The sequence below is a fragment of the Uloborus diversus genome, unplaced genomic scaffold (genome assembly GCF_026930045.1).
Source record: "Uloborus diversus isolate 005 unplaced genomic scaffold, Udiv.v.3.1 scaffold_12, whole genome shotgun sequence".
Classification (NCBI taxonomy): domain Eukaryota; kingdom Metazoa; phylum Arthropoda; class Arachnida; order Araneae; family Uloboridae; genus Uloborus; species Uloborus diversus.
Genome location: NW_026557876.1, coordinates 2,626,379 through 2,698,467, shown reverse-complemented (window position 1 = coordinate 2,698,467; position 72,089 = coordinate 2,626,379). Strand labels below are relative to the sequence as shown.

Sequence of the window (72,089 nt, the reverse complement as noted above, 5' to 3'; positions counted from 1 at the left end):
GCATACACACACATACACATAACCCGTACACACAAACATATACTCTCACACACAAACACACACGCCTACATACACACACTCGTGATTGCGAAAACCTTAATTTGAATTCAAGATGTCAAAATTCAAATTATTATTTTTTTTGTCTAAAAATTGCAAATTTAAACTCATTTGTTTTTATATTATTTTCTTCATCGCATATACACTTGTTCTATACTGATGCTAAGTTCTGTTGTGAAAAAATACAAAACATTTTTACTGTACTGTATATATTTCCACTGTCCGTCGATTGTGTTGTGGAACGATTCAGCTGAGTATTTGAGAATGGACAATTTTTACCTTATTTGTCCCTCATTTTAGACTTTTTGCGGAAATCAGTTCTGCGGATCATCGGAAGTTTACTGAATCTGAGGATAATAGGGTCGATTCCAAAATTTCAAAAGTATTTTTTTCTGAAACATATTATCTTCTTAAAAACATATTATCTGAATATTTTTTAAATAATGGGGTTGTTTCCTTCAGTCAAAAGTACTACTTTTAGTCACTGAAATTGATAGAATAAGCAAAAAAAAAAAAAAAAGAAAAGAAAGAAAGAAAAATTAATTTGAATTTTGACATCTTGAATTCAAATTATGTTTTTCGCAATCACGAGTGTGTGTATGTCCCCGTGTGTGTTTGTGTGTGGGGGGGGGGGTATGTGTGTTTGTGTGTAGGGAGTATGTGTGTGTAGGCATATGTGTTTGTGTCTGTGTGCATGCATGAATGTGTGGGTAGTTGTGTATGTGTGTGTATGTGTGGGTGTCTGTATGTATGCGTGTGTGTAAGTGTTTGTATGTGTGTATGTGTGTGTATGTGTTTGTGTGTGTACGTATGTGCTTGTGTGTGTAGGTGTATGTGTGTGTGTGTAGTTGTGTATGTATGCGCGTGTGTGTAGGACATGGATGCAACCTGGAGACGGCTTTCGCTAGAGGAGCAGCATCGTGAGGAGCCGGTCGACGGTGATGGTGCGGAGGGTGGCGGTGGGAAAATAAAAAGATAGGACATCAAAACAGTCAAATGAGAACAATAAGCAATCGTGATTGCTCAAAAAAACATGGACCCAGAAAATTCTTTCATTTTCCCAACAATTATTTTTTAATTAATTTTTTTAAATGTCCGATTTTGCAAACAAGGCGTGGTCTTGATGACGTCACAAATGATGCAATTTGGCGCATTTTGTATCGAGTTTTTCCACGTTATGATAATCAAGAAGCGAATAAAAATTGCGCTCTACGCTTGCTATCAATCCTATCGTTGCCAACACATGTGAGTAAAGATGCGAATTAAATATTTTGCTCTGTGAATGACAACACAAAATGGCAGTTCATCCTTTGGGATGTCATCGGCAAGAAATGTAAACAATGAAAGCGCAACGCGATTTAAGTATTTTTTTTAATATTAAACTTAAATAAATTAGTTAAAAAGTGGTTAGATCCTATGTTTTTAAGCATGTTCTTTCAGAAAAAATACTTTTAAAATTTTGGAAAAGACCTTATTTGTTTAAGTTGAATATTTAAAAAAAAATACTTATATCGGTGCGCTTTTTGTTATTTACGCTTCTGCCGATGACATCACAAATGATGAAATGCCATTCTGTGTTGCCATTCACAGTTCAAAATCGCATTTTTACTCACGTATATTGGCAACAACAGGGTTCATAGCAAGCGTAGAGCGCAATATTTAATTCGCTTCTTGATTATCATAAGGGGAAACGTGGAATCATCATTTGTGACGTCATCAAAACCATGCCTTGTTTTCAAAATCAGACATTTTTAAAAAATTAATCAAAAAGTAACTGTTGGGAAAATGAAAGTATTTTCTGGGTCCATATTATTTTTTTCGAGCAATCACGATTGCTTATTGCTTTCATTTGACTGTTTTTGGCGTGCTATCATTTTATTTTCCCACCGCCACCCTCCGCACCATCACCGTCGACCGGCTCCTCACGATGCTGCACCTATAGCGAAAGCCAGGTTGCATCCATGTCCTACGCACACACGCGTACATACACAACTACACACACACAAACACATACACACACGCATACATACAGACACCCACACATACCCACACAAAAACAAACACACACACAACTACTCACACATTCATGCCTGCACACAGACACAAACACGTATGCCTACACACACATACACATACCCCCCCCCACACACACATTCATACACACAACTACCCACACACTTATGCCAGCACACAGACACAAACACACATGCCTACACACACATACTCCCTACACACAAACACACATACCCCGCACACACAAACACACACGCCTACATACACACACAAACACACATGCCTACACATACACACACGCATGCATACAGACACCCACACATACACACACAAAAACATGCACACACACATACACACAACTACCCACACATTCATGCCTGCACACAGACACAAACACATATGCCTACACACACGTACACATACCCCTCCAAACACACATTCATACACACAACTACCCACACACTTATGCCAGCACACAGACACAAACACACATGCCTACACACACATACTCCCTACACACAAACACACATACCCCCGCACACACAAACACACACGCCTACATACACACACAAACACACACGCTTACATACACACACAAACACACATGCCTACACACACATACTCCATACACACAGACACAAATACACATGCCTACACACACATACTCCCTACACACAAACTCTCCACACTTTTACATACACACACTCGTGATTGCGGAAAAACATAATTTGAATTCAAGAGGTCAAAATTCAAATTAATGTAATTTTTGACTCATTCTATCAATTTCAGTGACTAAAATCAGTACGTTTGACTGAATTAAGCGTAAAAATGTAAGCGCACCGAATTGAAGTATTTTTTAAAAACTGAAAGCTATATTTTCATGAAGTTTGCGCGAATAACGATATTATACACCCAATGACGAGCGAGAGCTCTTCCACGGAAGAATTAAGGAAGCATCCCTCCCGCCCCTCCATTGTTCTTGGGAGCGTCGAGGAGACGGGTTGAGTTGCCCGCTTCCTGGACCTTGGCCTAAATCTCCGCCAATCGATACGCTCGGAGGGAAGGCGTTCACTCGCGGCCATGTTTGGTCACTCGGCACTCTCCGAAAAAAGATGACTTGATTTTTATTTCGTAGTTAGCCCCCCGTTCAGAAACTCACAGGTTGCTGTGGGTGTTGGGGTTCGAAATAGTAACCAAACAGGACAAAAAACTAGCATTAAATTTAGAATGGCAGAATTAAAATAAAAAAAAACTAAGTACTTTTCATAAGGCCAAAATAACTTCTGTGGGTCAGAAAGGACAGTATTTAAGTCACGAATAAATATCTCTGTGTTGAAATTTAAAATAATCAACTAGCTGCGTCACCCGGCTTTGCACGGTCCACCTCGAAAATAAAAGTTATGTCAAGTGACGCGAATTCAACACTCAGGCTTAAACCAAAAAAAAAAAAAAAAGTCAGTGAAATCTTGCGACAGATTGCGGAAAATCCCCAAAAAAGGAAACATTTTAAATCCCGTGTGATTACAGCAAAAGCCTCAAAACGAAAGCAAGAATTTTACCTGATCATATTCGAGAAAAAAAAATGGCAACAGATCTTTCATCTCAATGATTTTCTTCTCCCCCGCTATACATTTTAATAAAAGCATTGTTGCGGAAAGTGGAGATGAAGCACTGAATAATCATTTGAATGGAGGAAAGCCTTCGAAAATTAGGGAATTTGTGTCGGAATCCAAGCTTCATAATGAATAGTTTTTATTGGATATCCCCGCTAATTATTATCGGAGGATTACGTTAAATATCCAAACATAAAGATGGCAAGATAATGAATCCATCGGCACCTGGTGCCATGGTCAGTTCACTGTCGTTCGGGAGAAGAAGCTTGGACATAGATGCATACATACATAGGTACATACGCTCAGTTTTTAATTATATAAGATTAACCAACGTTTTGAAGCACAAAAATTGTAAATTACTGCAGACACGTGTTTCGGTGTTACAAAGAACACCTTTTTCAGTGCAAAAAAGTGTCAGCTTCTGGATGAAAAGTCATCCGAGAGAAGCGACTCGGTGGGTCTGGAGACAGTATAAATACCAAAAAATAGAAATTTAGCAAAACAAAAAAGACGAAATGACAACTGAAGCCGAAATTAATTACATAATTCCATCAGGAAAAAAATCGTTAAGTAATAAATTTCCAAGAAACCCATAAACAATGCAGTGTCCAAAAATGAAACCACCCTGAATAAATTAGCAATAAATTCACAGATGGGAAAATTATGTATGGAAGCAATGAAACAAATAGAGAAATTCAGAACCATATTGAAACCAGATTTTTAAAAAAATTGCCAAATTTTTCGCCAAGTTGGCGACAAAACTTGGCGACCAAAAGACTGGCGATATATCGCCAAGTGTCCAACAATATATAACACTACTTGAGTTTGCATCGAAACTATAACAATGAATTCCCCCCAAAAAGGGGCAAAAGACCCCATTGGAAACACCTGAATGCAACAAGAAAGGAGGTGCACAACTAGACCCCACTAGGAGTCTACGTAACAAATTTCATCTTTCTAGGACATACCGTTCTTGAGTTATGCGACATACATACGCACATACATACGTACATACAGACGTCACGAGAAAACTCGTTGTAATTAACTCGGGAAACTTCAAAATGGATATTTCGGGCGTCTATACGTTCTTAAGTACATATGTACGTGTGGGCGGGTCGAAAAAAAACTCAACATTCATTTGGGGGAGAGCAAAATAGAAATTAAGGCCCATTTTTGAGTGAAATTTTTTTCGCGAATACAATACTTCCTTTTTTGTAAAAGGAAGTAAAAAATGAAAAACTAAAAGTAAGAAATGTACAGACGTTTACATAAAAATATTTCTGTAGTTTTCAATTATTCCAAGAAAATGACTCCCCAAACGAGGAAAAGTGCTGCTCAAGTCAGAGAATTCCCCCTTATCATTATCTAACTTTCTGTCATAAATTTGAGTTATGCATATTTTTTGGGGGGGGGGGAGTTTGGTTTGAAATGACTTGACCCGCACTTTTCCTCGTTTGGGGAGTCAATATCTTGGAATAATTGAAAACTACAGGAATACTTGAATATTGTCCTTTCTGACCCAAAGAAGTTATTTTGTCCTTTTGAGCGCATTATTAAAAGTGCTTAGCATTTTTTTCAAAATTCTGTTATTTCATTCTTTTTAGTGTAAATATATTTCAGAAATAGTATGATTTTACCAACACGAAATTTCATCTCTTTTTTTTTTTTCATATACATGCTTCATACTGAAAGGAAAAAAACTATACGTGTCTAAAACTTTAAGCCTTTGGGATTAAAAATTAATCTTGTTCCCCTCTAGGATTTGCTTGTGTGCTAACTTAATTAGAACTATTTAAATATTAAAGGTTTGCGAAACTAATTTATATTTCACAACATACTTGTTACTCGTGATAAAGATCCTAATACGTGTCTTTACTTTGCCCCGTTTTTCGATTATTGGCATAGATGAAGATATAAATCCTAAGTAAGCAATGATAGTGGATAAATGTCATGCTTGCTCCAGAGAAGCCTTGATTCAAAATTTTTATTATGATTACTATTAGGTTGTGTTCGATGAGCGACCGGTAGCTCACCGGTTAAAATAATGACGTCGTTTCCAATGCTTTAGCATTAGCTGGGGAAAAAAAAATCAATTTCTCTGAAAGAGCATGCTTAAAAACATAGGATCTGACCATTTTTTAAATAATTTGTTTAATATTTTAAAAAAAATACTTAAATCGGCGTGTTTTCTAGTGTTTATGCTTCTGTCCGATGACATCACAAATGATGAAATGCCATTCTGTGTTGCCATTCACAGAGCAAAATAGTTAATTCGCATCTTTACTCACGTGTATTGGCAACGATAGGGTTGATAGCAAGCGTAGAGCAATTTTAATTCGCTTCTTGATTATCATAACGTAGAAACGCGGTACAAAGATGAGCCAAAAAGAATTATTTGTGACATCATCTAGACCACGCCTTGTTTGAAAAATCGGACATTTAAAAAAATTAATTAAAAAAAAACTGTTGGGAAAAATGAAAGTATTTTCTGAGTTCATGTTATTTTTTTTTTTTTTTTTTTTGCTTATTCTATCAATTTCAGTGACTAAAAGTACTACTTTTGACTGGAAGAAACAACCCCAGTTTTAATAATTTGCTTATTTAAATTTTCCTTCAGTAAAGAATTGCCATCCAGTGAATTGAACGCAATGTTAATTTGCTTATAATTAATAATTTATTACAATAATAATTTGCCTATTTAATTTGCTTATTTATTATTTAATAGGTTGATTATAATTTATAATGTTGCAACGTTCATTAGCTAAATAAGATTGTCCCGATGTATATTCCGGTATAACAATACGATGCATTAAAAAAAAACAGTAATTCTCGGTCTTGAAATTTTTGTGCACCAATGCTATGCTCGAGATGAATTCCGCCATGACAGTCACGTGATCATGAAATGCTATCATGATCACGTGACTTGCTGCCCGCCTTGTCTAGTGGTCAGAGTATTCTGACTGCGATGGTCAGAGCCCGGGTTCGATTCAAGGATTGGGTATGGGTGTACTTTCTTTCTCCTGTTCTTGTCCTTTTTTTTTTGTGTGATTGTGCTGTGAGTTCACACTTCACTTTCAGGGCCTGACTGCTGAATAGGCCAACTAGGCCCTGGCCTAGGGACCCCCAAATGGCTGAAATTACTTCAGTCTATGGATTTTTTTTTACCGCGTCGTGTTATTATAATAAGTACTTTTTCGGGAACAACTGAAAGAGGGTGCTCAGCCCCCTCTCCCTACGTATGGGGAGGGGGTAAACAAAATACATTGAACTGATAAAACAATGCTACATATTATAATGTAATAGGTACATACATTGCAATAAAATGATTATTTACAAAAAAAAATAAAATAATTTGAATTTTGACATCTTGAATTCAAATTATGTTTTTTGCAATCACGAGTGTGTGTATGTAGGCGTGTGTGTTTGTGTTTGTGGGGGGTATGTGTGTTTGTGTGTAGGGGTATGTGTATGTGTGTGTAGGCATGTGTGTTTGTGTCTGTGTGCTGGCATAAGTGTGCGGGTAGTTGTGTATATGAATGTGTGGGGGGAGTATGTGTATGTGTGTGTGTAGGCATATGTGTTTGTGCCTGTGTGCAGGCATGAGTGTGTGGGTAGTTGTGTGTATGTTTAGTTGTCTGTATGGATGCGTGTGTGTAGGTGTATGTGTGTGTGTGTTTGTGTATGTATGAGCGTGTGCGTAGGACATGGATGCAACCTGGAGACGGCTTTCGCTAGAGGAGCAGCATCGTGAGGAGCCGGTCGACGGTGATGGTGCGGAGGGTGGGGATGGGAAAATAAAATAATAGGACGCAAAAACAGTTAAATAAAAGCAATAAGCAATCGTGATTGCTCAAAAAAAAAAAAAAAAAAGCTGGGGAAATGAAATGTTTCTAAATTTGGGACGTTTTCTATGCTACGGCTATTGTTAAATTAAGGGGTTATTTATCACCTTCTTAAAATTTGAGTCAGAAGCTAATGCTTTTACAACATAATACTATGAGTAAGTCTAAAAGAAATAGGGGCTGTCCTGGACTCTAGTTGAAATGTCTTTTCTCCATTATTGGCAATTTTAATGTGATTCAATTGTTTACTCTCGAAATATCACCAACAGTGGACAAATTGGAACCAAATTTAAAAGTTAAAAAAATCGCCAAATTTGTCGCCAAGTTGGCGACCAAAAAACTAGCGACCAAAAGACTGGCGATATATCGCCAAGTGTCCGCCAAATGATAACACCACTTGAGTTTAAATCGAAATCTACAATGATTCCCCCCCAAAAAGGGGCAAAAGACCCCCTTAGGAACATCCGAATGCAAACAAAAGGGAAGATGCATCACTAGTTCCCACTAAGAGTCTACGTACCAAATTTCAACTTTCTAGGACATACCGTTTTTGAGTTATGCGAGATACACACACACATACATACGTACATACGGACGTCACGAGAAAATTCGTTGTAATTAACTCGGGGGTTGTGAATTGGATATTTCGGGTGTCTGTACGTTCCTAGGCATATATCTACGTGTGGTCGGATCGAAAAAAAAAAAAAACCTCATCATTCATTCGGGGGTGAGTAAAATGGAAATGAAGGTCGATCTTTTAGTGAAATTTTTTTCGAGAATACAATACTTTCTTTTTCCAAAAAAGGAAGTATTGTGTTCGCGAAAAAAATTTCACCCAAAAATCGGTCTTCATTTCCATTTTCCTCACCCCCAAACGAATGTTGAGTTTTTTTTTTCGACCCGACCACACGTGGATATATGTCTAGGAACGTACAGATACCCGAAATATCCATTTTGACGATCCTCGAGTTAATTACAACGAGTTTTCACGTGACGTCTGTATGTACGTCTGTATGTACGTATGTATGTCGCATAACTGTAAAACGGTATGTCCAAGAACGTTGAAATTTGGTACTTAGACTCCTAGCGGGGTCTAGTTGTGCACCTTCCTTTTTGGTTGCATTCGGATGCTCCAAAGGGGGTCTTTTGCCCCTTTTTGTGGGTAAATCATTGTTCATTTCGATGTAAACTCAAGTGGTGTTATAATTTGACGGACACTTGGCAACATATCGCCAGTCTTTTGGACGCCAAGTTTAGTCGCCAACTTGGCGACAAATTTGGCAATTTTTTTTTTTTTTTTTTTTTTTTTTTTTTTTTTTTTTTTTTTTTTAAATCTGGTTTCAATCTGTTGGTGATATTTAGAGAGTAAACTATTGAATGACATTAAAACTGCCAATAATGAGAAAATGACATTAAATTGGAGTAAAAGGAAGTCATGTGATGCACACATCAGCTCGTTTGTAAAAGGAAGTAAAAAGTATTTTTGAACCACCCTAATAGACAGTGCTGTATATTTGTAAAATTGGTTGAATCTTACTTTTGGATCGACTTTCGTATAACCGGGCAATACACTATGAAGCGCAGTGACTCAAAATGTCGACCACCACCCAGCATTTGGCTTCTCCCGCCGAAACGAATTTCGCCGGCCGACACGTAGAGATACAATCTCTCAATTTCACATCGAGTGGACTTTGAAACCAAACTTCGAACGTGGCCCGAAGGAATCCCACTTTGCAGACGACCGCAAAACCTCGACCACCTATTGCTTCGGGGCTCTTTCTAGTGGAAGACTATGACGTCACACATTCTCCGGGAATAGGACTGGCTAAGGCCCCTATATATATACGAGCCGACACATCAGCTTAAGGTTAGCCATTTAGGATCGGAGCGCGTGTTTGAGTGGTTGTGGCGATTTATCGCGTTTGGAGATTTCTCACTGCGAGTAATTATTAGCGGCACGTGAATTGTTTATTTAACGAGCTGATGTGTGCATCACATGACTTCCTTTGACTCCAATTTAATGTCATTTTCTTATTATTGACAGTTTTAATATGATCCAATAGTTTACTCTCTAAATATCACAAACAGTGGCCAAATTGAAACCAGTTAAAAAAAAAAAATTAAAAATCGCCAAATTTGTTGCCAAGTTGGCGACAAAACTTGGCGACCAAAAGAATGGCGACATGTTGCCAAGTGTCCGCCAAATTATAACACTACTTGAGTTTACATCGAAATTAACAATGATTTCTCCCAAAAAAAGGGCAAAACATCCCCTTTGGAGCATCCGAATGCCACCAAAAAAGAAGGTGCACAATTAGAGTCCACTAGGAGTCTTCGTACCAAATTTCAACTTTCTAGGACATTCCGTTCTTGAGTTACGCGACATACATACACACATACGTACATACAGACATCACGAGAAAACTCGTTGTAATTATCTCGGGGATCTTCAAGATGGATATTGCGGGTGTCTGTAGGTTCCTAGGCACATATCCACGTGTGGTCGGGTTGAAAAAAAAAAAAAACTCAACATTCATTCGGGGTTAGCAAAATGGAAATGAAGGACGATTTTTGGGTGAAAATCTTTTCGCGAATACAATACTTACTTTTTTTTTAAAAGGAAGTAATAAAGTGTAATTTTTGGCTGATTTGGCAAAATCCGAAACTTTGCTATGGTAACCCTAACAGTGCAACAATGAAAAATCCGATCCAAAATGGCTGAATTTAAGCTGATGCGTCGGCCTGTCTATATAGCGGCTCTAGGACTGGAAATTTCTAGAACCCCCTATATCTAAAGAGGCCGAAGCATCTGCCATTTTGGAGCAAGCGTACAACAGAGAAAGCTACCTTTCTTGACAATCATTCGCCAATCAGGTAACGAGAGAGTCGGAGAGCGAAGGTGAACATTGGCGAAATTTTGGAAACAGTTGGCGTCGTTTCCAGGCTGCCAGTCACTTCGCGGACTATTAATTATCCATTCCTTTTTTACTTTCTGCATCTGCTGGAAATCTGAAGAGCTGAAATCCTTTTTTTGGAGCTGTTTGCACAATTAACAGCCGAACAACCACCCATTTGACTCCATTTAACATATGCTAAAGAAATGTAAACATCAGCAGCAATGCTATCGCTGGGTCAAGTTTGCTCCAAAATGGCGGATGCCTCGGCTCCTCCACTATAGGGGCCTTAGCAATTTCAGCACACGATGCACATAATTCGGACTGATTGGGAACAAAAGCATTCCGGATCATCAAATGTTGGTCTAATCCGGGTAGTATGCGCAGTAAGTAGTTATTGCAATACCGGGATGCTTATAAACAAACTTGAGTACTCAGCTAGAGACCTTGTAACAGTTTCGGGACTCCTGATTGGACAACGCCGTAAATGCGTCAGTCATATTTTTTTAATCATCTAAAGCAAGTGAACAAATTTTCTCCTTAGAAGTTCTGAATTTACGTTTGAATGTTTTTAATTCCCCCTCCCCTTCGCATAATGTCTAGAAGATCTTGTTTTGAGTTGAAACAGTAGTTAGCGCAAGAAAAACTAGCTATAAACGAGATGAATGACGTTTTCACTTGGTAGCCAATGAGCAGTCTCCAAGTTGCAGCATGGTCTCTAGCAGAGTAAAGGTTGTTTATATGCTACCGGGATATCTGAATATCGAACACCGGTATTTGCTGAGGTAAAATACCGGTATTTTTGGTATCAGTTGAAAATAATAAATAGCTTTTTAAATTACAGAGTTTTTAACTTAACTTGTTGGAAAACTACTGTCAATTGTTTCGGTTTCTTCGTTTTCCTAAAATGAAAGATTTAACCCAAACACCAGTGGATTAACCCTTAGATAGCGATCATTGTTTTGGTTTCTTTGTTTTCCTAAAATGGAAGATTCAACCCTAACACCAGTGGATTAAGCCTGAACTCCAGTAGATAGCGATCATTGTTTTGGTTTATTCGTTTTCCTAAAATGAAAGATTTAACCCTAACACCAGTGGATTAACCCTAAACTCCAGTAGATAGCGTTCATTGTTTTGGTTTATTCGTTTTCCTAAAATGAAAGATTTAACCCTAACACCAGTGGATTAACCCTAAACTCCAGTAGATAGCGTTCATTGTTTCGGTTTCTTCGTTTTCTTAAAATGAAAGATTTAACCCTAACACCAGTGGATTAACCCTAAACTCCAGTAGATAGCGTTCATTGTTTCGGTTTCTTCGTTTACTTAAAATGGAAGATTTAACCATTAAATGGAAGTAACACCAGTGGATTAACCCTAAACTACAGTATATAGTGTTCATTGCTTCGGTTTCTTCGTTTTCTTAAAATGGAAGATTTAACCCTAACACCAGTAGATTAACCCTAAACTTCAGTAGATACATAGAGTAAAGAAATTACATAGAGCCCCCCCCCCATATTAAGAAATTGGAGCTGGAAGTTGCACCTCTGTACCCCAAGATCCTTAACTTCTTGCTAAATATCCTTGATTCAAAACATTCCATTACTGAATCGCAATTGGTTGTTAATTTAAACTTAAATATTGTTTCAAGCTTATAAAGCACGTTTTTGAAATTGCATCAAAACATGAAGATGCAAACCGATCCGCCAACCAATGCAAACCAATTGGTGAAAGCCATTCTCGCGAAGCGATCATGTTATCATAGCCCCGCTCATCATTGCACCGCTGTATCGTATAATTCTGGCTTCATTTTCATCTCCTTTTTACGATAGACTTTCTCAGACATCTTTACCCTGTGTAGTAGATAGCCTTAATTGTTTCGGTTTCTTCGTTTTCCTAAAATGAAAGACTTACCAGTAAAATAGGATCGAGTTCAGCCTTGTAACAATAAAGCTTTTCCCTGCACGTCAAACATTACCAAAACACATCATCGTTTCTATATATCGAAAAAATTTCTATATATCGAATTTTTTTTCGAGACATTGGTAGATTTTTTTTCCTCTTTAGAATGTTTGTCTCATGAAAAATAAAGGTTAGGGGAGAAAATTGTGTTTATTAAAGGTTGCTACGAAACTCATAAGGAATCTGGGGTTGAAGGGTGTGTAGAAAGGTCGTTGTTTCGTTCTGGAGTTTTTAAATTCCCTCAAGTTTATTTCAAATATCTTAGTTGTAACCAATAACATTGTAAAATCAGTTTCAAGTCATCCCTTTTGTCTGTTGATTATCGTTCCTAGTCGTTTTAGCTGCAGTAAAAATCATTCAAGTTAAGTCGATCAATCTTTTACTTTTTCTCTCGATTTGTCAAAACGAAAATCCCTTAATATTGCGGATCAAGTTGAATTGACAAAAATTGAAGATGTATAAAGGGGCAAAAATGTAATTTCTGTTATTTTTTTAATTATTAACTTTCATTTAGTCCGATGCTCGTATAAATTAGAAATTAGGTTTCATACACGAAAATTAGCTTTAATATTAATGTTTTAGGAGATTTTTAGGATAAAATTAGATCGTTTCTATATATCGAAATTTCTATATATCGATTATTTTTCCGGCAATTTGCTACTTCGATATATGGAGGTCCGACTGTATTTATATTATATCACTCATATAAGTTATACAGTTAATGAATGTAACATGCTCATTCAGTATAAAAGTTTGTAATATTTGTCAGATGTGTAACATTCGCATCAGATCTGTAACAGTCAAATATATCCCCCCCCCCAAATGGGGTTACATATTCTCTTTGACCTTGCTCTTAATTAAAAAATAAATAAACTACCCTATTAACTTTCATTTCTGAGTATCTTTAAAAATCGAAAATTTCCATGACATGGAATAATATTCACTCGTAAGTGTCGTTTTATTTTGGTAACCCTGCTGTTTCATGGTAACTATATGAAAATAGGTATTCCTATTTGTTTCGTATTCAAAGGAAAAACATTCCAAAACGATGCCAAAAATTCAAAGCCAAGGAATTACGATCGCCAATTTCTCAATCATTGTGTTTCTCCCGTTTTAGCGAATAGAAGCAACTACACGTTGGATCCAAAAATTCATAAGACAGATGTAGAAGAAAGTTTCGTGGGAGGTCACACATAATACTAGTTTAAAATTGTATCTTAGTTCTACATCAATTTTTTACATTTAAGTCATAGAATACCAATAAAACAATTGTGAGATGACTTTACAAGTTTGGCTTTTGGAATAAAGAAACTTTAATTACAAAATCTTTTAAACTTGTTAAAAAAAAAGAGCTGATGTGTGCATCACATGACTTCCTTTTACTCCAATTTAAAGCCTCGAGGGAGCAAAGAAACACTTTAAATATTTTCACTCCAAGTTTGTTGCGAACCGAAGCAAAAAAAAACATTTTATACAGATAAAATTTCGAAATATTGGCAGTTTTAATGTGATTCAATGGTTAACTCTCTAAATATGGCCAAATTGAAACCAGATTTAAAAAAAAAAAAAATTGCCAAATTCGTCGCCAAGTTGGCGACAAAACTTGGCGACCAAAAGCTTGCAGATATATTGCCAACTGTTTGCCAAATTATAGCACCGCTTGAGTTTACATTGAAATTAACCATAATTTTACCCCAAAAAGGTGTAAAAGACCCCCTTTAGAACATTCGAATGCAACCAAAAGAGAAGGTGCACAACTAGACCCCACTTGGAGTCTATGTAATAAATTTCAACTTTCTAGGACATACCGTTCTTGAGTTATGCGAGATACATACACACATACACTCATACGCACATACATACGGACGTCACGAGAAAACTCGTTGTAATGAACTCGGGGATCACCAAAATGGATTCTTCAGGTGTCTATACGTTCTTAGGCATGTATCCACGTGTGGTCGCGTTGAAAAAAAAAAAAAAAACTCAACATTCATTCCGGGTTTAGCAAAATGGAAATGAAGGCCGAATTTTGAGTGAAAATTTTCTCGCGAATACAATACTTCCTTTTTTGGAAAAGGAAGTAAAAAAGGAGTTTCATAAAAAGTGTTCTACTCCCTTCCCTCCTCTTCCCCAAAACATCTTATACATTTTTTTACAGTTTAAGTAAATACAAATTGAAGGAAATTATTCCTCCTTTTTTACTTCCAAAATAAAAACGAGGTCAGAATTAGGGATCTTCGTACATATGATTCCCAACCAAACCGCTCTTAAAATATAAATTCGGTTTTCTTACACAATAAATGAATAAATAAATAAATAAATAAAATGAATGAATGAAAAGCCCCCCATTTCGTAATTTATGAGTCAGCGGGCGAGCTTTAATCGCCTCGGAGGTAGAACAGACGCAAAAGCGTTCCCGGGTCTTCCGTTTCAGATGCCTTCGATTTGCGAACGATCTTCTTTCTGCTGCCAACAAACAAAAAGAAAAGTCTAATTGTCCTTTTACTTTCGGTTCGAACCGCAGCCAAGAAACTTCGACTTCTACTTCTACCGTTTCCCGGCATGCAGCGCGCCCAGACCACAATTCCTCGGGGCACCGTAGCGCTAAATGGCCGTTTTCTTCCCGAATCCGAAGAAAAGGGGGGTTTGTGGGGGAGGGGGGAGGGGCTCCCGTAAAATAAACTGAAGAAGAATCTCGAATTCATCAGCCTCAATGGAGACTTCTTCAATACGGCAGCGCTGAAGAGTGGGGACGCGAAATGATGAGCTACCACGGCAGCCATTTTGGTGCATGATTCCTCGAACGTCAGGTGATGTGTCGAGGGCGGGGGAAGAGATGTGAAGTAAAAACCCTTGCAGTAAAAACTTTTTACTCTGCAAAACGCAACATTTTTTTTTTTTTTTTTGAGAAATCACGAATTGCTTGCTATCCTTACTTAACCGTAGATGATGTTCCTTTGATTTTACAGATTACCATGACGACGGGAACTATTCTAGCTCGTTGATTTCAATCTTTATTTAGAGAGTCTCATGTACGTCGCCATGGTCACAAATTATTTGCGGTTCGCTTTTTTTTTAAGTCGATTGAGCACCACTATGCTATGCGAATAACTTAATCACTTAACGGTCAAAAAGTAAATTAAGTAGGCACTGAATGCAAGACGTAATAGTTTCCAAGAGTGTCCCATTTAGAATTCTCAACTATGTAATAAATATTTTCCATATTTCTCTTTTATTTTCGCTTGAGAAACGGTGACGGCATATAATAATAATACTAGTATATCAACTGTCTATTTTTATCTTTACAAATAATAAAGCTGTTAGTCTCTGTCTGGATATCTGAATCTCTGTCTGTCAGTCTGGATGTCTGTGACGCGCTTAGCGCCTAGACAGTTCGGCCGATTTTCATGAAATTTGGCCCAAAGTTAGTTTGTAGCATGGGGGAAAATGATGAGAAACAGACATGAAGCCCCCCATCAACTTTCTAAAAAGTTTCCTCGTATAGTAAAATCTCGATTATCCGGACTCACTTGGACCAAACGTAATCCATATAAACGAAACTCCGGATAAAACCCGGACATAAAGCAAAACAAATTCTTAAATTAGCAGACGTACGTTTCATTACAGCAAAAAACGAGCTAATGTGTGAATCACGTGACTTCCTTTTACGCCAATTTAATGATAATGGAAAATTTGGAGTGAGCAAAGAAACACTTTAAATATGAAATACACCGCCAGCTCAGTCATTTCCAGCCGAGAACTGCAGTTTCGTGCTTATTAGCACTCATCAGACCGGTATAGGAAAGTGACTGAGCTGGAGATGGTAATTTACTGACTTTAAATATGTTTACGCAAAGTTTGTTGCGAACTGACGCAAAAAGAAAAAAAAAAAAAAAAAAACGTTTTAGACACTATTTTTTCCAATGTTGGACATTTTAGAGTAATTCAATGGTTAACTCTCTAAATATCGCCAATAGTGGCCTAAATGAAACCAGATTTAAAACGAGCTGATGTGTGCATCACGTGACTTCCTTTTTCTCCAATTTAATGTCATTTCCCCATTATTGGCACTTTTAATGTGATTCAATACTTAACTCTCTAAATATCACCAACAGTGGTCAAAGTGAAACCAAATTTAAAAAAAAAAAATCGCCAAGTTCGTTGTCAAGTTGGCGACAAAATTTGGCGACCAAAAGACTGGCGATATATCGCCAGGTGTCCGACAAATGATAACACCACTTGAGTTTACATCGAAATTAACAATGATATGCCCCCAAAAAGGGGCAAAAGACCCCCTTAGGAACATTCGGATGCAACCAAAAGGGAAGGTGCATAACTAGGCCCCACTAGGAGTCTACGTACCAAATTTCAACTTTCTAGGACATACCATTTTTGAGTTATGCGAGATACATACACACATACGCACATGCATACGTACATACGGACGTCACGAGAAAATTCGTTGTAATTAACGCGGGGGTCGTCAAAATGGATATTTCGGGTGTCTATAGGTTCTTAGGCATATATCCACGTGTGGTCGGGTCGAAAAAAAAAAACTCAACATTCATTCGGTGGTGAGAAAAATTGAAATAAAGTTCGATTTTTGGGTGAAAATTTCTTCGCGAATACAATACTTCCTTTTTTGTAAAAGGAAGTAAAAAAAAAACACCAAATTTGCCGCCTAGTTAGCGAAAAAACTTGTGGAACCAAAAGCTTGGTTATATATTGGGAGGTGCACAACAAGACTCCACTAGGAGTCTACGTACCAAATTTCAACTTTCTAGGGCGTACCGTTTTTGAACAATCGAGATATATGCGCACATACATACGGACGTCACGAGAAAACCCGTTGTAATTAACTCGGAGATCGTCAAGATGGATATTTCGGGCGTGTATACGTTCTTAAGCATGCATCCACGTGTTGTCGAGTAGAAAAAAAAAAAACCTCAATATTCATTCAGGGGCGAGCTACATGGAAATTAAGGTCGACTTTTGGGTCAAAATTTTTTTTGCGAAAGCAATACTACCTTCTTTACTTCGTAAAAGGAAGTAATAATGCCTCGTATCAAAACGAAATAGGATTTTTTCGCCCAATCCACACTTTATCTTCAATCAAACAGTTTGATTAAATGACAAACTGTTGGATTGAAGACTATAAGCGATCATTAAAAGTTATATTCTCAATCAAACAGTTTATCATTTCTAGCTCAGCTGCAGGGCGTAGGACAGTTCAGTTTTCATCGTTTAAAATTTATTACTGGCTTGAATATCAAACTTCCTTAAAAGTTTACAAATTCGGTCCGAATTAACCGGATATCCGGATAAATGGAGGCTATATAAAAGAGGTTCTGCTGGATCTAAAAATAATGATCTGTACGTAATCTGGGTAAACGTAAAAAACATTATTTTTCTAGTACAAAGTGGTTTTTTCCCCGAAAGTTGATGCTCTTTATTACCATACACGATGGTTCTTTATATTTGGATACATGAACTTGAAAGGAAAAGTTTAAAATTCCGGGAGTAAAGCACAAATATGCACTCGACCTTAAATCCCGGTTATCACAAATTTGCCATTTCAACTGCGCTTGCGCGCGGACTTTGCTGATTTCAAAAATCTTGAAAAAATTAATTACAAACATTTTAAATTTATTAATAAATACGAAATGACAATAGATAAAAATTAGAAATCAGAAAGCTTTCTCTGATTTAGTTTTTAGGCCTCGGTAAAGATTGAGTTTTGAGTCTTAATTATTAATGGATTCGGTGTCTGATTTTTCTGTCCCTTTTCAGGACTAAATTTTTAACCTCAGAAGAGCGTACTAGAATTGTAGCATCACTTCTACAAAGCTGAACCCTCAACCTAAATAAAAATGTATAATACTAAGCTGTTTACGCCTAACGTTAAATATCCGCAAAAGACGGATTTCTGTACTAATATTGCAATCACTTTTGAAGTACACAACGTGTTTTACATTTATGTTATATAAATATTTCCAAACCAATAAATATTGAAGTTTTATTTTTCTCTTAAGATTATCAGTTATTCATATCCGTAGTTTCATATAATATACCTCGAAATCGCTGTGAAAATATTCTAATCGCATTCATTAATTTGTTGGGACTCAGCCTAAATATAAACAAGCAACACGAAATCTTAAAACAGAAAGCCCAAAAAGCTAAGTCCGCGCGCAAGCGCAGTTGAAATGGGAAATTTGTGATGACCGGGATTTAACGTCTAGTCAAATATGCGGGCCAAAATGCCACACCCGCTGCAGTGGATTGATAAGAAATGCTATTAATGCGATGGCATTACACCTTATGTAACGGCTTTTGTTTCGGTTTCTCAGTATTTTGTCCGAATAAGCGGCTGGTCCGAAGAACCGGTGTTCCAATTAAGTGAATTCCGTCGACATGCGTAAAAATGTCACACCCGTAACAATGGATTGAGTAAACGAAACATAAACGATATTGCTCCCTTGTCCGCAGCTTTTCTGCCATAAGCATGCACTTGCAAAGAAAACAGATTTACAGATTTCTCTTGCCTTTGTTCCGAACGGGAGCATTGCGATGTCTCGTAGCTTCTGGGAGAATGAACCATTTCGATAACAAATCACTCAGCCCAATATTAGTAACTTTCAATTATGAAACAGACAGAGATAAACAAAAATTAACCTTAAAAAGAAAAATTTTAAAAGTAAACCCGACAAAAAATACCAACACAAAAAATACCAAACGTTCAATTGAATTTCGCGGGTTAGAAAACAATAAAATATAAATACAGTAAAACCTGTAAAGTTGACTACCTTTGTAAGTTGACCACCTTTGTAAGTTGACCACCTGTCTATGTTGACCGCTTTTGTCAGGAACGGAATTAGTCCTATCTTGTATAATGAAGGAAAACATCTGTAACTTGACCACCTTTCTATCTTGACCACCTTTCTATCTTGACCACCTTTCTATCTTGACCACCTGTCTATCTTGATCACTAATGTACCGCAAATTTGGTTTGGAGTATTGTAGAAAACTCTTTGTAAATTGACCAGTTGGTTTATTTTTTAAAACTTAATTTAGCAATTTTTTTTTATAGCTTTCCAAGAATATTTTTGATGCCAGACCAGCATTTTACCAACTAAATAAAACAGCAGAATAAAGCTTATGCTGCTCTTTATTCTCCGAACTTGTTTTTCTTTTGTTGTTCTATTTGAGGTTACCTTTTGTACTCTCTGTTCAATGAAAACATGTGGCAGTAGAAAAGTACAAAGTACTTTTTTTTTTCAGTTGCAGTACTTTGTGGCAACACTGGAATTGTGCTAGAGTAAAAGTTACTTGCATTGCAGTATTTCTGGTGCAAGGGATTAAGAAATAGGATATTTTCATTTTCAACTGCCTTTTAGAACTATGAGAGTCCAGCTTGTTGCTCTTTGTGTTGTAGTTTTACATAAAATGGTTTCGAAAAGAAAGTTAGCTCAACTTGAGATTGATAAAAAGTATGAAATATCAAAATTAACTGAAAAGGGGAGAAATCTAGAGAAAATTAACTGACTCATATGGAATTTCCAAAACTCGTGTCTAATAAGTGCGCCAAACTTCAATAAGGAGTTGTTTTGTTGAAAAGTGGTTATCATGGTTATAAATGTATATGAGAAAAAAAAATAAGCAAAAAATTTGTTATTTTTGATTAGCTATGAATTTTTAGGAACTATTAATATCAAATAACTTTTTATAAACATGGATTTTTTTTTTTTTGATCAATTTACTGAAATTTTAAATTTGCATGACACATTATACGCCATTCTAAGAAAATAACCTCCAAAAATATTTGAATAACATTTTAAATTATTGTTTCAAAGTAATGTTAAACAATGAAAGTGCGTTGAACGGAAAGAGTAAGCGTCAATTAGTCAAAAAATGAATACATAATGCAAGAAATGACAAAAAAAAAATCATTGCCCCCTTTATAAGTTGACCACCTGTCTAAGTTGACTGCCAAAGTACTGCACCGCAAGTAGTCAACTTACACAGGTTTCACTGTATCTATATTAAAACTCTACATTCTATCGAAGCGATTGCTTGCTTGGTGATAGTTTGATTGTTGAAAGTTTAACCCTTACTCCGTTGGATGAACCCTTAACTCCAGTCGGTAGCGCTCGTTTGTTGACCTCTTCTTCATTTCTTCATTCCCCTGAAATGAGTCTTACCAGTAAAACAATAAGTTACCGAATCCAGTTCAGCCTTGTCACAATAAAGCCTTTCCCCGCATGTTAAACATGACCAAAACATACTTTAAGCACCGTTTATACGTTTCTCTTTTATACGTTTCTATCAATTGTACGTTTTTTAAACTGGTCCCTGCAAAGTCTAACACACATTAACCTACACCTATTATAGGTTTTTTTTTTTTCCATTTGTACGCTTTTTTCATACTGTCCCTTCAAAAACGCATAAAGGGTGCTTCACTGTATCATCAAATGATCATGCCGTGTCGCGAGTTTCGTTGTTGAAGTACGCGGGTTACTCGATCATCGGCTATTATTTATGTGAGGATGTATCTGTTCCTCAGCAGTTAATTAAAATTCCTTTCGGATTTCTTGACCGGATAGAGTTCGGCGAATTCATTCCCGAACATAAAGCAAAACAAATTCTAAAATTAACAGACGTACTTTTCACTACAGCAAAAAAAAAAAAATATTGCATTGTATCAAAACGACATAGGATTTTTTCGCCCAATCCACACATTTCCCCCATCTCAACCCCTTACTTTCCAATTCTTAATTTTCCGATATTGATATAATTATTCTATTTATTTTTGCCTTTTTTTTTTGTTTTTAGCGATGTTTTAAAGATGCATTAAGCCTTCTTTCATGCTTTTTTATTCGAATTTTACTGGGAAAGTAGGCTAAAAAAGTTTTTTTTTTTTTTTTTAGGGAAAAGGGAACCATATGTGGGAGACATTGCACACACATATTCCTTAAAATGGGGTTGGTTCCCTTCAGCCAAAAGTTGTACTTTTTGTCACTGAAATTGATAGAATAAGCAAAAAAAAAAAGTAAGTAAAAGAAAATGAATTTGAATTTCACATCTTGAATTCAAATTATGCTTTTCGCAATCACGAGTGTGTGTATGTAAGCATGTGTGTTTGTGTGGGGAGATGTGTGTTTGTGTGTAGGGGTATGTGTATGTGTGTGTAGGCATGTGTGTTTGTGTCTGTGTGCTGGCATAAATGTGTGGGTAGTTGGGTGTACGAATGTGTGTGTGGGGGGGGGGGGGTATGTGTATGTGTGTGTAGGCATATGTGTTTGTGTCTGTGTGCAGGCATGAATGTGTGGGTAATTGTGTGTATATGTGTGTGTGTATGTTGTGGTGTGTGTGTATGTGTTTGAGTGTGTGAATGTGTATGTGTGTGTGTGTATGTGTGTGCGTGCGTGTAGTTGCGTATGTATGCGTGTGTGTGTGTAGGATGCAGCCTGGAGACGGTTTTCGCTATAGGAGCAGCATCGTGAGTAGCCGGTCGACGGTGATGCTGCAGGGGGTGCAGGCGGGAAAATAAAGTGATAGCACATCAAAACAGTCAAATGAAAGCAATAAGCAATCGTGATTGCTCAAAAAAAAAAAAAGCATGGACTCAGAAAATACTCTTATTTTCCCAACAGTTATTTTTTAAATTAATTTTTTAAAATATCCGATTTTTCAAACAAGGCGTGGTCTTGATGACGTCACAAATGATGCTCTTTGGCGCATCTTTCTACCACGTTTCCACGTTATGATAATCAGGAAGTGAATTAAAATTGCGCTCTACGCTTGCTTATACACGTGAGTAAAGATGCGAATTAAATATTTTGCTCTGGGAATGGCAACGCTGAATGGCATTTCATCATTTGTGATGTCATCGGCAGAAGCGTAAGCAATGAAAGCGCACCGATTTAAGTCATTTTTTAAAAATTTTAAACTTAAACAAATTATTTAAAAAATGGTCAGATCTTATGTTTTTAAGCATGCTCTTTCATTTTTTTTTTTTTTTTTTTTGAGCAATGACGATTGCTTTTTGCTTTCATTTGACTGTTTTGATGTGCTATCATTTTATTTTCCCGCCTGCACCCTCTGCAGCATCACCGTCAACCGGTGCGTTCATATCCTACACACACGCGCATACATACACACACACAAACACATATATACGCCTACACATACATACGCCTACACACACTCATGCCTGCACACAGACACAAACACACACGCACACACCTACACACACACATGCACACACACTCATGCCTGCACACAGACACAAACACACACGCATACATACACACACACACACCTACAATCACACGCACACACACTCATGTCAGCATACAGACAAACACACACGCATACATACACATACCTATACACACACACACTCATGCCTGGGCACAAAAAACACTCCCCTACATAGATACACACACTCGTGATTGCGAAAAACGTAATTTGAAGTCAAGAAGCCAAAATTCAAATTAATTTATCTTTTATTTATTGAGCAATCACTATTGCTTATTGTTCTCACTTGACTGTTTTTGGCGTTCCTTTGATTTTTCTCACCGCTACCCTCCGCAGCATCACCGTCGACCGGCTCCTCACGCTGCTGCTCCTCTAGCGAAAGCCGTCTCCAGGTTGCATCCACGTCCTACACACACACGCATACATACACATACACCTACACACACCTGCACACATACACAAACACATACACACACGCATACATACAGACACCTACACATACACACACAAAAACATACACACACATACACACCACTACCCACACATTCATGCCTGCACACAGACACAAACACATATGCCTACACACACATACACATCCCCCCACAGACACAAACACACATGCCTACACACACATACACATACCCCCTACACACAAACACACATACCCCCCTCACACACACAAACACACACGCCTACATACACACAGTCGTGATTGCGAAAAACGTAATTTGAAGTCACGAAGCCAAAATTCAAATTAATTTATCTTTTATTTATTTATTTTTTTAATTTTGGAAACGACCCCATTCTGTGTGAGATGCTTCTCTTTCCACATACAAGAACACTATTCATGGTCCCCAAAATGGCGGATCGTGGAAGGGTGACCTGGCGGGTCACCGCTTAACGGTTTCGACTTAATTCGATGAAGGACTCGGGTTTGATTTCTATTCACTAATGGAAGGGGGCGAGCTAGCTTTTTAATGTCCCAATTAACCACAAAACTGTTTCTTCATTAGCAAGTTGGAAATCTGACCCCTGAAAGTTTTCCCCTCCCCCGATCCCCAATGTAGAACTTCTAAAAGAAAGAGAGAGAAAGAAAAGTTTTGTTTTCTGTTGTACGATGCATCGATGGAAGAAACTGGAGTCCGTGCAAACTGAATCGATAGTTTAAGGGGTTACAGTACCTTAAAAATGATGAAACGATCAAAAACAATTTTATTGCTTACTAGTGACACCCGCACGGCTTTGCTTGTAGTAGAAAATTAAAAGGTCCTTTGGTTCGCCTGTATATTTACAAATAATGTATGATGAATTTCTCGCCAATTGGCTTACCCATGTTACGGTTCCACGTTTTGATAACTTGGTAATTTTGCTAGGGAAAACGTTCTTAAAATTTGAATAGAAAAGAACAAAATCGAATTTTCGAAAAATCGCTTCGAGGTGCTCACCCCCATTATACAAACTAATTCTGTGCCAAATTTCATGAAAATCGGCCGAACGGTCTAGGCGCTATGCGCGTCGCAGACATCCTACAGACATCCTCCGGACAGAGAGACTTTCAGCTTTATTATTAGTACTAGTGATACCCGCACGACTTTGCCCGTAATAGAAAAATCAAAAGGTCTTTTGGTTCGCCTGTATATTTACAAATAATGTATGGTGAATCTTCTCGCCAGTTGGCTTGTACCCATCTTACGGTTCCACGTTATGATCATTTCGTATCTCGCCAATTGGCTTGTGCCCATGTTACGGTTCCACGTTATGATAATTTCGTAAATTACTCGTAAATCTTATGATATTTTTTTTTCTTAAAATTGAAATAGAAAAAGAACCACATCGAATTTTCGAAACATCGCTTCGAGGTGCACACCCCCATGCTACAAACTAACTTTGTGCCAAATTTCATGAAAATCGGCCGAACGGTCTAGGCGCTATGCGCGTCACAGACATCCTACAGACATCCAGACATCCTCCGGACAGAGAGACTTTCAGCTTTATTATTAGTAAAGAAGATAAAGATTTCAAAACTAAAAACTATTCTGAACACAGGAGAAAAGTTTCATCGCCTTAGTTCAAATATTCAAAAAGTTATGCGTGGTTTTAGGCCATGCTCGCTATGTGTTCTTACGCAAAAGAAAAACTTTAAATTGCTTTTTCTCGATGATAGTATTTTTGTGTGTTTTCATGTCATTAGAATCCCTAAGGATTTTTTGCTATTAAAGATACAGCTTTAAAGTAATACTTTTTGCAATTAGGACAACATATTTGACAAAAATGTGCATGGGATAAGTATTTTATAAATGACTCTAATGTTTAGAGCATGTTAAACCTTTAAAAACCAAATTTTAAAAAAAAAGGAAAATTAATTTTAATTTTGACATCTTGAATTCAAATTATGTTTTTCGCAATCACGAGTGTGTGTATATGTAAGCGTGTGTGTTTGTGTGTGGTGTGTGTGTGTGTGTAGGCATGTGTGTTTGTGTCTGTGTGCAGACATGAGTGTGTGGGTAGTGTGTATGTGTGTAGGTGTGTGTGGGGTGTATGTGTGTGTAGGCTTATGTGTTTGTGTCTGTGTGCAGGCAGGACTGTGTCGGTAGTTGTGTGTATGTGAGTAAGTAGGTGTGTGTGTATGTGTTTGTGCATGTGTGTAGGTGTATGTATGTGTGTGTAGGTGTATATATGTATATGTGTGTAGGTGCGTGTATGTATGCGTGTAAGTGTAGGATATTGACGAAACCTGGAGACGGTTTTCGCTAATGGTGCAGCATCGTGAGGAGCCCGTCGAGGGTGATGCTGCGGAGGGTGCTGGTGGGAAAAATCAAAGGAACGTTAAAAACAGTCAAATGAAAGCAATAAGCAATCGTGATTGCTCAAAAATTTGATTTTTTACATAATTAATCACAGAAAATTTTCAAATGAACTCATAAGCAAATGAATGCACCGATTTTTAAAGATGATTATAGTGATCGTTTAGCAAGAAACATTTTTTAAATTAGTGCACAAATAAAAAAACCTTAGGGATTTTAAAAAGTTGAAATTTTCCTCAATTTTCTGAATTTTCAAAAAAAGTAGGCGATATTTTTAAATTTTTAAAATGAATTATTGATTACGAAATAAGTATGCGTGTTATGGTTTCAAAGAAATATAAAATTTATATAAATTTAAAAAAAAATATTTGTAAGGTACTGTGACCCTTTAAGAATATTTACATTCTCTTGGAAAGCTGACTTAAGTTGGAAATTGTCGAGGTGCTGAGTTCGCTTATCTTCATATTCCAAGTAGTATTTTATTTTTGGGAGGTCACAGTGGCTTCCCCCCGGGATGCCCCCTGTCGTCACTTGAAGATACTAACTCGCACTCGTTTTAGAAATAGTTGCGCCAATGAAGCACATTTACAATTTAGTTTCGCCATTTATCGCACAAAAACAAATACGTACAAAAAAATTAATTAATTAATTTGAGATTTGACATCTTGATTTCAAATTATGTTTTTCGCAATCATGAGTGTGTATGTAGGCGTGTGTGTTTGTGTGTGTGGGGTACGTGTTTGTGTGTAGGGGGTATGTGTATGTGTGTAGGCATGTGTGTTTGTGTCTGTGTGCTGGCATAAGTGTGCGGGGTAGTTGTGTGTATGAGTTTGTGTGGGGGGGGGGATTTGTATGTGTGTGCAGGCATATGTGTTTGCGTCTGTGTGCAGGCATGAATGTGTGGGTAGTTATGTGTATGTTTGTGTGTGTATGTTTTTGTGTGTGTATGTGTGGGGGTACGTGTTTGTGTGTAGGGTGTATGTGTAGGCATATGTGTTTGCTTCTGTGTGCAGGCTATGAATGTGTGGGTAGTTATGTGTATGTGTGTGTGTGTATGTGTGGGTGTCTGTATGTATGCGTGTGTATATATGTTTGTATGTATGTATGCGTGTGTGTATGCGTTTGTGTAGGTGTGTGTATGTTTGTGTATGTGTTTGTGTGTATGCGCGTGTGTGTAGTTGTGTATGTATACGCGTGTGTGTAGGACATGGATGCAACCTGGAGACGGCTTTCCCTATAGGAACAGCACCATGAGGAGCCGGTCGACGGTGATGGTGCGGAGGGTGGCGGTGGGAAAATAAAATGATAGCACGCCAAAAACAGTCAAATGAAAGCAATAAGCAATCGTGATTGCTCAAAAAAAAAAAGACAGCACAAAAACAGGTTTGGGTGTACTTGCTAGTGTTGGATATAATCGAGATCTTTTGATAATCGAGATCTCGGGAATCGAATTCTTCTGATAATCGAGTGATTGATAATCGAGATCTTTTTGAAATCGAGGACTCGAGCCATTGACTTCTCGAAATCTTTGAAATCGAGTACTTGAGCGATAGACTTCTCGAGATCTTTGGAATCGAGCACTCGAGTCATTGACTTCTCGAGATCTTTTGAATCGAGATTTCGAGATGTTTTAAATCGAGATTTCGAGATGTTTTAAATCGAGATCTCGAGATGTCATAATCGAGAACTCGAGATGTTTGGAATCGAGTACTCGAGCCATTGCCTTCTCGAGATATATCTCGAGATGTGATAATCGAGAACTCGAGATCTTTGGAATCGAGTACTCGAGCCATTGACTTCTCGAGATATTTTGAATCGAGTAGTTAACTTCCCCGAGATCTTTTAAATCGAGATCTCGAGATGTTTCAAATCGAGAACTCGAGATCTTTGGAATCGAGTACTCGAGCCATTGACTTCTCGAGATATTTTGAATCGAGTAGTTAACTTCCCGAGATCTTTTAAATCGAGATCTCGAGATGTTTCAAATCGAGAACTCGAGATGTGATAATAGAGAACTCGAGATCTTTAGAATCGAATACTCGACTTCTCGAGATATTTTGAATCGATTACTCGAGTAGTTGACTCCTCTAGACCTGTTGAATCGAGATCTCGAGATTTTTTAAATCCAGATCTCGAGATGTTTCAAATCGAGAACTCGAACTGTGTCAATCGAGAACTCGAGCTGTGTCAATCGAGAACTCGAGCTGAGTCAATCGGGATCTCGAGATGCGATAGTCGAGATCTCGAAAGATGATAATAGAGAACTCATGAAAATCGAGCTCTAGAGTGATCTTGAACAATTGAGTGATTCGATTATGAGAACTAGACTACACCCATCAATTAATTGCTTTATAGGCATAATCAATGAAATTATTCATCAATTATTTGCTCGTAATTATAGTGATAAATTTTGTTTTTCACGCCAACTCGGCACATTTCGCGCCATAATAATCCTTTCTTCCCCCCAGGTGTCTCCAAAATGGCGGCTCCGCCTCCAGGTTTCCAGGACACGATGCAGGCGGCCGCCACGATGTCTCAGGCGGCCGCCTACATGCAGCAGCCGGGCGGCGTGCCGCCCCCCGCCCGCTCAGGGCGGGAAGGGCGCCGCCGTCAGCATCCGCTTCGACCCCTCCTACCTGAAGACCACCTCCGGAATACTCAAAGTCCTCGAATGCGTAAGTCATCTTATACTATTAAAAACTGCGTTATGTATGTATGTATCTATCTATGTCCAAGTTTTACTTCTCCCGAACGCCAGTGAATTCATTGAAAAAGTATTACTTTGACTTTTATTCTTCCATTTAATATTTTCATTAATTAATCTTTGTGTATATGATTCAAGGAACTTGCATATGATTGTACTTTAAGAGATAATAAAAAATCCTAATTTTCCCCTCAATAACATGGAAATAAGCGATATTGCGCTACATTGAAAAAATCTACTGGATTTTTTTCTTTGAATGTTGGCAGGTATGAATATATATATATATATATATATATATATATATATATATATATATATATATATATATATATATATATATATATATATATATATATATATATATAATATATACAGGGTGTCCCAAAAGGTCGTTTACAAACTTAACATGCTGGTCTGTCATATCATGATGAACAAGATTTACATAGTAACATAAGTTCGAAAATACAATGCTGGCACACTACATACACACAAAGTCAGACACTAAAGGATGTGCACAACATGTCGCATATTTATTACACAAAGACGACGTTACGCAACATTTTAGTTTTCGAGGAAGGCTTATAGCTGTTGTTGAAATTTGCTGCCTTTAGCTGTCATACACGCGTCGCAACGACAAAGTACCGACCGTCGTAATAACGATCCATTCGGACAAGATTTCACCGATCGCTGCGTTGTCGTTGTAACGTGATTATGAGAGTTGACGGGACGGAAATTTTATCAACTACTTTAAGCTTTCCTTAAAAATTAAAATGTTGTGCAAAACTGTCTTTTTGTAATAGATATGCGACATGTTGTGCATCTGTTAGTGTCTGACTTTGTGTGCATGTAGTGCGCCAGCATTGCGTTTGGGAACACATGTTCCTATGTAAATCTTGTTCATCATGATATGACAGACCAGCATGTTAAGTTTGTAAACGACCTTTTGGAACACCCTGTATATATATATATATATATATATATATATATATGTTACCGTTAAAGTATGAAATCCGTTATTTTATAGAATACCTAGTTATTTCATGGTTTAACTCGTTACATCATAGAATAACGATTTGCAGCCCGTTAAAATGTAAAATAATCTATATCATACATCTTGCAAGACAAATGTATTTACCTTCCACCCCTACTGCATTTATGAGTTATTCCGGGCCATAGGAAGAGAACTTGTTTAGCGTGTTGGTGCCAGTTTTGGTTTTAGAAATAATGTTCTTTGTAATTCCGAGTGTCATTTTAGTAATCCTTGTTGTAACAAATGATTTTGTGGTACGTTTCCATAAATATCATTTATGCGCTGCATAAATTAGATAAATTGCTTATTTTTCATTTTACTTGTCTATCATTAGTTTATTTGTAGAATACCTAGTTACAGTCGGACCTCCATATATCGAAGTAGCAAATTGCCGGAAAAAAATTCGATATATAGAAATTTCGATGTATAGAAACAATCTTATTTTATCCTAAAAATCTCCTAAATCATTAAAATTAAAGCTAATTTTCGTGCATGAAACCCAATTTCTAATTTAAACGAGCATCGGATTAAATGAAGGGTAATAATTAAAATATTAATTTTGCAGAAATTACATTTTTGCGCCTTCATACATCTTCATTCTTTGCCCAATCAACAGGATCTGCAACATGAGGGGATTTTCGTTTTGACAATGGAATCGAGAGAAAAGTAAAAAATTAATCTACTTAACTTGAATGATTTTACTGAAGCTAAAAAGACGAGGAATGATAATCAACAGACAATAGGGATAACTTGAAACTGATTTCACAGTGTTACTGGTTACAACTGAGATTTGAAATAAACTTGAGGGACTTTAAGAACTCCAGAACGGAACAACGACCTACCTACACACCCCTGAACCCCAGATTCCTCAAGAGTTTTGTAGCAACCTTTAGTGAACATAATTTTCTTCGCTAACCTTCATTTTTCATGATACGAACAGACTCAAAAGGAAAAAAAAACCTACGAAATCTCGAAAAAAAATTTCAATATATAGAGATTTTTTCGATATATAGAAACAACTTTTCTATGTAATGAACATAGAAATTTGTTGGGATTTCGATATATAGAAAATTTCGATATGTGGAAGTTCGATATATGGAGGCTCGACTGTATTTTATTATAGAGAAATTGTTTATTTTACACCTTAACTGTCTCTCATTAGTTAATTTATAGAATACTTAGTTATTTCATAGAATCTAGGTGTTCAAAAAATAACTGCATTATATAATTTAACGGTAACACACACACACACACACACACACACACATATATATATATATATATATATATATATATATATATATATATATATATATATATATATATATATATATATATATATATATATATAAGGGTTGGCCAAAAAATCAAAATTCTGCAGAACACTTAGCCTTAATGCAAAATTTAGCCTTATAATTCACGTTTTAAGGTGAATTTTAAAAACGTGCTTCATAAACTTGTGACAATATCCAAGTTTAATTTAACTACCAATTGAGATTCAGTAATGTAATGCTCTGAACCAAAACGTATCTCGAGATATTTAGCGAGAAGCTAAGGATCTTGGGATACATCGGTGCAACTTCCGGCTTCAATTCCTTAGCATAGCGGGACCTCTCTATTTAATTTCTTTACTCTCTATTCTAAACCATTTATATTCTGACTCAAATTTTAAGAGGGTGCTCAATGATCCCTTCATTTGACCTTAGCTGTAGTTTAGAAAATGCTCCAAGTTTAGAAATATTTGATTTCCCCAGCTGTTTTTTTTTTTTTTTTTTGAGCAATCACGATTGCTTATTGTTGTTCTCACTTGACTGTTTTGATGCTCCTTTGATTTTATTTTCCTACCGCTACCCTCCGCAGCATCACCCGTCGACCGGCTCCTCACGATGCTGCTCCTCTAGCGAAAGCCGACTCCAGGTTGCATCCATATCCTACACTCACACGTATACATACACAACTACACACACACACATACATGCACACACACAAACACATACACCTACACACACATACAAAAACACATACACCTACACACACATACAAAAACACATACACACACGCATACATACAGACACCTACACATACACACAAAAACATACACACACATGCACACAACTACCCACACTTTCATGCCTGCACACAGACACAAACACATATGCCTACACACTCATACACATACCCACTTCCCCCCACACACATTCATACACACAACTACCCACACACTTATGCCAGCACACAGACACAAACACACATGCCTACACACGCATACACATACTCCTACACACAAACACACATACCCCCACACACAAACACACACGCCTACATACACACACTCGTGATTGAGAAAAACATAATTTGAATTCAAAATGTCAAAATTCAAATTAATTTTTCTTTCTTTTTTTTTTTTTGTAAATAATTATTTTAATGCAATGAATGGGCATATCACTCGTGTATATTATAATATACAGCATTGGTTTCTTTAGTTCAGGGATTTCGAAACATTTATGTGATACGATACATTAAGAATTTGGGTTTTAAAAGTTTTTTTTCTGCAAATCAACGGCAGTCCGTTCCCGAAGTTCTATAATCGGAACTGCAAGGTGACCCGATAAATATCGCTCTCCCGCCCACTCTAATGATCGGTGCGCATCGATTGCAAATCAGTGGCATTCCATTCTCCCCGCAGCCGATTTCTAATTGCGAGGGTGTACAGGTTGTCGGCCTCTTTCAATCCGCATCTAATCAAATTGATTGCGCTAAGGACATCAACTCTTTTTTTGCCGGACGGATCTCAGAACATGTTACCATTCCAAAAGTAGATATTGTACTAAATACAGTGAAACCTGTGTATAACGATACTGTATATAACAATAAACCTGTCTATAACAATATTTTCCTCGGTCCCAGCAAAATGTCAGCATGAATAACCAAACTGTCTATTACGATAACCTGTCTATAACAATATTTTCTTTGGTCCCAGAATGATGCAAGCATAAATAAACTGTCTACAACAATAAACCTGTCTATAACAATATTTTCTTTGAACCCAGAAGAAGTTAACCATAAAATTAGATTTAATGAAGAAATTAATACTGTTTACTTTTTTAATTAGATTTAACTAATGCAAATTCGAATTATTTGTGAATATAACAAAAATTATTCAAAAAAAAAAAAAAAAAAAAAACTTTACTTATTACTGTCCGACCATCGATTACATGGAAAGGCTAATATCTGGTTTATAGGCGGAAATGGACCTATCTATTAGTTTACAGGGGTGTTAGTTGGTGTGTTACAGATGTGCACTTTTGCCTCTCTATTATTTAGCCTTAGTTTCGTAAAAATGAAAATTTGCTCACAGCAACATTTTTTTAATCTGAAGTCTATTCGATCTATATTCTCAGGGCAAAAATGAATTGATTTATTGATTCACAACAAAGTTTTGAGCTTACCATTTTGCTTTTACGTTCCTGAACGAAATGAAAATATTTCATTTTCTTTTTGTTGTTTCCATGGTAACTATTTTTGTCTTCCATTATTTTATTTTAGAGAATGCAATAAATGAGTAAGGCACTAGTGACATTATAAAACGTGTGCATCAAAATCCCATCGTTGTTTTCCCTTCTCCCCTGCTAAATTCATTCAGATGGAATAGTCTTTACTTGGCAGATTGCCAAATTACATACAATCCGCGGTCAAACAGTATTATTATTATTTTCTTTTTTTTCCAACTCTACAATACTTTCCAATAAAATATTTGAGAAATTTTGGAATAACATATGTCCCACTCAGTGGCGCACACAAGTTAGGGGTCCAGGGGGTCCGGACCCCTCCCATAAGTCTTGTTGTTTTGCCCCGATTGGTTACGATTCTATGAATTTTGTACGTAAAATATTTCCAAACAAAGCGAACAATAATTTCAGTTTTAATAAATGAGAAAATAAAATTCATATGCTAAAAGATTTTTAAAAATATTACGCACTTTTTGTATAACAAATGACCTAAAAGAAGCAGAATGGTGATTATAAATGAACACACTATAATAACGATGTTTTTAGTTTTGTATTTATAGATTAAAATGAGATTCTATGAATTTCTAAATCATATGGTGCTTCTGCAACGATGAATTTGATTCGTTGAATCCATTTTTTAATTATGAGAAAAGTTAAAGCGTATATTATTTTGCTTTCTGATAATGTATTTAAGTATATTTCATTACAAAATGCTAATTGTTTATTCAATAGTTTATTTTTTACTGTTTTCCGTTCACGCGAATCGACAAAATCAAGTCAATATGTTTGACGACGTATTGGGGTATAATATGAAAATGAGGCTTTTGATCTCGGACCCTCCCCTTGCAAAATTCCTGTGTGCGCCACTGGTCACACTCCTTTTTCCACGAAGTTACCAGCAAGAAAGAGACCGATTCAAAACTCTTTTCACTTTTGTCCGCAATTTGATTAGATTTTGACGGCTAAGCCCCACCTTTCCCTTTCATCCACTTTAAGAGTTGTGTTTCCCTTTTCAATCTCATGAAATGACACAGTCCCGCCAATAAATCAGTTATGTGACCGGATCGAGTTCAGCCTCGTCATAATAGAGCCTTTCTCTGCATGTTAAACATTACTAAAACATACGTTAAGCACCGTTTATACGTTTCTCTTTTATACGTTTTTATCAATTGTACGTTTTTTAAACTGGTCCCTGCAAAGTCTAACACACATTAACCTACACCCATTATAATTTTTTTTCATTTGTACGCTTTTTTCATGCTGTCCCTTAAAAACGCATAAATGGTGCTTCACTGTATTATCAAATGATCATGCCGTGGCGCGAGTTTCGTTGTTGAAGCACGCGGGTTACTCGATCAGTGGCTATTATTTATGTGAGGATGTATCTGTTCCTCAGCAGTTGATTAAAATTCCTTTCGGATTTCGTGACCGGATCGAGTTCGGTCTTGTCACAATAAAGCCTTTCCCTACATAGTAAACATGACCAAAACATATCATCAAATTATCATTCCGTAGCACGCGTTTCATTGTTGAAGCACGCGGGTTACTCGATCATCGGCTATTATTTATATGAGGATGAGGATGTATCTGTTCCTCGGCAGTTACCTAAAATTCCATGGGAGAGCTTTCGGATTTCTGACGATTCAGATTTCCGACGCACGGATTTTCGGCGTTCCACTGTTACCAGATAGACGTACAGCGATATTGATTCGAATAGAATCTCCGTGCGTGGGCACTTTTCCCGCGCTCCCATCGATCTCAACTGGGGGTGTGGAGGGGATCGAATGAGATTCGAAGCATCTGTGATCCATCCGGCACGATTTGTGTTTCATCTGTGCATATTAACGTGGGGATGGGGGGGGGGGGGGGGAGGTGATATGGAATGCCATTTGCAATTCCATAAATAACGTAACTTGTTTTTCGGATTAAAGTCTCCAGATCGTGATGAGCGCATATTATGACTGCCTCTGATGAGATGTATTTTGCAAAATAAATGTACTTTGTTGACATAAAATATTTAGGGCAAAGGCACTAGTAAAAGACATGCTTAAGACACTGCTCTCGGGTCAACTCAATTTTCAGAGCCTTTTAATGTATTCAGACTTTTAAGACTACTTTTTTCTCATGTAACTACGTCTCATCTAACGATTGGCTGCTTCTGGATCCTCTGAATGAGTTGATTCTATTTTTATGTGCTCCATTTCGAAAAAAGGTCCGACCCCCCACTAACAGACACCGAAAAATCGGATGATACCCAGTAACAGATAGGATGAGGAAAGGATGAGTCAAGTTCACTTTTTCTCTTCAAAATGTGCAAAAGTTACAAATTGCAAAGTTACAAAGTTGCAAAAGTACAAAAGTTAAATTTTTAGATCTAAAACCTCATTAAATTCAAATGAACATGAAACACCGGCAGATCTCTTCCATTACTGCCTGGTATATAAATTCCAACACGCTCATAGAAATTCAATCTGATGATACTAGATGGTAGCACCGTATTCATGGGCCATAGCAACATCCGTTTTACTGTCTTACCACGAATTAATTGTATGGAAAGACAAACATCCGTTTTACAGCCGGAAATGGACGAATCTATTATTTCTTAGTGATGTCAGCTTTTGCAGAAGCAGATTCTCAGATAGACTAATAATAAGAATAGACCGAGCTATGGCGACCCTTTTGCTGCTCATAAACCAAACCATGTGACTGGTGGATATCCTAGCAACAGCGGGTGTTGATCGTAGCAGACGATCAACGACCGCGAGAAATAAAATAAAGAGAATTGATGGAACACGGAAGAATGATCTTTTATGGAGTCCGATTTGTAAATTTGTTATTCTAAGTTGTACATATTCTGTTAATATAGTGAGTTTTTCGTTTAGATAGTACTGTGCATTTTCTTTAGTCAATTTCAATAACTCTCTAAGCAAATAAAGATGCAAGCGCCCAAAAAGAATCGGCAAACGGTAAGATTTTTACCTACAATTTCAATTTAAGATACCCTTTTAGTACATTTTTGCGTTAACGCAAAACGTTTACGCCATTACGTTCACGCCAACCCAGCAGTTTCAAATGAAATAAAAGTTACTGAAAACTGTGATCAAAAACTAATTACTAATATCAAAATAATGCATAACTAGAAGAAAAACAGTTCGATCAATCTCTGCTCCTAGAAAAAAAATGTAATGAAAACACATTCCGTCTAAAAATACATGTCGAGTGCCAAGCTATAGATAATCCTGCCATCTAGCAACTATGCTGCCAAAGTTTTTGCCAAGCCTTCCACCAGTCACATGACGTATCCATGAACCCATTTTTTCATTAGCAAGTCTGGGAAAGCTCGGTCTACTCTTATTATTAGTCTATGGATTCTCATTCAAGTGAGCGGAATACGCGACGCGCATTAAGTTTTTACTTTTCCCCCTCATTCAGATTGATTTGTCTTATCTGGGCGTTTGAAAATTCCATACAATCCGTGGTTGGTCAGTACCCGCCTAAAACTCTTATCATTTAAACCCTAACTTACGAACGTCTGTTACTGGACCATTGTCTGTTACTGGTGCCCCGTTACCCTATTTGCTAAAAAAAAAAGGGGGGAAATGAAGCACTTTATGGAAAAGTCGGGTACGGCGGGGGACTTATCAAGTCGAAATTGCGAAGGGCCCCCATTACCATAAATGAATGAAAAAGCAAACGAAATAAACTATTTCACATAGATATTAGGTAGTTCAATCTTTGTTTAATAACAGCTGTTTAGCCTAACAGTGGATCAAGCTCTACAACATCACATTTTTTTTGTCATAAATATTGTGTTCTGTTTGAGTGTTATAAATTTCTACATATTTTTGCTTATTTTTTTCAATCCGGTCGCTTTTTATCTTTCTGTCAGCCATGGATCTTTCTCCGCGGGAAAGGCAGGCCTTTGTTACGTTGAGTGAAAATCTGATAGCGCAACAAAAGAATAAAATAATAGTTTAAAAAACTTAAAAAAACACGCTTTCGTAGCAAAATGAACTAAAAAGTGAAAAATAATCTTTGGATGATAGTAGTTGACCAATCACTTAATTTTAATGGAATACAAAAAAGCGTGGGGTGCTGTCTATTTACATTTTTGCTTGGACAACAAATGGAAGAAATTCAAGAGAACTGATAAGAAGCCCCCCACGCTTTTTTGTATTCCATTAAAATTAAGTGATTGGTCAACTACTATCATCCAAAGATTATTTTTCACCTTTTAGTTCATTTTGCTACGAAAGCGTGTTTTTTTAAAGTTTTTTAAATTATTATTTTATTTTTCTGTTTTTTAGTCTTTTGTTGGAGAATTATCAGGCAATTTTTTTTTTTTTTTTTTTGTGCGGTATATGAAAATTTGAATCAGATTGAAACTTAATTGACGAAATTATTTATGAAACGAGTGCGAGGTAATATCTCAAAGATAAGACAAGGACACCCCGATGGGAAGCTACTGTGAGTCATCGATGTATGTTTGCGGAAATCATATTTTATATTACTTTGAAAATTTGAAAAGTTTTGTTCAACAATGGTCTGATCAGCAATGAATTTCTAATGGAAGGCTCACCTCAATTTTGGCATGAAATTAGTTGAAAACAGTTATATTTCATGTTCTAATTACCTTGGAACATTGGAACAAATTTTGTCTGATGCAGAAAAATTAAAGGTTTTTGTAGATATTTTTAAATAATTTTTGCGAGCATTTTTTAATTAATTTTATTAAATTTTTCCTTTTTCACATTGTTGGATTTATGCCAAAATATTGATTAAAATTGGAGGAAACTAACAATTAAAAGAGTTAATTAATTGAATTGATTATAGAATATTGCATTGTCATCGGGTCTGAGATCGCGTGCCAAATTTCGAAAGAATCCGATCGCAGGAAGTGGGCGAAATTTGAGCTGCAAGATTCCGTTACAAGATACATACATACATACATACATACATACAGGTGAAGCTAATAAAAGCGTGTTAAAAAATGATTTGTGCTTTGCTAAAAACGTGGTTAAGAGATCAAGAATTCAAAGAAAAGTGCAAAACTCTAGTTGGCTCCATACCCAGTAGAGTAAAAATGGTGCTGGACCAAAATCAGGGGTGGGGGTGGAGGTATACTGAGTGGTGGATTTTGATTTTATAATCAAGGGATCACAGCACCTTTCATACATTTTTTTTAAAATTTAAGTAAATTTTATATTTCTTTGAAACCATAATATGCATACTTATTTCTTAATCAATAACTTATTTTCAAATTTTAAAAATATTGCCTGCTTTTTTAAAAATTCAAAAAATTGAAGAAATTTTCAATTTTTTGAAATTTCTAAGGCTTTTTTAGTTTTGCACTAATTAATTTTTTTTTTTTTTTGCTAAATGATTACTATGATCATCTCTAAAAATATGTGCATTCATTTGCTTATGCGTTTATTAGAAAATTTTCTGTGATTAATTATGTAAAAAAAATCAAATTTTTTTTTTTTTAAATTGGTTTTTAAAAGTTTAACATGCTCTAAACATTTCAGTCATTTATAAAATGCTTATCCAATGCACAGTTTTGTCAAATAGGTTATCCCAATTGCAAAAAGTATTACTTTGCAGCTGTATCTTTAATAGAAAAAAATCCTTAGGGATTCTAATGACAGGAAAACACAAAAAAAACCATCATCGAGAAAAGGCGGTTTAAAGTTTTTCTTTTGCACAAGAACACATAGGTAGCATCGCCTAAAACCACTCATAACTTTTTGAATATTTGAACTAAAGCAATGAAACTTTTCCCCTGTGTTCAGAACAGTTTTACTACACACCGCAGTTACGTATGTATGTACGGGTCAAAATTGCTTCTACATTTGAACTGCCTGTTTGGTGATATTTTGATAGTTGAAATGGTAACCCTCACTCCGGTAGGTGGCGTTCATTGTTGACCACTTTCTCGTTTCTTCATCCCCCTGAAATGACACAATCTTACCAGTAAAACAGTTAAGTGACCGGATCGAGTTCAGCCTTGTCCCAATAAAGCCTTTCCCTGCATGTTAAACATTACTAAAACATACGTTAAGCACCGTTTATACGTTTCTCTTTTATACGTTTTTATCAATTGTACGTGTTTTAAATTGGTCCCTGCAGAGTCTAATACAGATTAACCTATACCTATTATACGTTTTTTCTCATTTGTACGTTTTTTAAACTGGTCCCTGCAAAGTCTAACACACATTAACCTACACCCATTATAAGTTTTTTTCATTTGTACGCTTTTTTCATATTGTCCCTTCAAAAACGCATAAATGGTGCTTCACTGTATTATCGAATGATCATGCCGTGGCGCGAGTTTCGTTGTTGAAGTACGCGGGTTACTCGATCATCGGCTATTATTTATGTGAGGACGTATCTGTTCCTCAGCAGTTAACTAAAATTCCTTTCGGATTTCGTGACCGGATCGAGTTCGGTCTTGTCACAATAAAGCCTTTCCCTACATAGTAAACATGACCGAAACATATCATCAAATGATCATTCCGTGGCGCGCGTTTCATTGTTGAAACACGCGGGTTACTCGATCATCGGCTATTATTTATATTTTTAACCCTAACTTCAGTGGTAACGCCTCCAGTAGGTAGCGTTCATTGTTGATCATTTCTTCATTCCCCTGAAATGAGTCTTACCAGCAAAACAAAGTTAAGTGACCGGATCGAGTTAAGCCTTGCACAATAAAGCCTTTCCCAGCATGTGAAACATGACCAAAACGCATTATCAAATGATCATGCCATGGCTCCAGTTTCATTGTTAATGACGTCAGGAGCGTTACTCGATCATTATTGATATGAGGCTGACGTAAATAAAGGTGATTTTTGTTTTAAAAAAAATGGCTCAATTCCATTCATTTTTCACAAGGGTGTAAAATGTTGATTACAAAACCTTTGGTTGTGTGGATGTTACAACCAGGGTTGTAACATCCAAGCCGACTGTCCCTTGAAATCCAGACGTCCCGGATTTCAAGGGAGAGTCCCGTATTTTGAAAAATTGTCCCGCGTACCGGGGAACTGGGGGAACTCCCATAGGGGACAGCTAAAGTCCCGTATTCTAGCTTATTACAATATTTTACAAAACGAGGCATTATTTTAAGGAAAAAATAATTAGAGCAAAAAAATGTAAAAAAAAAGAGCAAAAAGAAAATTATGTGGCAGCAAACGCAAAAATAATTTTATTTCAATTTGTTTTTTGTTTTGGCGTGGGCGGCAGACCAATGACCAACCTCTTTGCTCATTGACTAATGTTGGAAATATACCCCTGCGCATGCGTCGGCAATCGCAATTGAAAACGATTTTTATACTTTGATCGGCGACATTTTGTAAAGTTGAATGCTTTGATACGATTGAATTTCTCAAATTTTTCATAAAGAAACATCCTACGTCGGAAAGCACCCCCTAAAAATACACCATATCCACTAATTGCCCTCAACCTTAAAAAATCCCCCCCCCCCCGTTTTCACTCTTAGAAGCCTGTCCCGTATTTACAGTTCTAAAATCTGGCAACCCTGGCCACAACTGAACTTCATTGTCAGAAGTCATATTTTCAACTGAGTACAGTAGAATACCTTTATAACGCCGACCTATATAATGCAATTCCCTATAAACCGCACAACTTTTCAGAAGTAAACAACGGGTTTTGAAGTTTAAAAAATACCTCTGTTTTGCCTTGCAAACATAAGAATTGTGAGGCAAATTAAATTTTGAAAGTTTTTCATCTTTCCATCTTATTTCAAAGCTTTTAAATGAAAATGAGTATTCATAGTAAGCAGAATACCAGATGGCTTTTGAAGAAGATACAGCTGTTATGCAAACCATAAAGCTAGCAGAAGTGCAGAATATTTCACTTTATTTTTATTGTGAAACATATTTATTTGTGAATGACTAATTGTATATAATTAGTGTTTTAATACTCATTGCAGATAAACTCATTCTGAAGAGTTAATATATAGATATATTCTGAATATTAGATTCAAAATTTGTGAAATGATCTATATAACGCAGTAACCTGTATAACGCAAAAGCTCTGGTCCCAAGGTGTGCGTTATAATGGTCTTCCACTGTATTTCCGACTTAGGTGATGTAATAATATTAAATCAAAACACGCCTAATGTTTACTAAATCTTGGATGACGTCAGTAAGTTCGGTCAGTACTTAAAGTGTTGATTAGAAAACCTGTCGCCGGTTATGTGTAGTGTACTGTAATTATTGTTGATTGACTAGTTTTCAGTACGGTTTCAGGAAAGGTAAATCTTTTGCAACTAATTTATTACATTTCTAGGCTAAAAATGTACAGTCTTGAGCAAAGAAGAGACCGAGGGGATATGATTCAGTTGTTTAAATTTATCAAAGTGAAAGATGTTACGGGGCTGAAGTTTAGCACCGGGCCGTGGTAGCCCGATCGGTAGAGTGTCGGATTTGGGGCCGGAGGGTCCTGGGTTCGAACCTCGATGGTCGAAGACCCACCGTCGTCATTAAAGGGGACTGGTCGACGTTAAATAGGCTCGTGGTCTCAATGTCCTCCAAGTGAAACGATACCTCTGGGGGTAGCTATTAGCTCCTGGACTAGTTCTAAATTCTCATTAACTGTTCGATCCGGTGATGGTGCTGCCATCTATCGGTATATAAAATAATGGAGGCAAAGCACTTAGTATGCAGTCCTCGACATAAATACAGTTGTAGTCAGTTGTGACTCTGAATAGGAAGTTTAGCACTGAAAACAGGACAAGGGGTCATTGTTTTAAGCTATTCAAATCTCAGGCTAACATGGCTATTAGGAAAAAATATTATTATAGCAGGGTAGTGGAACCTTGGAACAGCTTACCGGAAGAGGTGGTCATGAGCAAGGGAGTGGATGGTTTTAAGAGGGCCATTGATCCTCACTGGGGGTTGTAAATGGACTAGGACTGGTCTAGCTGGGCCCAGAGCCTGTTGCTGGTCGTCACTTTTGTATTTGTATTTGTATTTGAAACTGGACCAAGGACGGATGCAAGGGAGGGGCGATCGCCCCTCCCTTGCATCCGTCCCGGTGCACGCTCTCTCAAGGGAGGGGCGATCGCCCCTCCCTTGAGAGAGCGTGCACCGGAAATTTTTCCGAATTGAAGCTCTAAAACGCAAGTGTAGGTCGGTTTTTATGACGACAAGGAAAGGAATGGGGTTCAAATCTTCCGCCCGAAAACTTTTCGGAATTCTAAGTTTTAAAATGGCAATTTTAAACGATTTTTGGCTACGTAAGAAGGACCTTGGAGACCTTCTCTCGGGCATTTTCCAAAATTTAAGTCTTAAAGACTCGATTTTAGATATCTCTGGTAGTGTAAGGTGACACAATGGGTTCGGTAACTTTCCTCAGGTAATTTTTCGAAACTGAAGTTTCAAAAAACTCAGTTTTAGGATACCTCTTTCGATGGAAAAGATAAGCAGGTGGATTTGTGGACCTCCTTGGCTAAGGCTTTATATTTGAGATAGAAACGTTAATGCAGTTCCCCCTCCCGCTCCCAAACATGTGTAATTAGTAGTAAAGGTAAAGAAAAAATTCAACCGCGCCCCCCTTTGAAACATTTCCGGAACCGCCCTTTAACTGGACTCAATAAAAGTTTGCTAATGAACTTTTAATAAAGTTCACGAAGAAACGAAATGAAACACGTTAATTTACATTTGAAGAATAATGGAAATGAAATATATTAATGCCCCATCTGCCAACCGTCTACGACCGAGAGGCAAGCTCGCGCATGCGCAAACAAAACCTTAAGCCCTGGTTTCCTAGAAGCGAAATCACCCGAGCTTTTGCGTCGCTACTCGGCGTGACGCTGAAATCAAAGTCAAGTGATTCCGGCGTGCCACTCACAACGTCGATTTAGCTCGGGCGCGCATGCGCAGAAAAGTCAAGGTCGGCGATTCGCTCCTAGGAAACCAATGCATTAAGTGGCGTGGCGAAGCGCCAGTGTCGCCACATCTGAACTTTACTGTCGTATTCCACTGAACTTGATTGTCGTCTTCGGAACTGAGTCCCGCTTCTGTTTCCAGGTGAATAACGTGGTCGGCATGATCTGCATCATGGCCTCTTCGTGCTCGTGGTGCAGCAACAGCAACTGGTTCAACTTCGTGGCGTCGACGGGGCTGACGGTGACGCTGCTGCTCCTGCTGCTCTACTTCTTCCACCTCGTCGAGCGGCTCAAGTTCGTGCCCTGGCTCGCCATCGTGAGTGCCCACATCTTTCTATACTCGTATATCTTATATCTTTAAACGAGCAATTCTTGTGGGTATGTATATATTTCGTATCTCGGAAATGGCTCTAACGATTTGGGTGAACTTTTGGATTTAATTGTAGTTTTGCATTCTAAGTTCATCTACATCAGTGTTTTTTCTGTAAAAACGCGATTTTTTACAAAAAAAAGTTTTTTAATATAGAGTCAAATTGAGTTAAGCCTTGAAGTAAACTGTGAATTGACACATCAGGCAGACGATTTGCAACCATAACAATGAGAATCTGTCTCTTCTCGCTTTAAATTTTTTAACTTGCTTAGGGTTGCCAGGCTTGGATTATATTTGCTACTTTGGCTAATTTCAATCACACTTGGTTAATAATAAATTCAAAAGCATTATGTAAGTCGATGTAAGTTTTTTTTCAGCAAAACTATTGTTTGACTGTCTTATTTTATTTTATTTACTTATTTTTTTTCTTTTTTACACTTCAAATAGTTTTATGTTTTCTTTTTTAATCACGCATCTAAATTTTGTTTTGAAAAAACATGTCTTGAGGCTGTTTATATTTTGTTGGAGTGGTTTGTGGATCATCGGTTTTTATGGATAGCATGCTGTATTTAGCATTTTCTGGAGTAAAGTGACCAACTACACTAAAAAGTACTTATTCCAAATGAAAATCTTGATCGGGATAAAATGGTGAATCGCAGCTCTTTTGATAAATGACAGGAAAACTGTCTAGTGGAAACAAAAATGTAACAGATAGTTTAAAGCAAAATGTTGATTTAATTGCATTCAGAATCTTCTTTGTTTGGTACTTTAATGTTATAAGAAAGTCGCGGCGCATTTTCAATCCAATTTTCATATTTATTGTCGTCATGTTTGATCTTAGAAACTACTTTTTTGGCAATACCGTGCGTTAAATATTTATGCGCAACCAGCTCAGAGTTTCCCTAGGTGTATGTCTGTGGGTGAGAGGTGGCCTATATTCAGTACACTGTTAAAAAAAATGTATTCAAAAATGAAACTCTGAATGTATTCATTTTTTTTTTTTTTTGAATACGATTGATTCAAAAATGAGTAAATGTGGCATCAAATACAAACATACGAGAAATACGAGTCATAAAATGAGTACATGTGTTTCTCAAAATTGAACCTTATTGATTCGGAGCTATATTGAGTAATGAAAGTATTCAAAAATGAGTAAATTTTCGTTATTTTTGAATACCCATTTTTAACAGTGTAGTAGGCTTCTTACAGCTGAAATGATTATAATGCTGATAAAGTGATTACATGTATCTCTCTCATTTTTCGGAAGCTTATCCAACGATTCGCGAGAACCTTAATATTTCGTTAACGTGATGCTTTTCAAGTATATTTGAAAAAGTATCGAACCTTGGAAAAACACGAGTTGACAAAAAATAATTATTTTAAAGCCGAGCGAGGCTCGGTCGTCCAGGTACTGCATATAAATACTACTATTGGTACTTGTATGGTTCAAAAAAAAAAAAAATTCGGCTAGAGTCCGGGACACCCCTATGTTTTTTACATTTACTACTGGTATTATGCTATAAAAATACACACACACACATTTTATATATATATATATATATACACACACAGTCTGAGTAAAAACTTTAAGGCCAGTTAACATTTGTAAGAAATTGGACACATCTTTAACTTTGGATCAAAGAACCATTTGAGTGATAATTATTAACCTTGAATACAAGTAAAAAAGGCCAAACATTTCGTATGTAAGTGTTTCTTTATCAGAAAATATTACAGATCAATATTTGAACTTGAGTAAAACTTTAAGGCCAACATAGAAAAAAGCATATTAAGACAAAAATTAAAACATTAATGAGCTTGCGTAGGAGTCATTGCTTCAAATATTCTTGTTTTCTTTTATAAAACTAGTTTTTGACAACGTTCAGTCACCCCATAAGTTCTATAATGGGCTAGGTTCAGGAAATTTAGTTGGTCATTTCAAAGTTTTAACATTGCTGACTTGCAACCAATTTTTTGCACTGTTACTCGAATGGATAAGTGCACTGTGTTGCTGATATTTCAAATTTCTTCCAGCAATAAATTCTGCATTTGGTAAAAGATGGCTCGCGAGGACATTTTGATATGCTTGTGAATTCATTTTACCTGAAACAAGCATAACGAAGCCCACACCATTATAAGCAATGCACTCTTAAGTCATGCTAGAGTCTCCATTTAATTGGAGCTAGGAGAATATTTCCATTTCTTTTCGTTAATCATGCCAATAGTGCTTCCGTCTGTCTAGTCAATCTAAATTCCACTTATTTTCGTTAATCATGCCAATAGTGCTTCCGTCTGTCTAGTCAATCTAAATTCCACTTATTTTCGTCAGAAACATTATTTGTACCCATTGGTTATCCCAGGTTTTGATTTCCTGGCTAGAGTTCAGATGTCCTACGTTGTGCCTAATCAGTAACTGAGGTTTAGGCAATTTTGCTGCATAAATAAAACCTCCACACCTTCTAATTGCGTTATACATCGTTTTTGACAAACATTTAAACATATTTTTTGAATAAGTGTCCCGCTCGAGTTCTTTTTAGATGATGTAAGTTTACAAACACTTCCTCCATTTTCGCAACAGTTTTAATTATCAATTAAGTTAAATTGATCGCAACAGTCTGCCTAATGATCCCGCTGAAGAAAAAAAAAATCAATCCGCTCTCTTTCATGAACAGTTAACTTTTTACCTTTCGATACTTTCACAAAGGTAACCAAAATTTTGAAGAAATTAATAACAACACTACAAGTTGAAGGGTTTCCACAATCTTGGTAACTGCGATCATATTTGTTCTAGTATAAGTACCTGTAGTTTAAAAAAAACTAGTGTCCTTAAAGCTTTTACTCAGGCTAAAATACTAACTATTAATACATCACTGCTTTCCTGGTAATTGCATACTTTACAAATCCTGTCTGTTGAGTTATTTCTTGCCAATAAACATTAATAATTAATAATACAATAGTATTAAAATCAATATAGTTTTATTTTCTAATTTTCACAAAAATATTTACTGGTCTTAAAGTTTTTACTCAAGCTGTATATATATATATATATATATATATATATATATATATATATATATATATATATATATATATATATATATATATATATATATATATATATATATATATATATATATATATATATATATATATATATGAGGGAGAGAGAAAGAGATAACGGAAACTGCCAGAAAACTAAAGATGGAGAATGCAGGGTGTTTGTGTTAGTGGCTGAAAAACATATTTATGTTTTAAAAAAAGGAATATTAAGAAATCGTGTCATTCAAAAAACGAAAAGGAAGTGCAAAGTAAAAAAAAGAAATTGCGAAAATAAAAATAAATAAACTCTTTTTGAAAAGATAACTTGCAAAAAGTTGATGCGGGCTGGATAAATGGTTTTATCGTATTTATTCAACACATTCCTTACGGTACAAAAAGATTCAAATCAATTTCGACCGATTAAAATTTAAAAATTCATATAATGCTTAAATTGGTGAGCTTTTTTCTTTTTTAGTTCCTTTTAGAAAAAAGGAAGTATTGTATTCGCAAAAAAAAATTCACTCAAAAATCGGCCTTCATTTCCATTTTGCTCACCCCCGAATGAATGTTGAGTTTTTTTTTAAAGTGCCCAAGATAAGTGCCCAAGAACGTATAGAGACGCGAAATATCCATTTTGAAGTTTCCCCGAGTTAATTACAACGAGTTTTCTCGTGGCGTCTGCATGTACGTATGAATGTGCGTATGTACGTATGTATGTGCGTATGTACGTATGTGCGTATGTATGTCGCATAACTCAACTCCTATGGGGTCTAGTTGTGCACCTCCCCTTTTGGTTGCATTCGGGTGTTTCTAAAGGGGTCTTTTGCCCCTTTTTGGAGGGAAACCATTGTTAATTTCGATACAAACTCAAGTGGCGTTATAATTTGGGGGACACTTAGTGATATATCACCAGTCTTTTGGTCGCCAAGTTTTGTCGCCAACTTAGCAACAAATTTGGCGATTTTTTTTTTTTAAATTTGGTTTTAATTTGGTCCCTTTTTTATGAAATTTAGAAAGTAAACAATTGAATCACATTAAAATTGCCAATAATAAGGAAATGACATTAAATTGGAGTAAAAGGAAGTCATGTGATGCACACATCCTCCCGTTTTTTACTATTAAACCAGCTTTTTTAAATTAGTTTTTACGTAGAAAAACTACCAAATACGACTCCGTGTTATAATTTGGGGGACACTTGACAATATATCGCCAGTCTTTTGGTCGCCAAGTTTTGTCGCCAACTTGGCGACATATTTTTTTAAATATTTTTAAAATTCTGGTTTCAATTTGGCCAGTGTTGGTGATATTTAGAGAGTTAAGTATTGAATCACATTAAAATTGCAATAATGGGGAAATGGCGTTGAATTGGAGTACATTGTAAAAAAAATCCGTAAAATTTACGGAAAAAAACTGTCAGCCAGGACGCCAGTTTTCTCCCGTTTATTTTACAGAAATATTCCGTATTTTTATTATTTATTCAAGCTGATTTATTATTTTATGAAGATTAAAAAATGAAACTATACTTTCATAAATCCATTTCAATATTTACTATACTACTACGAAATACATGTATACAAAGGTAAATTTCCGAATATGCCTCTGTAACAGATGACAAAAAAACATAATAATAAAATATTGATTAGGATGCAATGAAATGGAAGTTGCAAACGATTTAAGGCTTACTCGCTTTAAACCAACAGTGGACAGATTAAAACCAAATTTAAAAAAAAAACGCCAAATTTCACGCCAAGTTGGCGACAAAACTTGGCGACCAAAAGACTGGCGATATCGCCAAGTGTCCGACAAATTATGACACAAATTGAGTTTACATCGAAATTAACAATGGTTTCCCCCCATAAAGGCGCAAAAGATCCCCCTTAGGAACATCCGAATGCAACCAAAAGGGAAGGTGCACAACTAGGCTCCACTAGGAGTCTACGTACCAACTTTCAACTTTCTAGGACATACCGTTTTTGAGTTATGCGAGATACATACACGCATACGCACATACATGCGTTCATACGGACGTCACGAGAAAATTTCTTTGTAATTAACTCGGGGGGGGGGGGGGGGAAATCCCCCTCGGGGCTCAAAATGGATATTTCGGGTGTCTGTACGTTCCTAGGCATATATCCACGTGTGATCGGATGGAAAAAAAACTCAACAGTCATTAGAGGGTGAGAAAAATGGTAATTGAGATCGATTTTTGAGTGAAAATTTTTTTGCGAATACAATACTTCCTTTTTTGTAAAAGGAAGTAAAAAGGGATCAACTATACTCTTTTTTTTTAAACTCAAATTATTCATTTCTGTTCTACCTATAAAAATTTAGTGAGGTAGGGATGAGGATAATAAGGAGGTGTTAAGATACTCATTCAACGCTGTGAACTATTTTCTGTACATATGTTTTTTCCTTCACAATTTTGCCAGCGCAGAGAAAGACACTTAAACTGACTGCCTTTTTCAAACTCATCACCATTGAGTATGAGGCATTCTATTCTGGGGTGCCCACAGGGGGGGGGATTAGGGCACCAGTTGCGCCTTCAAAATGGGAGGGGTATTTCTATTTTTTATTTTATTTATTTAAATGTATTTATTGATTTATTTTTAATTTAAATTATTTATTTCATTTTATTTTATTCTGTTTATATATTTTTTTTTCATTTATTTATTTAGTTTGAGCGTGAGTGTCATTGGCATAGTACATAACTTTAAAAAAAATAATCAAAAATAAATAAATATAAAAAATATTTAAAAAATAATTAAAAAAAAGAGAGCTAAGAATAAAAAACGAAAAGAGGGATTAAAGAGGGAATTTGCGATATTGAAGTTGGGGGGGGGGGGTATGGGTACCCCTGATTCTTTTAGTGGAAATGCAGAACAGGGAAATGTAAAGACGATTATTGATATGTTTAATCAGATGAGACAAGCGAAAAATAAAATGATCGCTAAACTTTTTTTTTTCTATTTGCTTGTATTGTTTTCTTGTATTAAAAGCAGTAAGAAACGTGTGCAACTGTATCGTCACTTCAGAGCAACTGTAAGACATCGAAGCCTATAAATAAGTTTAAGACAGCAATGATATTTAAAATTTAAAAAAAAAAACACTTTTAATAACATTAAAAGAAGGGTAGAAAAAAAAACACTTTTAGTAATTTTCTGCCTTATAGCTGGTTATAGCCACTATAGCTGGCAGTGTATGTTATGTACTTTTCGTAATACAGTGAAACCTCATTAAGTAGTCGACGGGTAAAGTGGTCACTCCGCTTAAGTGGTCGTTTTCCTTTGTTCCCGACAAGGTCTCATTCACAGTAATGTAAAATGACCCTCCTTTACTGGTCACCAAATTTAATTTTACCCGCTTAACTAGTCACTCAAAAGTTGTTTTCTAAAATTCCTTTTCCTTATCGGATCTTAGAAAATAGTTGAAAGACTGTTTGATAGTCATTTCTCCTTGAAATTTCGATCCTCGGTTCTGGTCATTCAAAGCATTGCTGTGACTCTGCCGAGTGCCGAGAATAAGAATCAAACTCTTTCCAGCAAAACAGACAAAATCTAATACTTGGAGAATGTTAGTCAGTATTTAACATCCGTTCACAAGGAACAACAAACCCAAAATTTAAAGCTTGATGTATGTTAGAAGAGATCGTTCTTTTCCGTAAGGCAACAACTTCATCAGTCAACATTGAAGGATTGCATTAATGTACCGTAACTACATTAAAATAAGTTGTGATAATTAAGTAATGTATAAGTAAGAGAAAATAAAAAAGTAACTATCATTAGTATTTTCCCCCTTTTTTAAAATTTCCACTAATTTACAGAAATTGATTGCAGAAGGTATTGTTTTCCTCACAGAATTCTACTGCTATTCATAAATATTTGTAAGGCTTTTTATTTCTTCCTTAATTTCCCACTCCACATAAGTAGTCACTCCGCATAAGTGGTCAAAAATTTTTGGTCCCTTGACTGACGACTTAACGAGGTTTTACTGTATTAAAAGAAGAGTGAAAAAAAAAACACTTTTAGTAATTTTCAGTAAGTTACCGCCCTATAGCTGGTTACAGCCACTATAGCTGGCGGCGCATTTTTTGTACTTTTAATAATATTAAAAGAAGAGTGAAAAAAAAAACTTCATTTTGAAAGAGACAAAATTAAAATGACATGAGTGTGACGCGCTGTATCATATAGCGCGGTATATTTTTTGCGATGTGTGGGCGAGCATTGTCCTGATCTCTCTCTCTCTCTGGTGCAGGAGCTGCTGTACGGGGCCACGTGGACGCTGTTCTACATGATAGCGGCGCTCGTCGTCGCCGTCAAAGGAGGAAGGGATGACGCCTGGGCAGCTGCCGGGGTAAGAACCGGTCATCTGTATTTATTTCTTTTTTTTTTTTTTTTTGAAACATGTCTTGCCACCATAGACTAATAATAAGAGTAGTCCGAGCTTTCCCAGACTTGCTGATGAAAAAATTGGTTCATGGATACATCATGTGACTGGTGGGAGGCTTGGCGAAAACTTTGGCAGCATGGTTGCTAGATGGCAACATTATCTATAGTTTGGCACTCCACATGTATTTTAAGTAATGTGTTTTCATTAAAAAAAAAATTCCAGGTGCAGAGATTGAACTGTTTTTCTTTTAGTTATGAATTATTTTGACATTAGTAATTAGTTTTTGATCACAGTTTTCAGTAACTTTTATTTCATTTGGAACTGCTACGTCAGCGTTGGCGTGAACGTAATGGCGTAAACGTTTTGAGTTAACGCAAAAATGTACTAATCGGTATCTTAAATTGAAATTGTAGGTACCATCTTACCGTTTGCCGATTCTTTTCGGGCGCTTGCAACTTTAATTGCTTCGAGAGTTATTGAAACTGAATAATGAAAATGCACAATACTATCTAAACGAAAGACTCACTATATTAACAAAGTATTTACAACTTAGAATGACAAATTTACAAATCGGACTCCATAAAAGATCATTCTTCCGTGTTCCATCAATTCTATTTATTTTATTTCTCGCGGGCGTTGATCGTCTGCTACGATCAACGCCCGCTGTTGCTAGGATATCCACTAGTCACATGGTTTGGTTTATGAGCAGCAAAAGGGTTGCCATAGCTCGGTCTACTCTTATTATTAGTCTATGCTTGCCACCGATTTCTGCGACTTACTGAATACTTTTTTATTCCTTGAAAAATATATGAAACCTATATTTCGGCAGTCTTCAGGGGCCATTCATTAATTACGTAAGGGTCCCAAGGGGGAGGAGATTGAAAAAATCTCTATGTGCTCTTACTTGGGAGGGGAGGAGGTTCAAACGCATTCTTACGTAATATTTTCCAAGTTGATATTTTGCATTTGAAATCGCGTGGTCAAGTGGTTTGGCAGGGGTTATATTTCATTTGCGTCTGGAAGGCAAAAACGTATTAAGATGAGAGGTTTTTTATTTGTTTTACAAAGAATGAATTGCGTAAAATACAATAAAAGAATCGCACTATGTATGGCATGCTATATCTCCCTTTTAGTTTCTTTTGGCGATTAAATATCTCGCCAGTTTTATGGCAAACCTAAGTTTAAATTAAAAGAATCTCAGTTCAGATTCAGATTGCTTTAGGATTTTAGATTGATTGATGTTGAATTTACGAAGGGAACCGCTGGTCCTATAATACCAGCAAGAACCAATCTTATGGTTATAATTCTATTTGTTTTATGTTAATAAAGGTTAGTTTTGTTTAATCTATGGTTGTAGTGTTGTTACTTGTCTAACATTGAGACTAAAGGATCAGGCTTACGAACAATTTTAAACCTGCAAAAATTGGAGCTGCTGAGTTCTTTTATGGCATGTTTTATATCGTATCTTATACAAAAAAAAAAAAAAAAGTCAAAAAAAAAAAAAAAAAATCAGTCCAGATTTCAGATTTTTAGAAATTATTTCTTGGCACAAAAAAGTTTAATTTAATAATAGCGAATTTAATTTCGATTCCAGTGATATAAAATTCGTTATTTTATTATTTTGAAAACCGAAATGGAATTTTACGTAAGAATAGGGGGGATGGTTTGAAAAATCTTACGTACTCTTACATTGGGGGAAGTGGGGTCAAAAATTGCCAAAATCATCCTTACGTAATTAATGAATGGCCCCTTAGGAAAGGGCTTCCATCGGCCACCGGCCATTTGAAACAAAAAACAATCGGCCGTCGGCCGTCTTTGAACCATCGGCATCGTCCAAAAATTGCCATCGGTCGAGCCTTAAACCTTACCCGACTTGCTCTGGGAAATAAAGTCTATGAGCATTTTACTGTTTTGTAATTTAAAAAAAAAAAATGGTAAGAAAAAAGTTTTTACGGAAACTTTCTCAATGTATACGCGAGTTAAAATGTGACTCAACTTACCACGTAAGAGTTCCACCAGGCAGACGAGAGGCTGTTGTCAGCCTGGTCAGTCGGAATCGGAATAATGTTGTAACGGATCCGGTGCGACTTCAACTTTCTTGAAATGAAGACACAGTTCTTGAGAACACACAGGAGATTTATTTACACTATGTACAGGAAAGATCGTTAACAACTGCTAAATTAATCATCAGCAATTAAGCAAATATCACTCAACACCGTAATCTCAACGGTTACACACGTATTTACATAGAAACACGAAAAACAACACAGCGAAATGCCGCGCAATAAACAGAGCTAATACACTCTCAGTACAACTTCTTATTCGAGACTGACTTTTTATCATGCGTAACGGTTTTTTATACACACCGAAAGAGAACTCTCAACTATTCCACAAGATTCCCGAAAATCGTAGACCGTTATTTTATTTCTTTTCCATTCACAAATTCTATCATTCAGAAATGAGGGGATCGTATACTTCAGCCGAATGTACGGGGCTGTATATTCATTACAGGAAACTACTTACAGGTTACGTTACTACAATAATTTTAGATGAAAGATAATTTAGTAAACGCCTAATTTAGCTAGATTACGACAAATGAATCACATAAATAATTACTATTTACAGAATTTGTAACAATATTATTTTTATAGGGTTTATGTTGGGAGGGGGCCCGGCGACCAAACTAAAAAGAGTCTCGGATTTCGGCGGCCCAGAGTTCAACTGTAACACATATTCATTGAAAAAATTGTCTTATCGTACTTTTAATTATGCATTTCCGCACGAGCTGCAACTTGATACTGTAACGGATCCGGTGAGACTTCCAACTTTCTTGAAAGGACGACACAGTTCTTGATTAAAAACACAGAGAATTTATTTACGCTATGTACAGGAAAGATCGTTCACAACTGCTAAATGAATCATCAGCAATTAAGCAAATATCACACCACACCGTAAACTCAACGGTTACACACGTATTTACTTCGAAATACGAAAAACAACACAGAGAAATGCCTCGCAATAAACAGAGCTAATACGCTCTCAGTTCGAATTCTCAATCGAAACTCACTTTTTATCACGCGGGACGCTTTTATAAACATCGAAAGAAATCTCTCAAATATTCCACAAGATTCCAAACGCTTCTCGAAAATAGTAGACCGTTATCAAATTTTATCAATGAACGAAAAAGAAATAGGGGGATCGTATACCTTAGCCGAATGTATAGGGGTTGTATATTCATTACGGGAAACTATCTACAGGTTACGTTACTACAATAATTACTATTTACAGAATTTGTAACAATACGTTTGTTGGGAAACGGTGCATTGCATCCTTTCACATAAATGCGAAAGGAGATTGGAAACACAGTATGGGATACGTCATGAAATTGCATTGAAAGAATAAAAATCGTACTAACGTGTTTAACGGAGTGTTACATTTTACAGAAGGAAAAAAAGAATATTGCAGAAAAAAAATAAAAGGATATGAGTTTAATCAATTATTTTGATTGGATAATACATTTAAACATTCATTCTCTTTCATGGATTTCCCACCAAAAAAATTGATCACATTGATTGCACGTTTCACAGAATGTTATTTTTGATAAAAGTGGAACAATGTTTAAAAGCACAAAAAGGGTAAAAAGTTTTTAAAAACGCAGACATGTTTTGGAGGCAATAGTCTCCTTCCTCAGTGCGAAATGAACAAATGGATGAATCAAGGTCAAGGGATAGTTTAAATGCGTAACCGGAAAAACATTGACCAATCAGCTATCAGCGAGTGCTGAGGCAAAATATGACGTATTCTAACATGTAAGATTGAATAAAGTTGGAGAAAAATGCGGAACAGCAAAAGACTCATTGCAAAGATTATTTAAGTTTTTATGAATGTAAAAGGATTCCATAAAATCTAATTCACCTACTGTTGTAGGTCTGCAAATGATCTTGGCTTCCGAAAAGAGAAAATTGTGCCCTGTGTCCCAACAATGTTTAGCAATTGAAGATTTGTTCAGTTCCTGTTTTTTAACGTGGTTTTCATGTTCTTTCAAACGAAATTTAAGTGAACGCCTTGTCTGTCCCACGTAACCGGTATTACATCGACAAGGAATGTGTCTCTCCCTTGACCTTGATTCATAAATTTGTTCATTTCGCACTGAGGAAGTAGGCTATTACCTCCGAAACATGTCTGCGTTTTTAAAAACTTTTTATCCTTTTTGTGCTTTTAAACGTTGTTCCATTTTTATTTAATTTACCTTGCACAAAGCTATCGCTTTTCAATGTTATTTTTGGTTCGATTAGATTACTTTGGCTTCAGATTTTTGTATATTTTGTAAAGTAAATCAAAGTTTCGTTGCGAGGCCCCTGGAGATGCTGTCGCCCACGCATTGCTACGTCACTGGTTCATAGTGCCCAAGTCCTCAAGTTCTCACTCCAAATCAATGCCCTTGGGATCGGGGGTTGTTCGACTCCCGGTCTGGATCAAAATACAAAGCTGTCTTCAGGGCCCCCATCCAACCAGTCAAACCTTGTGCAGTGGTAGGTATGGGGGACCCAGGAGTAGTGTAGTTATAGTGTATGCCAGAAATACCTTCTGGAGGGGATTTTCAATCAAAAATATCTTCTGGTGGTTTTTTTTTTTTTTGATTAAAACTACCTTTTGAAGGAGATATTTTAAAATCAAAAATACCTACTGGAGGGTTTTTTTTTAAATAAAACTACCTTTTGAAGGAGATATTTTAAAATTAAAAATACCTTCTGGTTTTTTTTTTTTTTTTTTGATTAAAACTACCTTTTGAAGGAGATATTTTAAAATCAAAAATACCTACTGGAGGGTTTTTTTTTAAATAAAACTACCTTTTGAAGGAGATATTTTAAAATTAGTAATACCTTCTGGTTTTTTTTTTTTTTTTTTTTTTTGATTAAAACTATTTTCTGAAGGGGATATTTTAAAATTAAAAATACCTTCTGGAGTTTTTTTTTTTTTTTTGATTAAAACTACCTTCTGAAGGGGATATTTTAAAATAAAAAACACCTTCTGGAGGGCTTTTTTTTGATTAAAACTACCTTTTGAAGGAGATATTTTAAAATCAAAAACACCTTCTGGGGGTTCTATTTGATCAAAAATACCTTCTAAAGGGTTTTTTTTAAATCAACTAGGGGCCTCTGCCCCCTGCTCGTTAACGCTCACCAGCCCCCGAAGATTGATTCGCAAAGATTTAAATCGTCAGTTGGAAAGAAACAGATTAAAAACGCATTATGAGTTCCCTTTGGATTACAAAGCATCCCTTCTCCGGGTTTCAAAATAACTTGTACCAACTTGCAGAGCTGTAAGGGCTAAGGGGCTCCTGAGCATTGCTTAAATAGTTATAGTGGTATATTGTAGTTATAGTGTATGTGCATCCAGAGTCTCGACAGGTCACACGACAACACTAGCGCAGACACCTTCTTGGAGGGGGTTTTTCGATCAAAAACACCTTCTGGAGGGTTTTTGTTTGTCAAAACTACCTTCTGAAGGGGATTTTTTGATCAAAAATACCTTCTGGATGGTTCTTTTTGATCAAAAATATTTTCTGGGGGGTTCTTTTTGATTAAAAATACCTTCTAAAGGAGTTTTTTGATCAATAATACCGTTTGAAAGGGGATTTTTTGATAAAAAAAATACTTTCTGGATGATTCTTTTTGATCAAAAATACCTGCTAAAGTGTTTTTTTGATTAATAATATCTTTTGAAAGGGGATTTTTGGATTAAAAAAAATACCTTCTGGAGGGTTCTTTTTGATCAAAAATACCTTCTGGAGGGTTTTTTTTCGCAATAATACCTTTTAAAAGAGGATTTTTTGATCAAAAATACCTTCTGGAGGGTTCTTTTTGATCAAAAATACCTGCTAAAGGTTTTTTTCTGATCAATAATACCTTTTGAAAGGGAATTTTTTGATTAAAAAAAATACCTTCTGGAGGGTTCTTTTTGATCAAAAATACCTTCTGGAGGTTTTTTTTAGCAATAATACCTTTTAAAAGAGGATTTTTTGATCAAAAACACCTTCTGGAGGGTTCTTTTTGATCAAAAATACCTGCTAAAGGTTTTTTCTGATCAATAATACCTTTTGAAAGGGAATTTTTTGATCAAAAATACCTTCTGGATGGTTCTTTTTGATCAAAAATACCTTCTGGAGGTTTTTTTTAGCAATAATACCTTTTAAAAGAGGATTTTTTGATCAAAAACACCTTCTGGAGGGTTCTTTTTGATCAAAAATACCTGCTAAAGGTTTTTTTCTGATCAATAATACCTTTTGAAAGGGGATTTTTTGATCAAAAATACCTTCTGGATGGTTCTTTTTGATCAAAAATATTTTCTGGGGGGTTCTTTTTGATCAAAAATGCCTTCTAAAGGAATTTTTTGATCAATAATACCGTTTGAAAGGGGATTTTTTGACAAAAAAAAACTTTCTGGAGGATTATTTTTGATCAAAAATACCTGCTAAAGGTTTTTTTCTGATCAATAATACCTTTTGAAAGGGAATTTTTTGATTAAAAAAATACCTTCTGGAGCAACTGATGCAGATATCGATGTGTTGTCACTATTTCTGTGGGAAGAGCTAGCTCTCCCTTTGCTCTGGGCCAGGATTGACTGATGAACGTTCGTCCTTGTTTCTGGTTGGCTGAAACTTGAGCTCTCTTAATTCTGGTTGGGGATTGGCTGCTGGACATCCGCCAGTGTTTCTGGTTGGCTGGATTTTGAGCTCTCTTCATTCTGGTTGGGGATTGGTTGCTGGACATCCGCCACTGTTTCTGGTTGACTGGATTTTGAGCTCTCTTCATTCTTGTTGGGGATTGGCTGCTGGACATCCGTCACTGTTTCTGGTTTGCTGGAACTTGAGCTCTCTTCATTCTGATTGAGGATTGGCTGCTGGACATCCGTCACTGTTTCTGGTTGGCTGGAACTTGATATCTCTTCATTCTGGTTGGAGATTGGCTGCTGGACATTCGCCACTGTTTCTGGTTGGCTGGATTTTGAGCTCTCTTCATTCTGGTTGGGGATTGGCTGCTGGACATCCGCCACTGTTTCTGGTTGGTTGGATTTTGAGCTCTCTTCATTCTAGTTGAGGATTGGCTGCTGGACATCCGCCACTGTTTCTGGTTGGCTGGAACTTGGGCTCTCTTCATGCTGGTTGGGGACTGGCTGCTGGGCGTCCATCGCTGTTTCTGGTTGACTAGAAGTTCCTCTCGGGATAATCCGTCTAAGTGTAGCATGCCAGAGTTTATTGATCTTAATCTCTTTTTCCTTTTAGTTAAAATTGTTGGGATGTTTGAAAAAAATTCGATCGCTTTAAGGGGAGTCAGTACCCCCTATACCGTCAATGTTAATTTGCACAAGTTCATTTAAAGATACAACTATGAATTTTGTTCTGTACCTTAAATCGATTCTTTTCTCTAAACTGAAGTAAAATTTTACAGAAAGAAAGCATACTTTTTTTTAAAAATTCTAATGTGTAAGTCACTGCATTTTTTTCAAAAAAATGCCATTTTGCAACACGAAATCAGCCTTATAAAAAATATGTTTCGAATATGAGAAAACTTTTACTTCAGTATATACAATTCGATGTATGGAATAAGTGGTAAAAATTTCAAAGCCTAACACAATTTAGTTTCAAAGAAAAAGGTACATTTAGTTTCAAAAGTACCACTTCGAGATATTGCAATTTAAAGGGAAAAATCATACCTCATCAAAATTGGATTGCATTTTTTTGAAGCTTATTTTAACTCACTTCTAATATGAGCACGATCAAGAAGTTGGTATCATTAAAAAGGTATTGAAATGGAGTTTCAAAATACATAAAAATCAAAAAATCGGATTTTTGAAAATTTTTAGGGTACTGACTCCCCATCTGGCACAATGGTGGGAAGTCCTTGAAAAATCCTTGATAAATCCTTGATTCTTACTCTCTCTTTTCCAGTTCTTCGGGTTCGTGGGCGCCATCTTGTACGCAGCGGACTGCTACAACAAGTACAAGAGCTGGCGGGACGGCGTTCCGGCGCAGGGGGAGAAGCAGCTGGGAGCCATGGGGATGCCCCCCGTCTCGCCCTCCGGCGCCAACTACGCCGCCTACTGAGGTGCAGGAAGGACCCCGTTTCCCTCTGATGACAAAGTGAGCACTACCGCTACTCGTACTCACACGCGTCCATTTTATCGGAAGAGAATGTTTGCACCAAGGGCGCCCATATAGGGGGGCAAAGGGGGGCTCAAGCCCCCCTTTGAAATCAGAAAAGTCTTGCTTTTAGTACTTTTTTCTTTGCAAAAATCTATATATATAATTCTCTTACGTGCCGGCAAATGAAGGGGTGAATTTCTAAACCTCTGTTGGCAACACTTCGCCGATAAATCATGTAAACAAACTTCTACGTTGTTTTGAAATCTTGAATCACAGAATACTCAACGAACTTTTTTTTTTTTTGAGATGAGTTTGAGTCGGGCTGTGGCCCATTTCAACCTTAATCAGCAAAGAAAAGCTCAAAGAAGGCAGGAAACCGTTCTTGAATCCAATTTAAGACGAGCCATTTCCAGAGTTGTATTCTCTGATTCGCTGCCGATAATTTTTAGCGGCTGGGGAATTTTCAGTCAGCAGTTCCTTCAACAGATCAGGTGCGTCACACAATGCCGGTAACCGCACCTTTCCGTCATGGCAACATTTAGTATATTTATTTGCAGTATTACGCTCTTTCTGCCAATAAAGAGCACCACAAAATTCGCATTCTTCACACATTGCTCCACAATCATGTTCATCGGCAATGTTGTTTTGAACGCGTAGGCGCTTTGAGCGTCGTCTATTCTCTGCTTCAGTACGACAGTTCAGTTCAAAATGAATAACCGAGAAAGAATTTACTTTATTCCTTTTATTCTCAGCTGAAAGGTTTCGCCAAATTTCTTTAGGGTTATAGTAGTTTTAGTATTGTGCAAGCAAAGTAGCCTTGGCGAGTTTTCGCGTTTTTAGTTAAACCATTTTTTGTTCGTGACGTGGCAAGGATTCAGAATAACAACAAGAAGGACAAACGTTTGAGAAAATATGTTTGGTGCTCTCTGAGCCTGTTTTTAGTCATGGCCAGCTCTATGTGGCATTATCAAGAACAAGATCTTTTGAAGCAGTGTCAGTTGTGGCTCCCAAACGGGACATTTTTAATTGTGTATATGAGGAAGTTTTCTCAGATTAGAATATATAAGAGTGTAAATATGTAAATATATATAAGAGTGTAAATAATGTAAATACATCCCTCGGGGGAGCCTGTAACCCCTAGAGGGCGCGTCCCCAGGTGGCGGATGGGGGAATGCCTTCATTGGTTTTCCAATGGGTGGTAGAAGGGAAATAAAATACCTTCCGCGGACCAACAGGTAGAAGTGCAATCTCTCCAAAGCAATGACAGACACTTTTGTATCTATAATGGTAAAGTTGTGCACATTGCCAAGGCAGTCATCTTACATACAGCAAAGTTAAACTGTCGAAAATCTGGCTAAAGCAGACAAATTAACATTATGAACGTAATTTTCATATTGGTTAAATGGATATTGACCTAAATGCAATTACCAACTTTAATTTTTACGGAAAATTTTAGCTAGGCTAATGTATTGGCATACAGCGAGCGAGCGAAGCGAGCATGGATCGCGAAGCGAGCATGGATCGCGAAGCGATCCACAGGGAACTGCGTAAGCAGTTCCGGGGGTTGGCGAGCGATAGCGAGCAGGGGGCGATAGCCCCCTAGTGGTTAAAAAATCTCTTTAATCGTATCATTAATAAGTCGTCATTAATGAGTAAGTTATTAAAAATTTAATATGTCTAATCTGTACTGAAATCGGTTTCCATGGATAAAATGTTCTGCTAAACCATGAGGAAAATTTTTGAGCACCCCCCCCCCCCTTAAAATTTTGCATATGGGCGCCCTTGGTTTGAACTCATGATAAGATTAAGTAATTATTAGATATTGTCCATAGAAAATGAAGAAAGGACGATGTCACACTTTTTTTCCATAATTTGACCCCCTACTCTCACCTTGTCACATGTGACACAATATTCTACGGATATATGGCTATAAAAATGTTTTCACTACCAATTGATGAATGGAAATCTTAAAAATCAAGGTGTAAAGGGAAGAGCAGTTTTTGAAAGTATTTGCAATTATCCGTGCTGGTTAATATACGGCTGTACACGGAAAATCGAAAAGCACGGATAATCCGAAAATGACCAAGCACGCAGAAAAGTGTATTTGGAAGCTATAGGTAAAGTACACGGTGGTACGTAAAATACTTCGGTTTAACTACGATACTCTACTAATACAAAAAAATATTACACTGGTACTAGTAATGAAATATGTAATAAAATATGTTATAAAATTTGGCATCATTTTTAGTTTTAATTAAATTTTAAATTTAAATTTTTTGCTGCACGGATAATCGCGAATACAGTACTCTACAGAAGCGCTTAGACAAGTACAGTGAAGCCTGTGTAAGTTGACCACTTGCGGTGCAGTACTTTGGTGGTCAACTTAGACAGGTGCTCAACTTATAAAGGGGGTAATGATTTTTTTTTTTTTTTTTGCAATTCTTGCACCATGTATTCATTTTTTGACTAATTGACACTTACTCTTTCTGTTCAACTCACTTTCCTTGTTTAGTATTACCTTAAAACAATAATTTAAAATGTTATTCAAATATTTTTAGAGATTATTTTCCCAGAATAACGTATAATGTGTCATGCAAATTTAAAATTTCAGTCAATTGATCAAAAAAAAAAACCTTATTGTTTATGAAAAGTTACTCATTTTGTATTAATAGTTCCTACAAATTTATAGTTAATCAAAAATTACAATTTTTTTTGTTTAACAACAAAAGAAAAACAAGTTTGGAGAATAAAAGGGTTCTTAGTAGTTAAACTCAAAAGGAGGTTTAGTTATGCTGCTGTCTCATTCAGTTGGTAAAATGCTGGTCTGGCATCAAAAATATTCTTGGAAAACTATATAAAAAAATAAATAAATAATTTGCTAAATAAAATTAAAAAAAAAATAAACCAAGTGGTGAACTTACAAAGGGTTTTTTACAATACTCCAAACCAAACTTGGTTCATTAGTGATCAAGATAGACAGGTGGTCAGTTACAGAGGTTTTCCTTCATTATATAAGATAGGACTAATTCCGTTCCTGACAAAAGCGGCCAACATAGACAGGTAGTCAACTTTGCAAGTTTTAGTGTAGTTAAAAAACCATAAAATACTAATATTTGAAACATTTAAATAGATTCATTGAAGCTGCTGAAAAGATGCAACAAATAAGATACCAACGGCACAAAAAGACACAGCATTTTTGGAAATTTGTTATTTGGGGGGTGGGGGTGGGAGGAGCTACAAAAATGCCGTTTAAGGGGATCTGATGACTTTTTGCAGGGGAGCCCGAAACTTATCGATCAAGGTTTGGTTCAAAAGGCAAATTTTGCGTCCCGCTCTTATTCTTTTTTCGATTTTTCGCTCCATCTTTATCTGGCAGGAATATTCAAAGTGTAGACAAAATTAAAAAATTAGTTCAATACTTTCTGAATTCTACTAATCTCTGGGAGGGTTTTAGACCCCCCCCCCCCTCCTTACCCGTGGGTGCACCAGTGCTTCATACCCTTAGTTTATGCCAGGTTTTTAATGTTTTAATTTTTTTTTTTTTTTTTTTGTTACTTTAAGGGTTTACTTTTGGAGTCCGTTTTGTTTTTTGTTTTTCTCAGAAAAATCAAATATTAAATTACTGCATTTTTGTAAATTCAAGAGCGATTAAAAATAGCAAAAATAAACAAAACATTCCTGTAAAAATGGGAAATTTGAGCGAAAAATAAGCTTATTTTACAGTTGATGCCAATTTTTCTATACTCGTTTCGTCTCAATATATTAAAAAATCCTTTCAAATGTAAGTTACTCTAATACAGGGGTTCTTAAACTTTTAGACATTGCGACCCCCTTTTTAGACTAAGTATTTTGGCTACCCCCCGAAGTTTTAACTCTGTCCATACCCTAAAACAATAACTAAAAACCTGCAGGGGTTCTTAAACTTTTAGACATTGCGACCCCCCTTTTAGACTAAGTATTTTGGCGACCCCCCAAAGTTTTAACTCTGTCTAAACCCTAAAACAATAGCTAAAAACCTACAGGGGTTCTTAAACTTTTTGACATTGCGACCCCCGAAGTTTTAACTCTGTCTAAACCCTAAAACAATAACTAAAACCCAAACAAATGGTTAAGTTTTATCCTTAGAAACACCAGGAACTATTAAAATAAACGTGATTTTTTGTTTCTTGAATTATTTTATAATTTTCGATAGGTATAACGAATTTCGGATAAGTATTAAAAAGGAATACCCAGAACTGTCTACAACAGCATTAAAAGCTTTGATGCCATTTTCGATATTTTACAACTGTGAACAAAGATTTAAAAACATTGACGAATTTAAAAAAAAAAAAAATCGTTTGACGCTGGAAACTGACATTATTTTTTGTGTTTCCGGACATTAAAAAATTAGTTAATTCCAAACAATCTCATGTATACTAACTAATAGAACACAAAAACCATCTTGGATGTGTCTTAAAAACTTTATGTGTACTCTTATCTTTAATAAAAAACACGGCACTAAATTTATTTTCTTTAAACTTTTCTCCCATGTCTCGCGACCCCCTGGACGCATCCCGCGATCCCCCAGGGGGTCGCGACTCACAGTTTGAGAACCCATGCTATGATACAGGTAACTCCCGATTATCGGTGGTCGGATTATCCGCGATTCGGATTATCCGCGGGTATTTTCACAATTAATTTTATTAATTTTAAATGTTTTTTATAATTTATGATTGTGTTACTGTTCGTTTTTAGCTTTCACATGCGTATATATTTTTACATTTAATGTTAGTAGATGCAATGTAGCAATGTTTTTAGCGATGACTTAAATGTGTGTTTGAGTTTTATTCATATTTTTTAGCTATTGTATACAGTAGTATCGTTTTTTACCCATTGTTCGGATTATCCGCGGCTTTCGCTTATCCGCGGTTACTGTGCCACCCTATTCCGCGGATAATCGGGAGTTTACTGTACTTAATTAAAAGTTTTATAAAAAATTCCAAAATAAAAAAAATAAGGCAATTTTATTGAAATTCACAGATTTTCCACCGAAAAATACTCAATATTTCACGGTGAAATTTTTTTAATAAAATTTTTAAATACTGACAGAGCTTATTCGAAGAGAAAAACAAGTTTAAAGTAAAAAAATAAGTTAAAGCGTTATTTTTAAAAAAGGCTCGTATAACATGGTTTCGATACTACACGGAACGAATTAACTGTATTATACGAGGGCAGCCTATATATATATATATATATATATATATATATATATATATATATATATATATATATATATATATATATATATATATATATATATATATATATATATATATATATATATACAGTCGAGCCTCCATATATCGAACTTCCACATATCAAAATTGTTTCTATATATCGAAAAAATCTCTATATATCGAACATTTTTTCGAGACATTCGTAGATTTTTTTTCCCACTTTAGACTGTTTGTCTCATGAAAAATGAAGGTCAGGGGAGAAAATTATGGTTGCTAAAGGTTGCTAAGAAACTCATAAGAAATCCGAGTTTGAGGGGTGTGTAGATAGGTCGTTGTTCCGTTCTGGAGTTCTTAAATTCCCTCAAGTTTATTTCAAATCTTAGTTGTAACCAGTAACACTAAAATGAGTTTCAAGTTCTCCCTTTTGTCTGTTGATTATCATTCCTCGTCTTTTTAGCTTCAGTAAAAATCTTTCAAGTTAAGTAGATTGATTTTTTACTTTTCTCTCGATCACATTGTCAGAACGAAAATCCCCTCATGTTGCGTATCAAGTTGAACTGCCGAAGAATGAAGATGTATGAAGGTACAAAAATGTCATTTCTGTTAATTTTTCAGTTATTAACTTTCGTTTAATCCGATGCTCGTATAAATTAAAAATTAGGTTTCATGCACGAAAATTAGCTTTACATTTAATGTTTTAGGAGATTTTTATGATAAAATAAGATCGTTTCTATACATCGAATTTTTTTCCGGCAATTTGCTACTTCGATATATGGAGGTCCGACTGTATATATCAAACTTTTTTTTTTCGTTCTTAAATGTGATGTGTAAATCTACTTCAAATGTAAATTTAAGTCTTTCTTTCTGTTTCAGGTTGCTGCCGATTTGTGGGCAGCAACACTCACACCTGCTTCCCTTATGGAACGGAACAGAGGCACCAAGCAGCGTTCGAAACAGACCACTGGAAACATCGCTTCGAACGCGCTTCTGCCGCAGAAAGAACACTGTAGAAACTATATAAAAAGAACCCCGGGCAACCCCAGTAGAACTACGGTGCATGGAATAAAAATCGAACAGTCTAGTTCCTCCCCCCGAACGGTGACTTCACTCTCATATTGACTGTATCTAGGAATCTTAGCTTCTTTCGTTGTGTGTGGCCTCGTGCCGCCATCTAGTAGAGCTAGAGGGAACTATCGATGTGTGAGTGCAACTATCGGTGTCGTAGTTGGATCGTGCTGCCATCTGTTAGACACATCGGTTTCGAATCTTCAATTTTACCTGATTTGTGCTTCCAGAGAGAGAAAGGGACGACTAAGAAGGCAGCTATGCCTCGTTTTCCTCATTAAATTCGGATTTTTTCATTAGAATTCGGTTACTGGAAATATTATAATGATTTGAAAGTTGGAACACTGGTGTTTTAATCTTAGAACGAATTTAAAATTTACGTATTTTAAACAACTTATAGAGTAAATTCAGAAGGCCTTTAATTGCTTAACCATCCCATATAAGCGACGAAATTTTCATCACGATCCTATCTTCTCATTTTCAGTAGGTTTCCAGTTTATATTTGGCATTTTATTGGCGAAGCTGACATAAATTGCTTAGGACACATCATTCAAATTTTCAACTTTTTTTTTTCAAATGAGAAGAAAAATATATTGAACTCAAACAAAAGCTTCTGAACAGAAAGAGAGAGTTATAACTACTGGATCCATTCTTAAATGTTCTCAAAAGCAAATACACTATTTTAAAAAATAGAAAATGCTTTTTGCAGTATCATTTATAGGTATCCATGTATTTTTCCAGAATATAAAAAATTTAATTTTTTTTTCCAAAAGAAAGAAATAAGAAAAGAAAAAAAAAATCACATCAAAAATAGCTTTCAGCAGTTTTATAGGAATTCTTTCTATGTCTGCTTGAAAGCTAAGTATTATGAATGAAACGTTTCTAATGCAATCAAAATTTGAAAATAACCGAATAAGCTGAATTTACATATTTATTAAAATGTCGATACATCTCAGAAGAATTTGCTTTTTGATACCCCTCTTATCAAACAATAGGTTGTTGCAAAGAATATTCATTTAACTTGAAATTATTGTTTTTTCGTTCGTATAAAACTAAGCATGAACCAAACATACTATGCGCGAAAATTAATCACTACAGTACCAAGGTGTTACAATTTCTCTTGAACTATTAAGTGTGAACTAAGAATATTTACTATACGTTAAAATTGCAATTTATTATAAATTTAATCATTGTGTCTCTTTAGACGTTTTCTCACATGTAATTTGCAGCCCAGATGAAGAAAAAAAAAGAAGGCTGTGGTCGTGTATCGCAGATCGGAGCAAGCAAAAAAGAAGAAAATAAATAAATAAGAGTAGTCCTGCAGTGTACTCGTGCTGCCATCTCTTAGCAAACGACAGAACTCTCATAAGACTGTAGCGAGTCGTCAGTGAAGAGCACCCAGCACTCGTTATATTTTGCTTCCACTTTTTGGCAATCATAACCGATTAGGACTCGGGATCAAAGAAAATCTCTCTTATTAGTGTTGGTTTCTGTTACGGAGATGTGTTGTTGGACGAATGCGGCGACGGCAAAAACACGTGACTAAGGGAGGTCGTGGTTAGACAAACAGAAATTTTTTTTATGCCGACTGTCCAATGAACAGGATTTTCTAGGGGGTGGGGATGTTAACAAAGTGCAGCATATAATAATAGAGATTTCACCATTTTTAAATCAATAGTCAAAAATGATAAATTAAAAACTTAAAACTTTAAAAGGTTTTTTTTAAAGAAAAAATATCAACACATAACAGACGTTATAATTTGCAAATTCTCACATAAATAATGGCCGATGATCGAGTAACGTGCGTGTTTCAACAATGAAACTCGTGCCACGGCATGATCATTTGGTAATAGGTTTTTGGTAATGTTTAACAAGCAGGGAAAGGCTTTATCGTGACGGTTTTTAATTGTCCTGAGGCTAAAAACCGAAGAAAAAGCATCAGCAAAAATCAAATCGGTCTTTAATTTTCGTGAGACTGGCGCAAAAGATGTTCAATATGCTGTCCCCCTCCTGTTTTCTGAAACAAGTTGAAATCAAGAAACAGCATGAAATGTTTCATGTTTAGAATGTGTTGCGCAATGCGTGCCTTCAGCTCAGCAAAGTTTGCAATCGGAGCATTGAACACAACAGCTTTCAGATACCCCCATAGCCAGAAGTCACACGGGTTAAGATCAGGTGATCGGGACGGCCAGGCTGTAGGGAAATGGCAACTTCAATGAGTCGTGCGCATGACAGGTGTTTTGATTTACATGTTTTGACACCTGCTGAGCCATCTATTGCTAAAAATTCCAACTATTTATTTTTCTTCTGCCATTCGTTTTCCCCCTTCTTCGATAATATTCCGTTGAAGTTTGACGTCATTCTGAGCTGTAGTTTTATTTTCACAGCGTTTTGAAAGTGGAACTAAGAAGCCTTTAGCGCTTGAACTGAGTTCTTACGCGAAAAGTTTTTCCTAACTTCCCGGAACTTAAATTCTATTTCTATTCATTTTTCTTTTGAATGTTACATGTATAAGCATAAAAAATAAGTTCGAGATCATGAAAAACTAAAGAAAGAAAAGTACTACTAGAGTTTCGTCCTGGCAACCGGTACTCGATTCCACTCTATGCCTCACGCCGCATGGTCATTGGTCATGCACGGATTTGTAGCTAAAAAGTGGAGAAAATCATGTACACTCATTGATACCATTTTAGGCATTTAATTTTAAAAAAATGAACAAAATAAAATGTCGAAATGCATCGGATATTGAGGTGTGGGGAAACACTTTAGTGTGGGATTACTTTGCTTCATATTTGTCGGTTCCTGCTGTAGACGCATTCTGGGTTGAAAGAAGGAATGAAAATTCCCATCGATTTTGGGACAACACGTGTTCTTGCCGCCGCTCCACATATCAGCCGACTCGCTGCCCGCCGTTGCCCGTGCGTCCCTTGCCTCACAGAGCCCGTCCACATTGACCCAAAACGTCTCTATTAGACTCTCGATTAACCGGAATCGGATGATCCGAATGGCGGGTCGTCCAGGACTTCACCTAAACCGTTACTAAACTATTTAGAACAAGAGAAAAATAGAGAAGCTGAACAAACACTTTTAGTTTCATTTATCGCTAGTTTATCGGTGATACTTATATCGGTGATTGGTCACAAATTTATCGGTGTGAAATTTCTATTACGTAAATAAAATTAAAAGTCTTCTCCTTTTTTAAATAATTATTTTGTTTCGTTCTTCTTTTGTAATAAATTGTGCACTGTTCTATTATTTTACATTTTGCGTCACTTTTTTTTATTTTCATTAAATTTGCAGAAATCAACAGGGACCTTATCCATGACCAGGCGTTTCCCGTCCGCCCCGGTTAATCGGTAGCAGTGGCGCAGCGAAGGGGGAGGGGGTTCGGGGGGGGAATACCTCTCCCCCCCCAGAAGTATTGGTTTAACGTAAATGCAAATTCTAATAAAGTAGTTAATGCATATAAAAGAGCTGTTTTTTTTCAAAAAAATCCCCTTCAGACGGTATTTTTGATAAAAAAAAAACCCGCCAGAAATTATTTCTATCTGCGCTGGTGATCGATAGTCAACTGTACTTAAAAACCGGAAAAAGAAAAATTTCTGCTAAAAAAATGGGAAAACAAACGGGTAGAAATCTGGAACCTACAGAGGCAAAGCAAGATCGTTCACAATATTAGGAATGGGTAAACTGCAAGTTGTTATGTAAACGCCTGCTATCAAAACCTATCCCCAGTCACTGAAGTATATTTGTTTAGAAACGAAATGCGTCAGAGTCAAAGGTGCAGTGACGTAGGGCTCACCGGGAGATATAGTTTGGCTCCGATAAGAGTAAGTATGTGGACGGAGGATTGAATGATTCAGCTTGCTAATATAGGTGTGAGGTGAGCGTGCATGTTAATAGAGTTATCATTGGCGGACAATATAGTTTAGAGCTCTTTGATTGGAGTAGACTCGTTAGGAGCCACTGACCGTTTCAGAAACATTCTAAATGATCTAACGTTCTTTAGAAGACACTATCTTTACTATTTCTCGGTATAATAAGCAAGGAAGACTTCTAATTATACATGCATTGTTATTTGAAACGATCGAGCTCATAACTTCGAGTTACGAAACGTTAACGGTGTATCTTCGTCATGTTTACTCAATGTTCTATAACTTAATAATTCACACTATTTTGTGTCTTTAATGATATTTTTAAAGTAAACCAGCAAACAAAATTGAAAGTTCCGTTTAAAAAAAACAAAAACTGCAAAATCCATAAAAACCATCCATCAAAAAAAAAAAAAAAAAAAAAACATTAAAATGTGAAAAAACCTTTAAATGTCAAGCCTTTAAAAAGTATTTAAATTCAGGTTAAAGTAAACCAGCAAACAAAATTGAAAGTTGCGTTTAAAAAAACAAAAATTGCAAAATCCATAAAAACCATCCATCAAAAAAAAAAAAAACATTAAAATGTGAAAAAACCTTTAAATGTCAAGCCTTTAAAAAGTATTTAAAGCCATTAAAAAGTATTTAAATTCAGGTTAAAGTAAACCAGCAAACAAAATTGAAAGTTGCGTTTAAAAAAACAAAAATTGCAAAATCCATAAAAACCATCCATCAAAAAACCATTGAAATGTGAAAAAATCTTTAACTGAATACATCAAGCCATTAAAAAGTATTTAAATTCAGTTTAAAGTAAACCAGCAAACAAAATTGAAAGTTTCGTATAAAAAACAAAAACTGCAAAATCCATAAAAAATATCCATCAAAAAACCATTGAAATATGAAAAAACCTTTAACTGAAATACATCAAGCCATTAAAAAGTATTTAAAGCCATTAAAAAGTATTTAAGTTCAGTTTAAAATAAACCAGCAAACAAAATTGAAAGTTCCATTTAAAAAAACAAAAACTGCAAAATCCATAAAAACCATCCATCAAAAAACCATTAAAATATGAAAAAAACCTTTATCTGAATACATCAAGCCATTAAAAAGTATTTAAAGCCATTAAAAAGTATTTAAATTTAGTTTAAAGTAAACCAGCAAACAAAATTGAAAGTTGCGTTTAAAAAAAACAAAAATTGCAAAATCCATAAAAACCATCCATCAAAAAACCATTAAAATATGAAAAAACCTTTAAATGAATACATCAAGCCATTAAAAAGTATTTAAAGACGAAAGCACGATCAGCAAATATGTCGGCGGTGTAAGCAATATGTTTTATTTGTATTGTTTTCGCCAAGCCCCGCCATACACAAGTCGCCAAATGCCAACGTACCCCTACTCAGTACTCATTCGTTCTATGGAGATGTTGATGTTTCTATTTGTTATTAAAAGAGTGCTCATCCCTAAAATTGTCAGCGATTGGCACTCCCGCGATGCTCGGCAATGATTGGACGCGGCTCTGAGGCGGAGGGGAGGGGCGCGGGCAACAGGTCACGTGACGGTCGAGAGCGCTATTTCGGTGTGACGTCGTGCAATAACTCTATACATGAATTATTTGATGTTTACAGTTAAATATCTGAATAAAATACTTGTTTTCTGAACGCCCTGTCTTGCTTTCTTTTACATGACACACACGAGGTACTCCAGCACAGGCGTCCTCGCTTATAAAGAGCCCTGACTTAAAGAGATCCCGGATTTAACGAGGAAATCAGAAATGCTTGTACGAGCAAACTTCGCTAAAAGCGATTAGTAGGGTAATGGCGCCAGTCACAGACATGCTTAAGACATCGCCCTCAGGTTACCTCCATTTTCTGAGCCTCTTAATGTATATTTAGACTTTTTAAACTTTTTCTCTCACGCAACAGCACTTGATCTAACAATAGGGAAGTTTTCGATTTTTCAATTTTATTTTTATATGATAGAGTAACATGTATGAAAATCATAGGTGAAAAAATTTTTGCGATACGTTAAGTAGTTTTTTTTTTAATTAATTTTTAAAGTTCAAGCGCTTGTGACGTCAAATGGCATAGGAAGTGACGTCATGCGCTCTTCCGATAGGAGAGAAACCGAAGGACGTGCATTCAACTTCGAAGACGAAACGTAAAAGGCTTATCTCCTCGCATTAAACTCCTCGCGTTTCTGGAACATTAAACCTCTCATCCTCTCGAAAATATTCGAATATCTCATTGGTGTTACTTGAGGAAGATTATTTAGATTGTGCTTTAACGAATCCGGTCTCTATAGTGTGTTCAAAAGGATAATTGAATTTCTAAAAAATAAAAATATCAGCGCGCTCAAATTGTCCGTAGCGAAAGCAAGCGATCTTCGGCGGAAGTCTGCCTATGAGTGCCCTGTGACGTAGGCTCGTGACGTTTCGGAAGCGCGCACTTTTGCGCGTGGATTTTTAAAAATTCATTAAAAATCAACCACGGTGTTTTAAAATTCGGCGATGGTGAATTTTTTAGTTTTGAGGGTCAATTAACAATATCCAATAGCCAAAATATGAACATTTAATAGGTTGCAACTTCCCTATTGGCTGCTTCTGGATCCGCTGAATCAGTTCATTCTATTTTTATTTGCTCCATTTCAGAGGCGGATTCAGGGGAGGGTCTAAAGGTCAGCTGACCCCCTGTGACAAGATTTTTTTAATGATTACTATTCAAACTTCAAATTTTTAGATCCGAATGTTTTCCCTTTTTTGCTTCGTTTTGTACTCTTCCACTTCAAACCACAACGTTTCGTGTGCTGTACAATATTTATGTAAATGTATCCAACTATTCAATGTGGTAGCGTAACCAGCCTGTCTGCCAAAGAAATATGATTTTTAGTGAAAATTTGGGGGAATATGATCCATGGCACAGGTTACGCCATTGAAAAATTTAGGGGCAGGGGTAATTTGAAAGGATTTTGATCTAAATTTTTGGTGTGGGGGGTCGTAACCTATGAGGGGGTATGCCATCACCCTTGGGGGTGAATTGGCATCCCTGTTTAACTGATTTTTTATACGGTGTAACATGCTGACCATTAAAACTTGACCCCCCTTTGAAAAACTTCTGGATCCGCCCCTGCTCCATTTCAGAAAAAGGTCCGACCCCCCCCCCCCCCCCAGTAACACACGCCGATGGATCTGATGATACCCAGTCACAGATAGGGATGAGTCGGAGACAGAACTCCCCTTTTCTCTTTAAACTATGCAAAACTTCTTTATTTAATCTTGATGTCATTGATCGAAAACCTTATTAAAATTCAAACGAACATGAAACACCGGCAGACATCGTGGTGTATGTTCATAACCTTCCACCGCTGCCTCGTAAATAAAAACTGGCTCATAGAAATTCATGAAATACACCGC

The 72,089-nt window shown here is 36.3% G+C and overlaps 1 protein-coding gene across 1 annotated transcript; it reads left to right on the top strand.

The window, feature by feature from the left end:
• Window positions 1–26,689: 26,689 nt before the first annotated feature.
• LOC129232420 (MARVEL domain-containing protein 1-like) lies at window positions 26,690–64,921 on the top strand. Its single transcript, XM_054866565.1, has 6 exons — window positions 26,690–26,707; window positions 27,908–28,114; window positions 42,732–42,905; window positions 50,247–50,345; window positions 58,333–58,524; window positions 64,617–64,921. Exons 1-5 carry the CDS (start codon window positions 26,690–26,692, stop codon window positions 58,486–58,488), a joined length of 654 nt encoding a protein of 217 aa, XP_054722540.1. The 3' UTR covers window positions 58,489–58,524; window positions 64,617–64,921.
• Window positions 64,922–72,089: the final 7,168 nt, after the last annotated feature.

Bases quoted from the DNA above. Each gene is read 5' to 3' on its own strand.
- LOC129232420 (XM_054866565.1), top strand. The intron at 28,115-42,731 runs GTAAGTCATCTT...TTCTGTTTCCAG, and splicing joins TACTCAAAGTCCTCGAATGC to GTGAATAACGTGGTCGGCAT. The intron at 42,906-50,246 runs GTGAGTGCCCAC...TCTCTGGTGCAG, and splicing joins TCGTGCCCTGGCTCGCCATC to GAGCTGCTGTACGGGGCCAC.